Here is a 72089-nt window from a genome sequence, read left to right as displayed (position 1 = left end):
GATTATGAGATATGGCAGATGGACGTCAAAACGGCATTCCTTAACGGCTTTCTTAAGGAAGAATTGTATATGATGCAGCCGGAAGGTTTTGTCGATCCTAAGAATGCTGACAAAGTATGCAAGCTCCAGCGCTCAATCTATGGGCTGGTGCAAGCATCTCGGAGTTGGAACATTCGCTTTGATGAGATGATCAAAGCGTTTGGGTTTACACAGACTTATGGAGAAGCCTGTGTTTACAAGAAAGTGAGTGGGAGCTCTGTAGCATTTCTCTTATTATATGTGGATGACATACTATTGATGGGAAATGATATAGAATTCTTGGAAAGTATAAAGGCCTATTTGAATAAGTGTTTTTCAATGAAGGACCTTGGAGAAGCTGCTTATATATTAGGCATCAAGATCTATAGAGATAGATCAAGACGCCTCATTGGTCTTTCACAGAGTACGTACCTTGACAAGATATTGAAGAAGTTCAATATGGATCAGTCCAAGAAGGGGTTCTTGCCTGTATTGCAAGGTGTGCAATTGAGCACGGCTCAATGCCCGACCACGGCAGAAGATAGAGAAAAGATGAGTGTCATCCCCTATGCCTCGGCCATAGGGTCTATTATGTATGCCATGCTGTGTACCAGACCTGATGTAAACCTTGCCGTAAGTTTGGTAGGAAGGTACCAAAGTAATCCCGGCATGGAACACTGGACAGCGGTCAAGAATATCCTGAAGTACCTGAAGAGGACTAAGGTATGTTTCTCGTTTATGGAGGTGACGAAGAGCTCGTCGTAAAGGGTTACGTCGACGCTAGCTTCGACACAGATCTGGATGACTCGAAGTCACAAACCGGATACGTGTATATTTTGAATGGAGGAGCAGTAAGCTGGTGCAGTTGCAAGCAAAGCGTCGTGGCGGGATCTACATGTGAAGCGGAGTACATGGCGGCCTCAGAGGCAGCACAGGAAGCAGTCTGGATGAAGGAGTTCATTACCGACCTAGGAGTGATTCCCAATGCGTCGGGCCCGATGACTCTCTTCTGTGACAACACTGGAGCTATTGCCCTTGCGAAGGAGCCCAGGTTTCACAGGAAGACCAGGCATATCAAGCGTCGCTTCCACTCCATTCGTGAAAGTGTTCAAAATGGAGACATAGATATTTGTAAAGTACATACGGACCTGAATGTAGCAGATCCATTGACTAAACCTCTCCCTAGAGCAAAACATGATCAACACCAGGACGCTATGGGTGTTCGATTCATCACAATGTAACTAGATTATTAACTCTAGTGCAAGTGGGAGACTGTTGGAAATATGCCCTAGAGGCAATAATAAATGGTTATTATTATATTTCTTTGTTCATGATAATTGTCTATTGTTCATGCTATAATTGTGTTATCCGGAAATCGTAATACATGTGTGAATACATAGACCACAATGTGTCCCTAGTAAGCCTCTAGTTGACTGGCTCGTTGATCAACAGATAGTCATGGTTTCCTGACTATGGACATTGGATGTCATTGATAACGGGATCACATCATTAGGAGAATGATGTGATGGACAAGACCCAATCCTAAGCGTAGCATAAAGGATCGTGTAGTTCGTTTGCTAGAGCTTTTCCAATGTCAAGTATCTTTTCCTTAGACCATGAGATCGTGCAACTCCCGGATACCGTAGGAGTGGTTTGGGTGTGCCAAACGTCACAACGTAACTGGGTGACTATAAAGGTACACTACGGGTATCTCCAAAAGTGTCTGTTGAGTTGGCACGGATCGAGACTGGGATTTGTCACTCCGTATGACGGAGAGGTATCTCTGGGCCCACTCGGTAATGCATCATCATAATGAGCTCAATGTGACTAAGGAGTTAGCCACGGGATCATGCATTACGGTACGAGTAAAGAGACTTGCCGGTAACGAGATTGAACAAGGTATTGGGATACCGACGATCGAATCACGGGCAAGTAAAATACCGATTGACAAAGGGAATTGTATACGGGATTGATTGAATCCTCGACATCGTGGTTCATCCGATGAGATCATCGTGGAACATGTGGGAGCCAACATGGGTATCCAGATCCTGCTGTTGGTTATTGACCGGAGAGGCGTCTCGGTCATGTCTGCATGTCTCCCGAACCCGTAGGGTCTACACACTTAAGGTTCGGTGACGCTAGGGTTGTAGAGATATTAGTATGCGGAAACCCGAAAGTTGTTCGGAGTCCCGGATGAGATCTCGGACGTCACGAGGAGTTCCGGAATGGTCCGGAGGTGAAGAAATATATATAGGAAGTCCAGTTTCGGCCACCGGGAAAGTTTCGGGGGTTATCGGTATTGTACCGGCACCACCGGAAGGGTCCCGAGGGTCCACCGGGTGGGGCCACCTATCCCGAAGGGCCCCATGGGCTGAAGTGGGAAGGGAACCAGCCCTTAGTGGGCTGGGGCACCCCCCTTGGGCCTCCCCCTGCGCCTAGGGTTGGAAACCCTAGGGGTGTGGGGCGCCCCACTTGGCTTGGGGGGGAAGCCACCCCCCCTTCCCCCTTGGCCGCCGCCCCCCCTTGGAGATCTGATCTCCCAGGGCCGGCGCCCCCCCCCAGGGGTCCTATATATAGTGGGGGGAGGGAGGGCAGCAACACCACAGCCCCTGGCGCCTCCCTCTCCCCCTGCAACACCTCTCCCTCTCGCAGAAGCTTGGCGAAGACCTGCCGAGATCCCCGCTACTTCCACCACCACGCCGTCGTGCTGCTGGATCTCCATCAACCTCTCCTTCCCCCTTGCTAGATCAAGAAGGAGGAGACGTCGCTGCTCCGTACGTGTGTTGAACATGGAGGTGCCATCCGTTCGGCACTCGGTCATCGGTGATTTGGATCACGGCGAGTACGACTCCATCAACCCCGTTCATTGGAACGCTTCCGCTCGCGATCTACAAGGGTATGTAGATGCACTCCTTTCCCCTCGTTGCTAGTATACTCCATGGATGGATCTTGGTGATGCGTAGGAAATTTTAAAATTCTGCTACGATCCCCAACATATTACATATCCACTGTTCTCACACCATGCAAATCCCGGTACCCCCATTATCAAAAGATAGCATACGAGGTCTTCATGGCGTCCCGGAAGCTGCGACACTATTTCCAAGAGTGTTCGATCACGGTGGCTTCCGATGTACCACTCAATGATATAATAAACAACCGCGATGCTATGGGCCGGATTGCCAAATGGGCCATTGAGCTCCTCCCACTTGACATAACATACAAACCGCGTCGAGCCATTAAATCCCAAGTACTGGCTGATTTCGTCGCCAAATGGACAGAGGCCGAACTCCCTAAAGAGTACGTCACATATTCCAACTTGGTTATGTATTTTGATGGTTCCAAAATGCTGGCAGGACTAGGAGCGGGCGTCGTTTTAACGTCCCCCACTGGAGATGTAGTCCAGTACGTACTCCAAATATTATACACAGACTCCAACAACACAGCCGAATACGAGGCCTTATTGCATGGTCTTCGGATGGCCGTCTCCATGGGCATACAACGCCTGGAAGTGCGGGGGGACTCAAGCCTCGCAATATCTCAAATAAATGGAGATTTCGACGCCAAAGATCCGAAGATGGCGGCTTATCGCAATGCCGTCCTGAAAATGTCGGCTCGGTTCGAGTGGCTCGAGTTTCATCACGTGGCTCGAGAAAGTAATCAAGTGGCGGACGTCCTTGCTCGCATCGGCGCCAAGCGCGACCCCGTCCCACCTAACATCTTTCTGGAACAGCTTTTTAAGCCATCCGTGGTGTGGCAAGGGGAGAGTGGCAACACCAGCCCAGATTCAAACACAACCCCAGATTCCGAACACACCGATATCATCGGGGGCTCAGCCACCAAAATAACACCGTCGGCCCATCTCATTATGGCAGTCATTGCCCCATGGACCGAACCCTTCTTGGCCTACCTTAATAGGAAAGAACTCCTTGAGGATCAGAATGAGGCCCGCCGCATTGTCAGGCGTTCGAAGGCCTACAAGGTTCACGACGGAGAGCTCTACAAGAAAAGCGCTACCGGAGTCCTTCAAAGATGTATCTCCGAGGAGGAGGGGCGGCAGCTCTTGGCTGAAATTCATGCCGGTCTCGGCGGTCACCATGCCCCTTGTTAGCAAGGCCTTTCGTACAGGTTTCTATTGGCCGACGGCCCGAGCAGATGCACAGGACCTTGTCCAACGTTGCGTCGGATGCCAACTTTTCGCCAACCAGAGCCATATGCCACCCACCGCTCTGCAAACAATCCCCATCACCTGGCCTTTTGCGGTCTGGGGGCTTGATATGGTTGGACCCCTTAAAGGAGGAAGCCATAAGAAAAAATATCTGCTGGTCATGGTGGATAAATTCACTAAGTGGATAGAGGCCAAACCTGTTAAAACGGCAGAGGCCGGACCAGTGATAGACTTTATATCCAGCGCTGTACACCATTACGGTGTTCCACACATCATCATCACCGATAACGTCTCCAACTTTACAGCCGACGAGGTGAAAAATTGGTGCGCCAATCTGGGCATTAAGCTCGATTACGCCTCCGTCTATCACCCGCAAACAAACGGTCAAGTTGAACAGGCCAATTGTCTTATTATGAGCGGCATCAAACCTAGGCTGGTGCGGTCTTTGAAGGAATCAGACAAGCACTGGGTTGAGGAGCTCGACTTTGTACCCTGGGGGCTGCGGACCACGCCCAATCGCACTACCGGATACACACCTTTCTTAATGGTGTACGGCACAGAGGCGGTGCTACCCTGCGACATTATTCATGACTCACCTCGAGTGCGCATGTACGAAGAGAGAGAGGCCGAGCTCGATCGGCAGGACAGCCTAGACGCCCTGGAGGAGGAGTGCGACGTTGCACAAGCCCGTTCCGCATTTTATCAACAACAGGCCCACAGATATCAAAGCAGATAAGTGCGGGCCAAGACTTACAATGTTGGCGAACTCGTTCTACGCTTGCCGGAGAAGAAAAAGGACAAACTCAAGCCCAAATGGGAGGGTCCCTTCATCATTGACGAAGTTCTCACCGGAGGGGCGTACCGCCTGCGTGATGCGTCAGACAATCGCCTAGAATCGAACCCTTGGAATGTGGCTAGACTCCGAAGATTCTATGCCTAGCGCCGAACTCTTTGTTCGTCTCCTCAACCTTATTGTTCCCATTGCTTTTTTCCTCTCTTTTCGCTTTTTTCTCTTTTTTAGCCTTAAAGCTTCTCGTGCGGCTCAACCGTGCACCTGTGACATACACATACTCAAATATGTACGTCCATTATACCTGGGGGCTTCTTGGACAGAAGCTTGCTATTATTATTCTGAGCATCAAGCTCATCACATATGCGTTCTTTCCCATATGTACCTTTTCTTCGCCATTATATGCATCGATATGACTTAAGTTTTGGCCAAGCTGGGTTGCCTGGCTCCTGTGCTTATGCCCTGTGTTCCCGTTAGTTCGGCTAGGGCATAATGGGAGCACCTCTGCGATTGTTACTGCCGGGTCATCCGGATGTGTACCTCAGACTGGGTGAAGCCGAAAGCTAGTGTTCTTAAGGGAATATTCGGTCGGTGAACTAAAGATGTCTCTTGCATTCACTCCATTGTGAACCCCCAGAAGTTACATATACTGCGATTTTTCAATCACAGTTCAGACATGCACGTTAACGCATGCACACCCAGGGAAAGGAACCCTTAACAGAACTATTCTCTCTGGAAGATGTTTCTTACAATTTTAATGTAATATAACATAACTAGTCGGATACTTGTCTGTTCAAGCAACTATGCCCCCTACGCCTGATTTCTACGCATACCCCGGTCTACTCGGCCGCTCTGGTATTCGGAAATACTCCGCACCTTCGGGTCCAGAGGTTGAAGCGAAAAGGTCTGCCATGACAATCGTTTTACAATTCAGCTAGAGTTACATAGGCAAAGGAAAGTACATAGTCACTTAGGACTCAAAAACTTCCTGTTCTATACCGTCCAGCAGGCTGTCTAATTTGCAATCCTGTTGGGAATACTTGGCGGCTACTTCTACTTGGTCATATACCAAACTAACGGGAACTTCCTTCCCATCTGACCCTAGAGGTCCGACCCGGGCCATGCGATTCGGATCAAGCTTGGTATACCGTGTTTTCACCATGGCCCAGGCCTCTCGTGCACCTTCCCGGCAGGCCGATATTTTCCATAATCGGAAACGCCGCCGTGCTCCCTTGAATAGCTCTATAAGCTCCTCCATACTTCCTGGAGGGGATGCGGAGGGCCACAAGGCCTTGGCAACACTCCGCATTGCCTGCCGAGCCTGTTCGTGCATTTGAGATAGCCCTTGCAGTAGATCGTCCGACGATCCGGACGTCTCCTCTTCGGGACGGCCCGTCAGCATACCTACAAACATAACTCTATCAGTTCCTTTAATCTCCGAACTATCACAAGGTAAGTTCGGCCACATACTGAATATGCCGCCTCGCAGCCTTTTGTTCTCCTTCATGGAGTCGGCCAACTGGGCCCGCACATCTTTTAGTTATTCGCCCAGCTGGGTGTTTGAATCCTGGAGTTTGTTTTTCTCCTGTCTGACTCGGGCCAGAACCCGCTCGCCTGCGGCATGTAGTCTTTTCGACTCTTTCTCGCCCGCTTGAGCGGCTTTCAGTTTCTCCTCCAGTTGATCTGACGATCCTGTTATGAGATAAGCAATAGTGTTAGCACAACTAGTATATAATTACTGTTTCTCGATGGAGGGAAATATTACCAGAGGACGCCTTCCTGGATCTTTCCAGTTCGGCGGTAACAGCAGTTAGCTGTGTTCGACACTTTTCTAGCTCTTGGGCTAGCAGGTCGTTCTTCTCCGTGAGAACCTAGTCATACAACGATCCTTAAATCAGTTGTACCCACTACTTTAAGTCTCGGGGGCTACTGGCATATGGTTATCATATTCGGACACAGTAAATTTACCTGCGCATCTTTTAAATGCTGCTTTGTGGCTCTGCTAAGCCCATCTCGAGCAGCTCGGATGTATGCATCAGCCGAGCTGAAGGCATTAAACGCCTCTTCTGAGAAGCGGGGGTCTCGTAAAATGGCCCTCCGGCGCCGATGATTCATGGCGCTCTCCACTTCCGAGTTGGTGACAGACATATCTTCCGAGCCCTTAGCCGAAGGACAGTCCGGCGTCACTCCCCTATTGGCCCCCGTCTCCTAGGATGGGGCCGGATCCCGACTGTTGGGAGTATAACTGGCCGGATACCCGGACACAGTCCGGCGAACTCTTTTCCTGATACAGGACGAACATGAAAGTCACAGTTGGATGCGACTGCTAAAAAACATATTTGCAAACCCGTACCTCTTTGATGAGGGCCCGACCGTGTCTTCGTTTGCCTTCCTCTCCGAAGGCTTGCCCGGTGCCGGAGCCGCTCTCTTCGGAGTCGCTCCTGGAGTAGCACGGCACGTCGAACATCTCCCCTTTGGAGCACGAGACAGTGCGGTGGGTGAGGCAGAACGAGGGAACTCTTTCGGGGAAGATGTCTCCTGATTACTTACGTGTGAGGCAGGCAGAAGACCGGGATAGTCGGTGATGATGGCCACTTCCGTGCTGTCATAGCTCGCCTGGTAAAACACCCCGTCTGCGAGCACCACGAATATATCCGAATCCTCTTCGTATCCAGGGTCAAGGTCCCGTCTGTGGTCCTCGGGCTGTGGGGCAGGATCGTGAAGCCCCTCGGAGACCTTTCGCCAGTGCTGTTATAAACAAGCGGATTAAGGATTCATTAAAGATGACTTGGGGAGTGGAATGAGTAAAGCGGAGGGGTTGGGACTTACCCAGCTAGGAGGATCATACATAGAATACCCATCTATGTGCTTGATACGAAGAAATTCCTCTTCCTCCCCTTTAAACAGCTCGGCCAATATCTTGGCCAGAGCGGCGGGACTGTCCGGACCTTTCCGGCCGTAGCGGGAGGCTTCATCCTCCCCATTATAGTGCCACAATGGAAGCCCTCTGTATTGGAGTGGCTGAACCCCTCGTACTATGGAGGTCGCCATTACCTCGACTATTGTTAATCCGGACTGGGCGAGCACCTTTATCTTGCTCATGAGTTGACAAACTTCCGCACTATCATCCTCCTCAAGACTCCGAGGGCGCCTGTTGTGGCGTTTCTTCAACAGAATGCTTGTGAACTCGGGGAGACCCTTCCGAACTGGGTCGGGAAGTGCGACGTCCTCGATATAAAACCATTCGGAAGGCCATTCTTCGGATGCCTTCCTTGGTGTGCCGGACAGGTATCGGGTATCGGCGATACGCCATATTTCGGCTCCGCCCACTTCGAATATTGATCCCTCGTGGTTACGCGGGACAAGGCAGAATAGCTTTCTCCACAATTCAAAATGGGCCTCACAACCCAGAAATAGCTCACATAAAGCGACATAACCTGCGATTTGCAGGATGGAGGCCGGAGTGAAATTGTGCAGTTGGAGGCCATAATACTCCAGAAGCCCTCTGACGAACGGATGAATTGGAAATCCGACCCCTCTTAGCAGATAGGGGAAGAAACACACTCGTTCCCCCCAGATGGATTGAGGAAGTCCTCCGCCTGGGTTTCGCCGTTGAAGGAGGCCAGCCCTGCTCGCACAGGGACCAGATCCGCGGGAGGAAGAAATCCCTGTGTTTGCAACTTCACTAGTTGACTATGGGATACAGAGCACCTCTCCCACTCGCCTTTTTCTGGGCCGCAGGGATGGGAGGAGGAGCTGGGAATGCTAGACATGTTGGAGTGGTCTTTCCTGGCAATCTCTGAGGAATTTTCCGCGAGGTGCCAAATGGATCTGAGATCCAATCTCTTTAAATAGACGCTTTCTCTCGCATGGCCGGGGTGTTATGTGCAAAAATACCCTAACCTCTCGCATTCGCTTGACATGTGGAAGCTGAAGTTGTTGATACACAGAAGCCAAGGAGTACGACATTAAATGGAAGGCCGAATACATTACTTGGAAGTCATCAGTGGAGGAACCCGCCTTGCAATGCCGAAGACAATCTGTGCGCCGAACCCCTCGTCATTGAGGACTAGTTCGGGGGCTACTGAGGGAGTCCTGGACTAAGGGGTCCTCGGGAGTCCGGCCTGTTAGCCATGGGCCGGACTGATGGGCTGTGAAGATACGAAGACCGAAGACTCCACCCATGTCCGAATGGGACTCTCCTTGGCGTGGAAGGCAGGCTTGGCATCCACGATATGAAGATTCCTTTCTCTGTAACCGACCTTATGTAATCCTAGATCCCTCCGGTGTCTATATAAACCGGAGGGCTAGGTCCGTAGACGGAGATACTCATTACCCTAGTCATACAGGCTAGACTTTTAGGGTTTAGCCATTACGATCTTGTGGTAGATCAACTCTTGTAATAATTCATCAAGATCAATCAAGCAGGAAGTAGGGTATTACCTCCATAGAGAGGGCCCGAACCTGGGTAAACATCATGTCCCCTGTCTCCTGTTACCATCGACCTTAGACGCACAGTTCGGGACCCCTACCCGAGATCCGCCAGTTTTGACAGCGACAAGGGGGTCGAGGGCGGGCTCCGGCGACGAGGAGGAGGCAGGTGGGGCGAGGAAGCAGGGGGTCAAGGATGGGGAAGAATGGGGAGTTGGGGGAGAAAGGAGAGAGGCCCACCCAGGGGTTAAATCAAAAGTAGCAGTAGCGGGGGTCTCCGACTTGCGCTATAGCTAAGTTAGCTATAGCTAGCTATAGCGCGGGTTCAGAAAAAGCGCAACTGCTATGTTGTTTAGCTATAGCGCGGGTACAAAACCTGCGCTACCGCTATTCTTTTATTTTTATTATTTTACTTTTTCCATTCCTTTTCTTTTTTCTTTTCTTTTTATAATTTCCCTTTTTTCCTTTCATTTTCTTTTCTATTCCATTCCTTTTTCTTTTCATTTTATTTCACCTTTTTGTTACAAACCCACGCTACTTCTATTCCTCACATTTTTCTTTTTATTTTATTTTCCTTTTTCTTTTCATTTTTTTCCTTTCCCCTTTCCCCTTTTCCTTTTCTTTTTCTTTTTTTCTATTCCTTTCCTTTTGTTTTCATTTCCTTTTTGTTTTCATTTTCTTCTTTCCTTTCTCCTTATCTTTTCCGAAAGACGACCTCGCTGGAACCATGCATGGTGGGAAGAAGGGGATACAATGTATATAACTAAGGCGATATATATTACATCATTCGACCGATAACTGTTAAGTGCGTATACAAAATAGGAACATATATATAAATGATGGTTTCTCAGCATCGACGTTGTCATTTCTGAGTGAGCTTCTTTCCTTTCTTGTTAGCTGCCGAATAATTGAGCCACTCATTGTGACTTTTCATTTTCCATGGAGTATGACTTTTCTTAGGTAATGTAGTCTTGCTTCTTCTTTTGACATATGCTTCATCGTCATCGTCATCTTCCCTCATCGGGCCGCCGTACTAGTCGTAGTATTTCTTATTAGCGACTCCATCCATTCTGACGATGCTCCTTTTGCCTCTCCTCATGACAACACGGCTCGGATTGCTTGGGTCGGTTATGAAGAAGCATTGTGTCACGTGCTTAGCATGTACCCATGGCTCAGTTTTGGCGATGACGTTCACGGTAGCTACGCTCTTCGTGCTGGGTATAGACATGGTAGTGAAATACCGGTTTTCTCTTTCAACTGCCTTAGCCCATCTAACACGGAACATCGCTGCATTGCAGTCCAGCGTAGTCAAGCTCCCAGATCTCTTCGACCCTTCCGTATAATCTTTCAGTTGCACCGCCGATCATGCATTCCATCGTCACCTCTGAGTTCTAATAATCACTGTGTATGTCTTTGGCCTCCATGTAGAACGTGTATCCGTTGATATCATATGCCTGATAGGTCGTGAGGTTGGCCGCAGGGCCATGCGCTAAGGCGTGTATGCACAATCCGTCCACACTGACCTCTTCCAGGGGATTAGCAAGAACATGCTCTTTGAACCAACGCAAGAAAGTGGATTTGTGCTCTCTAGTAACTTTAGCGTCCGTCTTTTTAGCCCCTTGTCACGGTACTTCTTTGCCATGGTTTCTTTGTGCAGTTCCACGAAAGGATCTACCATGTCTAAGTGTTGTAGCACTACTAAGTTTGCTGTGTCCAAGTCGTTGCGTCGACCTGAGTAGTCCACATGCAATTCCCTCTGGCCGTTCATGTGACCTTCTCCTCCGAGCCTCCCAAGGTGCTTCTTGACGGGCAAACCAACAATAGGGTTTTCGCCGCCTAGATAATTCTCGCAGAAGGAGATGCGCTCTTGGGTCAGATAGCCCTACACGATGCTTCCATCCGGACGGGACATCTTACAAACGAATCCTTTGATGACCCCATTCATCCTCTCGGACGGCATCATGCTGTGAAGGAATGATGGCCCGAGGTCGATGATATCGTCCACAATGTGGACACACAGATGCACCATGACATAAAAGAACACGGGCGGGAAGTAAATCTCAAGCTCATTTAGTATGACAACGATCTCTTCCTGTAGCCTTCGGAGCTGCTTCACACTGGTCGACTTTCGAGAGATAACGTTGAAAAAGTTGCAGAGACCAGTAAGCATCTCATGAACATGCTTGTCCATTATACCTCTAAGGGAAACCGGAAGGATCTGCGTCATCCTCACGTGACAGTCATGAGACTTCATCCCGCTAAACCTTTTCTTCTTGGTGTCTATAAATGTGCTTATCTTCCCACAGTAATCGGAACTAACTTTGATTCCGGTAAGGCACCTGAAGAATTGATCGATCTCCTTCGTACTTAAGGTGAAGCAAGAAGGGGACAATAATTCTCTTCCTTCTGGTTGACTTTTTTCCCTTGTCCCCTGCCTCCGTCTTCGTCTCCTCCGAATTTTTATGAGGCGGGATGTGGAGATCTACCCTGATTTTCAAATCTTCCAAGTCTCTTCTTGCCTTCAGCCCATCCTTGGTCTTATCCAGCATGTTCATCACTGCTGCAAGCAAGGTCACCAGGAAATTCTTCGTGATATGCACTTGATCAAGACAATGAGGTGTGTCGAGTTTGGGCCAGTACTCCAAGTCCCAGAAAACAGACCTCGTCTCCATACCTTTAGCAGCGGCTCCAGCGCCTTTTTCATCTTTCCTGACGTGGGGCACTATTCCCAGTTTTTCAATAGCTCATTGATTTGGTGCCGCTCCTCTTACGTGGAGGTCCTCGATGCTCATCCTCACCATTGAATAGATCTCCACGGTTTCTCCATGGGTCATCCTTCTCGAGCATCTTCGATGCCCCTGATGTCGCTTGAACTACGTCGGTATTTCCCCAAAGAGGAAGGGATGATGCAGCACAACTCCGGTAGGTATTTCCCTCAGTTATGAAACCAAGGTTATCGAACCAGTAGGAGAACCAAGCAACACTATGTAAACGGTACCTGCACACAAAGAACAAATACTTGCAACCTGACGTGTAAAAGGGATTGTCAATCCCTTTTGGTTAACGGTGCCAGAAATTGTCAAGTTGACAGGATAAAAATTTGTGGTAGATTGATAGATGCAAATAACGGCAAATAAAATTCAATGAGGTATTTTTGGGTTTTTGATAATATAGATCTGAAAATAAAATATGCAAACAAAAGAAAAGGCAAATAGCAATATAGATCTGCAACTATATGATGGGAAAATAGACCCGGGGGCCGTAGATTTCACTAGTGGCTTCTCTCAAGAAATATCACACGGTGGGTAAAAAAATTACTGTTGGGCAATTGATAGAACATCGAATAATTATGACGATATCCAGGCAATGATCATTATATAGGCTTCACGTCCAAGATTAGTAGACCGACTCCTACTATTACTCCACACATCGACCGCTATCCAGCATGCATCTAGTGTATTAAGTTCATGGAGAAACAGAGTAATGCAATAAGAATGATGACATGATTTAGACGAGATCTATTCATGTAGGAATAACCCCCATATTGTTATCCTTAATAGCAACGATACATGCGTGTCTTGCTTCCCCTTCTGTCACTGGGAAAGAACGGCGCACGATCGAACCCATCACAAAGCACCTCTTCCCATGGCAAGAAAACTCGATCTAGTCGGCCTAACTAAACCAAAGATTCAAAGAAGAAATACGAGGCTATAAGTAATCATGCATATAAGAGATCAAAAACTCAAATAACTTTCATGGATATATAGATCTGATCATAAACTCAAAGTTCATCGGATCCCAACAAACACACCGCAAAAAGAGTTATATCAAATAGATCTCCAAGAGACCATTGTATTGAGAATCAAAAAGAGAGAAGAAGCCATCTAGCTACTGATTACAGACCCGTAGGTCTTTGATGAACTACTCACGCATCGTCGGACAGGCACCAATGAGGATGATGAACCCCTCCGTGATGGTGTCTAGATTGATCTCGTGGTTCTGGAACTTGCGGTGGCTGGAATTGCTTTTCGTCGACTCCCCTAGGGTTTTTGGAATATTAGGGTATTTATAGAGCGAAAAGGCGGTGCGGGAGGCCACTGAGGTGGGCACAACCCACCAGGGCGCGCCTGGGCTCCTGGGCGCGCCCTGGGGGTTTGTGCTCCCCTTGGACCTCCCCTCTCTGGTACTTCTTTGGCCCATCTTGTGTCTTCTGGTCCAAAAAATTCTCCAAAAAGTTTCTCTGCGTTTGGACTCCGTTTGGTACTGATATTCTGCGAAGTAAAAAACAAGCAAAAAATAGCAACTGGCACTGGGCACTTTGTCAATAGGTTAGTCCCAAAAAAAGATATAAAGTTGCTATAAATTGATTGTAAAACATTCAAGAATGATAATATAACAGCACGGAACAATAAAAAATTATAGATATGTTGGAGACGTATCAGCATCCCCAAGCTTAATTCCTGCTCGTCCTCGAGTAGGTAAATGATTAAAATAGAATCTTTGATGTGGAATGCTGCCTAACATGTTCATCACATATTCTTCTCTTTTGTAGCATGGACATTTGGACTTTTATATGGTTCAAAGCAATAGTCTAGTTTTGACATGAAGATTTAAATGCTCAAGCATATCAACAAGCAGCCATGTCTTTCAAAATATCAACACTAAAGCAAGTTATCCCTAGCCCATCATGCTCAATCATTGATCCATTCATGAAACACACTTGCATATTAGCTACATCCAATGCTCAAGTACGATCATAGTGCCCCTTAGTTGGTGCTTATAAGAGAAGATGAAGACTCAAATAAAAATAAAAATTGCATAAATTAAATAGATAGGTCCTTCGCAGATGGAAGTAGGGATTTGTAGAGGTGATAGAGCTCAAAGCTTAAATTGAGAGATAAATTTTTTGAGAGGCATACTTTTCCCGTCAACGAAAACGACAGAGTAATTCCCAACACTTTCCATGCTAGATATATCATAGGCGGTTCCCAAACAGAAAATAAATTTTATTCCTTTTTCCACCGTTCTTTCACAATCTATGGCTAGCCGTATCCACGGGTGTCTTCCATACCAACACTTTCCAAGAAATTTATTATTTGACAACATAAAGTAAATTTCTTTATCATTTCGGGACTGGGCATCCCTATTACCACTGTACTCTCGTGCAATGACAAGTGAATAAATACTCATCTTGAGAATAACACATCTAGCATGGAAAATATTGGCCACCCCCTGTCGCTTCATGAGCGGTACGAGCACACAAAAAGGAAATTTATTTTGAAAATTAGAGATGGCACATACAAATTTGCTTAGAACGGCACGGAAATACCGCATATAGGTAGGTATGGTGGACTCATATGGCAAAACTGGGTTTAAAGAGTTTGGATGCACAAGTAGTATTTCTACTTAGTACAAGTGGAGGCTAGCAAAAGATTGAGAAGCAACCAACCAAGAAACAAAAAATCACATAAGTGAGCATTAAGCATAACTAACACCGAATAATGCACCACAAGTAGGATGTAATTTCATTGCATAACTATTGACTTTCGTGCTTGCATAGGGAATCACAAACCTTAACACGAATATTCTCACTAAAGCATAATTACTCACCAACATGACTCACTATCACTATCATCATATCTCAAAACTATTACAAGGAATCAAGTTTATTTTGTCCAATGATCTTCATGAAAGTTTTTATTATATCCCTCTTGAATATCTATCACTTTGGGACTAGTTTCATATATTGCAATTGCTTTTGACAAGCTCAAGCAAATCTAAGTGAAGAACATGAGCATAAAAAATTTCGTCTCCAAAATAATATAAGTGAAGCATGAGAGAATTTCTTCAAAAATATACTAAAGCACACCGTGCTAAAAAAATAAGTGAAGCACTAGAGCAATTCCATAGCTCAAAAAATTAAAGTGAAGCATAAAGAGCAATTCTAACAAATCATAGCATAATTTGGGCTCTCTCAAATAGGTGCGTCCAGCAAGGATACTTGTGACAAACTAAAGGGCAAAACAAGCAAAGACTCATATAATACAAGATGCTCCAAACAAAACTCATGATATGTGACAAATAAAAACATAGCTCCAAGTAAAATACCGATGGTCGTTAGAAGAAAGAGGGGATGCCACTCGGGGCATCCCTAAGCTTAGTTTCTTGTTTCTCCTTGAATATTATCTTGGGGTGCCATGGGGCATCCCCAAGCTTAGGCTCTTGCAACTCCTTATTCCTTCATCCATCATGATCTCACCCAAAACTTGAAAAGTTCAATCACACAACACTTAACAAAACCTTTGTGAGATCTGTTAGTATAAGAAAGCAAATCACTACTCTAAGTACTGTTGCAAACCCATTAATATTTTATTATTGCATTATACCTACTGTATTCTAACTTTACCATGGCTTATACCCCCTGATACAATCCATAGATTCATCAAAATAAGCACACAATGCAACGAAAACAGAACAGTCTGTAGTAATTAGGAAACTTCGTATACTTCTGTAGCTCCAAAAATTCTGAAACATTAGGGCAACGTGGGCAATTTGTATATCAATCTTGTGTAAAACATTCAGAGCAAAAGCATGTTTCTGTGATTTATGAAAATTATTTTACTGGACGCAAAAGATTCTGTTTTTCAACAAGATCAAATCAACTATCACCCAACATGATCCCAAAGTCTTAGCTTGGCGCAAAAACTAATTGAAACATAAAAACACAATTAAAACAGAGGCATAATTGTGCAAACACTCGAAAACAGAAAGAAGAAGGAAAAAATAAACTTTATTCATTGGGTTGCCTCTAGCTAAGCATAATGCATAGATTCAAGTATTGTCATCTTTAGTTTTTGATCCATATGTTGCCCTCATGATTGATTCGTATGGTGGCCTAATTATTGTTCTAGGGAAGTGTTCCATACCCTTTCTTAGTGGAAACTGAAATTCAATATAGCCTTCTTTCATATCAATCACAGCACCTATAGTGCGTAAAAATGGTCTACCAAGAATAATTGGACAAGACGGATTGCAATCAATATCAAGAACAATAAAATCTATGGGAACATAGTTCCTATTTGCAAGAATAAGAACATCATTAATTCTTCCCAAAGGCTTTTTAATAGTAGAATCCGTGAAGTGCAAATTTAAAGAACACTCTTCAATATCGGTAAGACCAAGCACATCACATAAAGATTTCAGAATTGTGGAAACACTAGCACCCAAATCACATAAAGCAAAGCACTCATAATTTTTAATCTTGACTTTAATGGTAGGCTCCCATTCATCATGTAATTTCCTAGGAAATGAAACTTCTAATTCCAACTTTTCTTCAAAACCTTTCATCATGGCACCAACAATATGTTTAGTAAAAGCTTTATTTTGTTCATAGGCATGAGGTGAATTTATCATGGATTCCAACAAAGAAATACAATCAATCAAAGAGCAACTATCATAATTAAAGTCTTTGTAATCCAAAAGAGTGGGCACATCACTAGTTAAAGTTTTGACCTCTCCATACCCACTTTTATCAATTTTTTCATCAAGATTTTCACCCTCCGAATCATCGGGACGCCTTCTAGCTAAAGTTGACTCTTCTCCAGTCCCTTTATCATCAATTTTAATTTTACTAAACAAGGAATCAATAGAAGAAACACCAATTACTTTAAGATATTCATCATTTTTATGAAAGCAGTCACTAGAAAATGCTCTTTCTAAAAATTCTCTTTTAGCTCTAAGCACAGTGGTTCTTTTCTTACTTTCATCCGTAGAAACATATAAAGCTTTAATTGATTCATCAACCTTGGGCAAAAAAAATTCAACTTGAGATTTTCTACATCATGAGAAATTCTATCAATACTTCTAGACATATCATCAATCTTATTCAACTTTTCTTCTATCATAGCTTTTTGAGTATTGATAAATTCTTTAATATTATTCTCAAGATCAGAGGGGTTCCTATTATTATTGTAGGAATAATTACCATAGGAATTACCATAATTATTAGAGGAATTTCCAAAAATTACCTCTATAAGCATTGTTATTGAAATTGTTTCGCGAGATAAAATTCACATCTACGGCATCGCTATTTTGCTCAATCAAAGTAGACAAAGGCACATCATTAAGATCAATTGGAGCACTTTTGCTACCAACCATTTTCATAAGAGCATCAACTTTTTCACTCAAAGAATTAATTTCTTCAACCGAATTAACTTTTTTACTAGTAGGCGCTCTTTCGGTATGCCATTGTGAATAGTTTTCCATGATATTATCTAGCAATTTAGTAGCTTCACCCAAAGTAATTTCCATAAAAGTGCCACCCATGGCAGAATCTAAAAGATTGCTAGAGACAAAATTCAATCCCGCATAAAAAATTTGTATGATCATCCAAAGATTTAAAACATGAGTAGGACAATTTCTTAGCATCAATTTCATTATTTCCCAAGATTGTGCAACATGTTCATGCTCAAGTTGCTTAAAATTCATGATTTTAGCTCTAAGCGAAATAATTTTCGCGGGCAGGAATACTTAGTAATAAAAGCATCTTTGTCCTTATCCCAAGAATCGATACTATTGCGAGGCAAAGAAGAACACCAAATTTTTGCACGATCCCTCAAAGAGAAAGGAAATAATTTCAACTTCACAATATCATTATCCACATCTTTTTTCTTTTGCATATCACACAATTCTACGAATGTGTTTAGATGGGACACGGCATCCTCACTAGGAGTACCAGAAAATTGATCTCTCATAACAAGATTCAACAAAGCGGCATTAATATCACAAGATTCTGCACTAGTGGCGGGAGGAGCAATCAGAGTGCTAACAAAATCATTGTTATTGGTATTGGAAAAAACACACAAATTGGTGTTTTCTTGAGTCATCGTGACTACGCAAACAAGATTGCAAACAGATCTGACGAGAAAAAGGTGAACGAAAAAGAGGGCAAAAAAAGGGTAATTTTTTGGGAAGGGGGGAGATGAAAATGAGAGGCAAATGGCAAATAATGTAAATTGCAAGGAGCTGAGATTTGTGATTAGGAACCTGATAGATGTTGATGATGCCTCCTAGGCAACGGCGCCAGAAATTCCTTTTGATGTCGCTTGAACTATGTCGGTATTTCCCCAAAGAGGAAGGGATGATGCAGCACAACTACGGTAGGTATTTCCCTCAGTTATGAAACCAAGGTTATCAAACCAGTAGGAGAACCAAGCAACACTATGTAAATGGTACCTGCACACAAAGAACAAATACTTGCAACCCGACGTGCAAAAGGGGTTGTCAATCCCTTTCGGGTAACGGTGCCAGAAATTGTCAAGTTGACGGGATAAAAATTGTGGTAGATTGATAGATGCAAATAACGGCAAATAAAATTAAGCAAGGTATTTTTGGGTTTTTGATAATATATATCTGAAAATAAAAGATGCAAATAAAGGAAAAGTTAAATAGCAATATAGATCTGCAAATATATGATGGGAAAATAGACCCGGGGGCCGTAGATTTCACTAGTGGCTTCTCTCAAGAAATATCACACGGTGGGTAAACAAATTACTGTTGGGCAATTGATAGAACATCGAATAATTATGACGATATCCAGGCAATGATCATTATATAGGCATCACGTCCAAGATTAGTAGACCGACTCCTACTATTACTCCACACATCGACCGCTATTCAGCATGCATCTAGTGTATTAAGTTCATGGAGAAACAGAGTAATGCAATAAGAACGATGACATGATGTAGACGAGATCTATTCATGTAGGCCCATCTTGTTATCCTTAATAGCAATGCTACATGTGTGTCTTGTTGCCCCTTCTGTCACTGGGAAAGAACACCGCACGATTGAACCCATCACAAAGCACCTCTTCCCATGGCAAGAAAAATCGATCTAGTCGGCCTAACTAAACCAAAGATTCGAAGAATAAATACGAGGCTATAAGTAATCATGCATATAAGAGATCAAAAACTCAAATAACTTTCATGGATATATAGATCTGATCATAAACTCAAAGTTCATCGGATCCCAAAAAACACACCGTAAAAAGAGTTACATCAAATAGATCTCCAAGAGACCATTGTATTGAGAATCAAAAAGAGAGAAGAAGCCATCTAGCTACTGACTACGGACCCGTAGGTCTTTGATGAACTACTCACGCATCAACGGAGAGGCACCAATGAGGATGATGAACCCCTCCGTGATGGTGTCTAGATTGGATCTCGTGGTTCCGGAACTTGCGGCGGCTGGAATTGTGTTTCATCGACGCCCCTAGGGTTTTTGGAATATTGGGGTATTTATAGAGCGAAGAGGTGGTGCGGGAGGCCACCGAGGTGTGCACAACCCACCAGGGCGCGCCTGGGCTCCTGGGCGCGCCCTAGGGGGTTGTGCTCCCCTCGGGCCTCCCCTCTGGTACTTCTTTGGCCCATCTTGTGTCTTCTGGTCCAAAAAAATTCTCCAAAAAGTTTTGCTACGTTTGGACTCCGTTTGGTACTGATATTCTGCGAAGTAAAAAACAAGCAAAAAACAGCAACTGGCACTGGGCACTATGTCAATAGTTAGTCCCAAAAAATGATATAAAGTTGCTATAAATGATTGTAAAACATCGAAGAATGATAATATAACAGCATGGAACAATAAAAAATTATAGATACATTGGAAACGTATGAGCCCCATGTACACGATTTTCTCGGACCCCCCATCTTTCGTTAGCTGCTGAGAAATTGTATCATCCATGCACCGGGTGCACCCGCAATATCCGTGGCACACCTAGCTTGCGACATATCCGTAACCGAGATAGTCGTGCACCGTCGTTATCAGCGCGGCTCTCGTATAGAAATAGTCACCTTTGCTAGCGTCCCATGTCTTGGACGGCGTTTCCATAACATGTCTAACTCCTCTTTCAGTGGCCCTAGATACAGATTAATATTATTTCCCGGTTGTCTCGTCCCTTGAATCAGCATGCTCATGTGTATGTACTTTGACTTCATGCCCAACCAGGGGGGAGGTTGTACATCCATACAAACACGGGCCATGTGTTATGGTTGGTGTTCTGGTTTCCAAACGGATTCATGCCATCGTTACTCGCGCCAAGCACGATGTTCCTTGCATCATCTATGAAATATCCATATTCCGTGTTGAATGCTCGCCACTGGCTAGCATCCACGAGGTGTCTCGGCTTCGGATCGTCTCCGTAGTCGGGCTTCACCCTCTCGCGTGCCAGCGCATGAGCTTTGCTTCATTAGGATCTACGAAATAACGTTGCAGACAGGGAGTGATCGGTAAGTACCATACAACTTTCTGAGGAGATTTCTTCCCGGCCATCTTGTATTGAGAAGCATTGCACACCGGACAGCTGGTTTTTTCCGCGTGCTCCTTCCGATAAATGATGCAATCGTTGATGCATGCATGGTATCTAATGTGGGGCAGATCAAGAGGGCACACGATCTTCTTGGCCTCTTCGACACTAGTAGGACACAGGTTCCCCACAGGAAGAACTTTATTATGTAGATACTTCAAATGCTCATCGAGGCTTGCGTCTGTCCATTTGTTTTTGTCCTTCGTCTTTAGAAGTTCGAGCATGAAAATCAAGCGGGTCACCTCGGGATCGCAACCGTCATACAATGGAGTCTTCGAGTCTACCTCCAGTTGCGCTAGCTTGGCCTCCTATCTAGAAGCAGCTCTGTCGCTAGTCGTATTCTTGCGGAGCAGGTCTCGAACATGAGGGTCTTGCACAACTGAACTTAGTCGCGTCGAAGACTGCGGCGTATCCGCCTCTTCTCTGCCATGTACGGCCTCTTCCCTGCCGTGTACGGCCTCTTCTCCACCGCCATGTCCTGTACCCTCGTCTTCGGGTCCATCATCGTCGGTCATCTCTTCGTCTAGCCCCATGTCATTATTTCCTGCCATGTGGACATCCTCAACATCTTCTTCAATTATCCACCGAGTATAGCCATCCATGAAATCGTGAGTGAGCAGGTGCCCCTTCCAACTGCCATGGTCAAAGGGGTCCAAGATGATGATTAGTTTGCATTTTCTACAAGGACATAAAATCCCAGTCTGATTGTTTGAATACATGTCGTGCACCAGGGATCGCAACCATCTTTCCACCATCCTTCCGCTGACCTTCATGATTGCCTGCGCGGTATAATAAGCAAAATAATTATTACCATGCATGCATATATATATATATGCATACATCAAAGTCATACAAAAATACGGCATGACCTTCCCTAAAAATAGGACATATAGAGTTTGCCCGAAATTCATCGAAACGGAAATAAATCGACGTTTTGGCAAAACATAAGCAACTCATGTCACGCACGATCCGACAAATACACATAGGCGGCAACTCATGCCACATGCACATTCCCACCACCATAGCGCAAACACACATATTTCCATTCTTGCAAAGCACAACTTTTTACTCACCTATCGTCCCGAGAGAGGGATCAAACACACGGTAGATGGCGGCTGGTGCCGCTATCTAGGCATCAAAAGTAGTGGACAAAGATGCATGGCTTACTTCTAAAAGGGGTAGATCTAGTTGGAAGGAGATGCTCTACCGAACTAGCGGAGAGGGAGGAAGAGGTAGCTAGTGAGACAAAGGTAGGAGTGGGGAAAGGGAAGGAGGGAGAGACAAATAAAGTGAGGAAGAAGCTAAGAGAAAGAGAGGTCATTAATGGGGGAGATGGTGGATGGGGGCATTAATGGGGAGGGAAAAGAGGTGGGAGAAGGAAGAACTAAGTGAGGGAGATAGAGAAGGGGGGGAAAGGAGGAGGGGGAGGGTGGGAGAAAAGGTGGCTGCTACGCGTAGCAGTAGCGCTGGATGGCTAACGGCGCTACTGCTAAGCTCCATAGCAGTAGCGCGTGTCGGTGGCCCAGCACTACTGCTAAGCGGGGCCCACCTGCTCACACCACGCACACATAGCGGTAGTGGTGGGCAACCAACACACGCTACTACTATGGGTGTAGTAGTAGCGCTGGTTTTTGCCAAACGCTACTACTATGGGCAACCCCGGTCGGTGGCGGTGGGACCAGTTAGCAGTAGCGCTGCTTGGCTGTCCCGCGCTACTGCTACGTTACTACCTATAGCGCTAGATCATACCACGCGCTACTACTAAGTAGCAGTAGCGTTGCTCCCCCATCCCTCGCTACTGCTAAGATTCTATCTATAAGCTTTCTCCTAGTAGTGCGACCCTAATGCAAGAGAATACTATTACGGAAAAAGTTACTAGTACTACTTGATAGATGAAATCACTAGTTAAGGGATATCCCTTATAAAGATTACTCCCACCTCCTTAGGGGTTGACAAGTGGTAACATATGAGTTTTACTTTTTTTTCAAAAGTTTTATCTCTAGAGTTGTGCGTTCAAATCCTGAACCGTTTTACGCCGATAGATTCTTCGCATCGAAATCTTCAAAACTAGACGCCATGTTAATAGGTTTCGATGGACTTTCTGTTCAGAAAAACCCCGAAAAAACCATAGCCGGAAATACATTTTTTTTTTACCTTTTCCCTTTCCGAAAGGCACAACTGTTCTCGTGGAAGCAAATTTGTACCTCTCGTGGAATCAAAAAAAGTGATTTTTAGAGGCACAACGGTTTCGCTCGCGGAAGCAAACATGTGTCTCTCGTGGAAGCAAAAAACTATATTTTTTCCCTTTACGAGAGGCACAATTCGTGAAAGCAAATCTGTGAATCCTCCACAAGAAGCAAATATGTGCCTCTCGTGGAAGCAAAAAAAACACGTTTTCTTCTTTTCCAAGAGGCACAACTCGTGAAAGCAAATATATGCCTCTCGTGGAATAAAAAAAGATATGGTTTTGTTCGCACAATTTTTTTCCTCCATAATATAGGGAAAATAGGTCGAAAACCCCGCTTGTGGGTCGGCCCAATACAACATTTCGATCGCTCGCTTTGTTCTTGGATCGCTCGCTAAGAGAATCTGATTCACTTTGGTTTTTATCTGCTTGGTTTACTCGGTTCGGTCGGTTCCCAGTTTGACCGGCCGTTGTTGACTGTTGACTAGGCTCATGTTGATAGTTGACTTTTCAGGAAAAAATCAAGAATTAAAAAAAGCAAAAGAAAATTCATTTTGAGAAAAAAGTTCACGGATCTGAAAAAAGTTCATAAATTTGAAAACAAGTTCATGAATTTCAAAAATGTTCATGAAAGAAAAAGTTTGTGAATCTAAAAAATTTCACTAACTCAAAAAAAAATCACAAAAACAAATAAAAAAGCTCATGAAATTTGACAAGAGTACTTTTTAAAAGAAATCACAAATTTGGAAAAATTTCATCATTTTTTTTAAATTCATCGATCACAAATTTGAAAAAGTTCATAGATTTAAAAAAAGTTTATCGAATTTGGAAAAGTTCAATAATTGACTTTTTCAAAATTGAAAAAAAATCAAGAAATGTGAAAAAGTTCACGAATAGGAAAAACATTTATGCATTTCTAAAGGAAAGAAAAACAAAAAAACAACAAAATGAAGTTAAACAAAAACCGGACAAAACCCATGTTCAAAAACCAGAAAGAGTAGAAAAAATGAGACTGGAATCTTCCCAAAAGCGGCTGGAAGCTTAACAGAAATGCTAATGTAGATGGGCCGGCCACTAAATCTATTGAAGGAGAGAGGGTGTGCGCGTCGTGCGGATTTTCCTTTAACGGACGCTGCAGGCGCCGAATAGGATCTCGCAGTGGCGCGCCCTCAGCCCACCAAAGTGACTCTTGACAGGCTACCGCAAGAGGTACGCCTTAGTTAGGGCAATTCCTTCTTCTAAAAAAAGCTAGGGAATTTCCTAAACGGCGCCTTAAGAACCCGTTTATCCGGTACCTGCAAACGGGCACACACCCCCTCTTCGCTCGTGCCGGCCCATCTTACACATTTGTTTCCTTTTCCGTAAAATCTTTCGGGTTGTGGTAGTTACCTTCTTTTTATACTTCTTGAAATAACTAATGTGAAAATGTTTTGTTTTTTTGGTCGGTTTTCATTTTATCAAATTTGATGAATTTTTTTAAAAAATCCACTTCGGCGATTTTTTTAAAATTGATGAGCTTTTTTAATTTTTGTGAACGTTTTTTCAAATTCGGTGAACTTTTTTTAAAATTAATGCACATCTTTTTACAATTTCGTGAACTTTCTTTAAAGTTTGTGAACTTTTTTCAAATTATGTGAATTATTTGAATTCACTTTTCTTCTCTCCTTTTTTTAGAAAAGTTCAACAGTTGACCAGTCAACTGGTCAGCATGCGATCGAGTGACCAGGGGGAGATGGGTCAAGCGATCGAGTGCTCGCATCTACATGGACCGGCCCACCAGTGATGGCGTGTGGGCGCCAGGAAGCTTCGCTAGCGCTGAACTCGTCGTATAGGTGCTTCCCTTTGTCGAATCACTAATTGAGGGAGGCCATTGCAAAGGTTAGTCCCACCTTCCCATGTTTGAGGGTCACTTGTCACAACCTTGAAATTTACCTTTTACGTAGATTCATTATTAAAATGTTTTATCTCTTAAATCATGCGTACAAATTGTGAATTGTTTTCATTGTTGGATTCTGGCGTTGAAATCTTTGAAACTAGATCTCATGTTATTAAGTTTCGACCAACTTTCTTTTTCACAAAAAAACAGAAGAAAAAACCCAGCCAAAAGCACGATTTTCCCCTGCTTTTTTATTTCCGTGAGGCACAATTGTGCCTCTCGCGGAAGCAAATATGTATGCCTGCACACGAAGTAAATCTGTGCCTCCCATGAAAGAAAAAAAGACGCATTTTCTTTCCCTTTTCGTCAGCCACATGCGGAATGAAAACTGTGCCTCCACGAGAAGCAAATTTCTGCCTCTCGCGAAAGAAACAACACATTTTTTCCTTTTCTGAGAGGCACACCTCTCGCGGAAGCAAACCTGTGCTTCCACGAGAAGTAAATCTGTGCCTCTCATAGAAGAAAAAACGTGTTTCTAGGGCAAAAATAATTTCTTCAACTTTATTCTCTCTAAGATCTAGGGAAAACCGGACAAGAAACAAAAAGGCAAAAAAAATTAAAACCCAAAAATACGTACAAAAAATAAAAAAAATCCCAAGGACCGTCCAGACGCGACACATGATGACGGTTGAGAGCGCGTCAAGTGACATGCTCCCATCCCAGACCCTTGAGCGGCTCCCGCAAAGGGTACCCCTCAATTAGTTATACAGGATTTGCAGTCCCTGCCTTACCGCTTGGCCATGCCGCCAAAAAATATAATAAAAATTCTAGAAAACAACAAGTATTCATCCGTGTTTTCTTACGAAAAACTCCTTTCTTTTATTTTGAATATAATTCTACTTACTTTTTCCAATCTTTTTGAAAAAATAGTTAGTTCTGTTAGACTAGCATATGTGTGCATTAGGGCCAAGCCCATCTTCCCAGCGTTAAGCCGCACGCCCCGTCTGCAACTCCCAGGGAACAACTAACGAACGAGTGCTCGTTCGGGAGCCACGCAAGGTTCGTCTGGGGATGGGCTGAGAGCGGGCCAGTTGACGTGTTCTCAGCCGCCGCCACATGTTGCACTCTGGGCACTCTCTTTGAAAAAAAATCATGCGTTTTCAGCTTTTCAAATGCGTTTTTCTGCGTTTATTTTGGCCTTTCAGTTTTCCATCGGTCTTTCTTACTTTTGGACGAAAAAATAAAAAAATACGTGAAAAATGCTTTTTTTTCCTTCTGCGAGAGGCACAAATTTGCTTCCGTGAGGCACGGGTTTGCTTTCGTGAGAGGCGCGGTCGTGCCTCTCAAAAAGGATAAAACAAGTTTTTTTCCTTTCATGAGAGGAACGGATTTGCTTCTGCGAGAGGCACGGGTTTGTTTCCACGAAAGGCACGGCCATGCCTCTCAGAAACGGAGAAAAAACGCATTATATTTTTTTCTCTTCCGTGAGAGGCGCAGATTTTCTTCCGCGAGATGCATGGGTTTGCTTCCGCGAAAGGCACGGATGTGCCTCTCAGAAACGGAGAAAAAATATTTTATTTTTTCCTTCTGTGAGAGGCACGGATTTTCTTCCGCGAGATGCACGGGTTTGTTTCCGCGAGAAGAAACGGAAAAACGTGTTTTCTTTTCTTTTTCTTGCGCGAGAGGCACGGGTTTCCTTAAGTGAAAGGCACGGCCATCCCTCTCGAAAACGAAAAAAATATGTTTCTTTTCTTCCGTGAGAGGCACGGATTTGCTTCCGCGACAGGCACGGCTATACCTCTCGGAAACAAAAAAATGCGTTTTAATTTTGTCCTTCTGTGAGAGGCAAAGATGTACTTCTCGAGACACGGGCGTGCCTCTCAGAAACGGAATAGAATAACGTCTACTTTTTCTTCCGCGAAAGGTGTGAGTTTACTTCTCATGGAGGCACGGATTTGATTATGCGAGGCACAGTCGTGCCTTCTTTCGGAAAGGGAAAAAACGTGCTCCCAGTTCGGTTTTTTCGTCTGGTTTTTTCATAAAAAAAAGGTTCTTCAAAACATGGGATCTAATTTTAAAGATCTCGGCGCGAGCAATCCAACAGCAAAAATGGTTCATGATTTGGACGCACGGTTTAAGAGATAAACATTTTGAATAAACGGATCTATGAAAAAAAGGAAAACTCTCTGCTACAAGTGGCGCGCATGAAGTTCACCACCTATCGCTACCTGGGGAGATGGGGAGTGACCTTTGCAAACAGTGCTTCTTTATTAGTGATTTCACAACTCCCGCGTCCCATGTGTGCACCTGGACTTCCCTATTTGTCGCTCTCTGCATCATACGGTTGTCGATTCGCACACGCAAGTCAACCTGACGAGCAATTGGGCTGGCCCATGTATAGCAGTATGTGTAGCTCCCAACGGTTTTTACTGGTTTTGGGAACCTTCTACAAGGTTCCTGAACTGGGTTTTTGTTTTCCTATTTATTTTTATTTTATTTTTCCCTTTTCCTTATTTATGTATTTTTTTTCAAAAGTTGTTTAGAATTTTCAAGAAATCTATGTTTTGCAAAAAAAAACTATTCATGAATTTCAAAAAAATCTTCATGGTTTCAATATTTTATTCGTGTTTTTGAATTTTGTTCAGGATTCTCAGAAAATGTTCCCGTTTTTAAGAATTGTTCGTGCTTTCAGAGAATGTTCCCTTTTACAAAATTTGTTCCCATTTTAAAATTTTGTTCAGGACTTTAAAAACATGTTCACGTATTCAAAAAAATGTTCGTGTTTAAAAAATTGTTCACTTTTCTGAATTTTGTTTGGGAGTTTAGAAAAAGTTCTTGTTTTCTAAAAATCTTGCCTTTTCAAAATTTTCTTGCAATTTCCAAAATGTTCCCGATTTTAAATTTGTTCTTAGATCCTAAAAATGTTCCTGCTTTTCAATTTGTTCAGAGTTTAGAAAATATTCTTGTTTTCAAACTTCGCTCAAAAATTTCAAAAAAAATCCCGTTTCTCAAAATTTGTTATTTTAAAAAAATGTTTGTGTTTTAAAAAAGAATCAAGATTTTCAAAAAATGTTTGTGTTTTAGAAAACTCTTCTGGATTTTGAAAAGGTTAGCTTTAAAAAAATCATTGTTTAAACGCATTTCAAAAAGTGTTCACACTTCAAAAACATATGCACGTTTGCAGAGAAAAGTTCAAACGCAAACTTAAAAAAAATCAGATCTGTCGCTGACATTCCTTCTTAAAGTACCTGTTTGCTTTTAATTATGTCCATTTCACATGACAAAAGAGAAAAGATTACAGAGATTCATACAGATCCTCTGCCGTCTGCCGTCGCTCCAACGGAACACTCGGATTAGACATTTTCTGAGTGTAGGATTACATCCTCTGTATATATATATATACAAAAATATACAAGTAGGATTACAGCTTCAGCCTTGGTACTCTAAAGTCTAAAGTCTGACTTATGAGATGGCAAGTTCCCTCCATCCTAGGCAATATCCGCAAGTGATAGTCAGACAGCAATATCTTGGACAAACAGTCCATATCACAAGTACTCCCTCCGTTTCTAAATATAAGTCTTTTTAGACATTTCAAATAGACTACAATATATGAATGTATGTACACATATTTTAAAGTGTAGATTCACTCATTTTGTTCCGTATGTAGTCACTTGTCGGAATCTCTAGAAAGACTTATATTTGGGAACGGAGGGAGTACTGGTCAAAGCTTTACACTTATCATGAAGCTTCATTTTCAGTTATTTTCCATCTTTAAATGCAATTGTTGAATTTCATTCCGGCCCATTTGACTTGATAAAAGACTACAAAAGGTTGATTGAGATCCTCTGCCTTTGCTGCAACGGAACAGGGATGCTCAAATTAGACTAGCATCATATCTCCATCCAAATCCAACAAACCATTGACTTAGTTAGAGATTTTTCTTAGGCTTACGGTGTTTACAAATCTTGGATGGATGAAACCAGAAGTGCTACACGATGCTTGCGTGAAATTTCCAGCCTTTGGGGGCAAACGTAGTGCTTCTCTTTAGAAATTTACTTTGGATTCGTAACTTATGTGCAAGTATGAAATATGATTCCGTAGGAGATATTTTAAGGGTACAAAACAAAAACATACACCACTACACGTACACACCCGCTGCGGAACTCCCTATGCCAAGAAATTAATCTGAACTACTCGGCATTGTCTTTACGACAGGCTACAGTAACTTAATATAGAGACTGACAATATATGTGAGGGTGTTCCTTAAAATCGATTCGAAGGTGTTGTTGACAATAAGCCAAAGAAATATCGCTGTCTCCATCAACTATTAATAAAACTAGACAATGGTAGATGTTGAAAAACAAAGACAGACTTCATACGGATGGTGCAAGGTAATTATTATACAGTATAAACTACTGCACCACGGAATGCTGCCTGAAACTATAAACTGTCTCGGTTGCCCACAAGTCCTGCCACTTGTTGAGTTGCAGCTTGCAAGTCCTGCCATGAAGCATACATCCTTCTTTCAGCACTTCATCTTCCTCTTTGGTCTTGTAGTCACAACCTTGGCCTCCGGTGATGATCAATTTCTCGTCTCCGGTTTCAACCAACAACCCAGCCTAACCCTTGACGGCTGTGCCGTGGTGACATATGGTGGCCTTCTTGATCTGTCCAATGGCACGACTGGTGTCAACGGTCATGCCTTCTACCCTACTCCTCTTCACTTCCGCAAGTCACCCGGTGGTAAAGTCCAATCCTTCTCAGTCAATGTAGTTTTCAGCATGTTCATCTCTTACGCAGGCATGGCCTTCTTCATCGCCCCCGCGACGAATTTCTCTGATGCACAAGGAGCCAAGTACTTTGGCCTACTCAACGAGAAGAACAATGGCAACACAAGAAATCGAGTAAATTGTTAAAAACCACCATAATTAGGGACCCTAATTCAGAAAACAACCAAGTTTCAGTTTTTTTTCAAAAAACCACCACCATTGTACTGATAGTTTTCAAAAAACACTAATCACTGGATTATAGACGTTTGACACAAAAACAGACAGCTGGGTCCCACCTGCAAGTGATGATGTGGCAAGAAAATTTGACGCCGTCCGCATGGACCGTTAATTTGACGTAGGCCCACTCGTCAGTGTCTCATATCTCTCTTCATCTCTTTCTCTGGCATTACGTCGAGCAGTTCGTGAGCTCCTGCATCTTCGAGGCGATCTCCACCATGCACGAGGCCGAGGCGCGAGGTGGCGTGACCCCGGCGGTGCAGCCGCACATTGGCGAGGCGGCGGAGCTTGATGCAATGCAGCTGCGCTCTCGAGCCGACGTCACCTGCTGCTCCCTCCAACTTTTAATTCCAAATCCCCATCGGCTACCGGCGACGGCATGGCTGTGCCGGCCTTGGGGCGGCACTGGAGAGGCGCGCGGGGTTGTGCGCTTGTGGGAGGACAAGTCGCATCGACCTGCGGCTGCGGGCAAGAGCGGGGTGGCCGTGAAACTCGGCAGCGGCGAGGCCGTACGGCGGCTACGGGCGACGCTAGGTACGCCGGTGATGGAGAGTACGGGAGGGAAAGATGGGAGGTCGAAGAGGACGGGAAGACCACGCAGCATACGTAGGGGGTGCAGGCGATGTACGAGGGCGACGCCATGGTCGCCGGCGGCGGCCGGAGCGCGACGTCGGGGCAAGGTGGCTCGGGGCCGAACGGGTCGACGGGTACTTGTCTTGAAGCCGCGCGAGGGCATGGCAGAGCTTATGGTGGTAAGAAGAGGCGCTGGGCTAGTCGGAGTGGAGCGCATCGACGATGAGGACGCCGGTCGGAGCCGAGGAAGAACAGGATGTGTGCGTCGCGTCTGAGTCTTCCCGCATCGATTCCTTCCGCGGGGAGCCTGGGCGTGCGTGCAGCCGTGCTCGAGCTACACCGCCGCGCCACCAACCGCTTGGCCGGCCGCGCCCTCCGCCGCCCCGGCGCACCAGCACGAGTCCCCCATGGGGAAAAGGAAGACGGCGGCTGCGTAGACACATAATTTTTATTTCTTTTCTTCCAATGACGCGCAGACCCCACATGTCAGGTCCTTTAAGCAATATAATTTCCGTCTGTTTGGACACGCTACATGGTGCCACGTCAGCAAGATAGTGGGACCCACCTGTCAGGTTTTCACTCACGCTGCTTTAATCTGGTTATCAGTGTTTTCTGAAAACTGTCAGCACAATGGTGATGGTTTTTTGAAAAAAAAAATCAAAACATGGTGGTTTTCTGAATTCGAGTCCTCAATTGTGGTGGTTTTTTGCAATTTACTCCAAGAAATCACATCTTCATGGTCGAACTCGACACCTTCAAACATGTTGAGCTCCAAGACATCAACGACAACCACATCGGCATCAACATCAACAGTGCAGTCTCCTTGCAACCCAGAACAGCTGGCTTTTATGAAGACGAGGGTGGTGCCTTCAACAACATGATGCTGAATGGAACCAAGGCTATGCAACTGTGGGTGGACTACGACGAGGGTGATACGCAGATCAATGTGACATTGGCTCCAATCAACATGGGCAAACCATCAAGGCCACTTCTCTCTGCAACCTATGATCTCTCAACTGTTCTCTCCGGCTCAGCTTCATACATTGGATTCTCAGCCTCATATTCTCGCAACACCCATCGGTACGTGATGGGCTGGAGCTTTGGCATGAATAGACCAGCTCCATCCATTGACATCTCCAAGCTTCCCAAGTTGCCTCTTATTGGCCCCAAGGCCCAGCCAAAGCTCTTGGGAATCGTGCTACCAATAGCCACTGCAATATTGATCCTCGCTATGGGCACTCTTGTCACTCTAGTTGTGATTAGGTGACGTATGCTGTGGTGCGTGAGGATTGGGAGGGAGAGTTTGGTCCATATCAGTTCTCATACAAGGATTTATTCCATGCTACAGGAGAGTTCAAGAACAAACACCTACTTGGAGAAGGGGGTTTTGGGAAAGTATATAAGGGAGTGCTTCCATCTTCTAATGTGGAGATTGTTGTGAAGAGGATGCCTCATGAGTCAAGACAGGGGATGAAAGAATTTGTCACCGAGGTTGTTAGCATCGGTCAACTCCGCCATCGCAACCTTGTGCAGCTACTTGGCTATTGCCGGAAAAAGGTGAACTGTTTCTGGTTTATAACTGTTAGGAAAGCAACTTAACTTTATTGAATGTCCAAGGGGCATATATATATTACACATGACTTGAGGCATAAGAAAACTAAACATAGACTAATAAGGACTCCTAGACCTATACTAATACTCCTTAACAATAACATGCCAAATGGTAGAATATCTACACTATGAAGAGCAAAAGGCCATTTTGAATTGGGTTCAGAGGTTTCGAGTAATCAAGGGCATTTCTACCGGCTTGCTTTATCTCCATGAGAACTGGGAGAAAATAGTAATCCACAGAGACATCAAGGCAAGCAATGTACTCCTAGATGGTGAAATGAATGGGCCGCTTGGTGACTTTGGCCTTGCAAGGTTATATGAGCATCGAACTTTTTTTTTGAAATGGAGGCGTACCCCCGGCTTCTGCATCATAATGATGTATGCATCCATCTTATTAAAAATCCTCAAAGTAGCACAATGTCATAAAAATATTACAGCTCGCAAGCGGAGCGAAACAAAGAAATGAAAAGTACATTCTCAAAATCGCAACCGGTAAGGCAATGTAAAAGATAAGCTCCCTAGACTCCTATCCTGTTATGCGACCGCCATCCGAACCGGTTGAATATAGCCCGTGCTACCATTTCCCACTGGTTGCACCCAGTAACCGAAGGCTCCCTGGAGTCCATAGGAGTGAGTAAGGACCACGTACGGATCCATGCGGTAGCTCTGAAGATGACCTGCAAGAAAGTTAAAGTGTGTTGTCTGTTAAAAATCATATCATTCCTACAGTTCAATATAGCCCAAAGAAGCGCACATATTCCAATCCGGATACGAGCCGCAGTAATATGCTCAACCCCAGCTAGCCACGTTCCAAACAACGAGTCTATATCAACTGGAGGAGAAATGTTAAATGCTATATGAATCGTTCTCAAAAGCAATTTGGCAAGTGGGCATTCAAGGAATAGATGTTGTATTGTTTCATCATGATCACAAAAACAACAACGTGAACTACCTACCCATCGCCTCTTTATTAAGTTATCCTTGGTGAGTATTACTTATTTGTGGACGAACCACATAAAAATTTTAATACGCAAGAGAACCTTAACCTTCCAAATGTGTAACGATCTTGAGATTGGGCCAGAATTAATCAAATCCATGTAGAAAGATTTCACCGTAAATACCCCATTTCTAGCTAACTTCCAGTGCGTCGAATCCGGTTGGTCAGATAATTGAACATCAATCAATCTCCGAACCAAGTGCATCCAGGCAGTCCATCGCTCACCAACTAACGCACGTCTGAACTGAATATTCAAGGGAATCGTTTGAAATACTGTGCCTACGTAATCCTCTTTACGTTGCACAATGTTATAAAGGGTGGGATATTGTACGGCTAGGGGCGTCTCTCCTAACCACGTATCCTCCCAAAATCTTGTTGACATCCCATTGCCAACCAAGAATTTGACCCTACGAAAGAACAAGCCCTTCGTTCTCATGAGTCCCTTCCAGAATGGCGAGTCAGTTGGTCTCATGGTAACCTGGGCGAGCGTTTTCGACTGCAAATACTTATTGTGAAGAATCTGTGTCCACATACCTTCCAGCTCTGTCTCTAACCTGTAGAGTCATTTACTCATAAGGCATTTATTCTTGATTTCTAAGTTCTCAATACTGAGACCCCCTTGGTCCTTGGGTCGGCAAAGAATATCCCACCGCGCAAGGTGGTATTTCCTCTTGGCCTCATCTGACTGCCAGAAGAATCGAGATCTGAAGAAATCAAGTCGCTTCCGCACCCTTTCGGTACCTCAAAGAACGATAATAGGAACATCGGCATACTAGTCAGTACCGAGTTAATCAGTACAAGCCACCTCCATATGACATAAGCTTGCTCTTCCAACAAGTAAGCTTTTTTCAATTCGATCTTCGATGCATTTCCATTGTTTATTGGATAACTTACGGTGATGAATTGGTATGCTCAAATAACTGAATGGCAAAGAACCTAATTCACACCCGAACAGTTGTCTATAGGTGTCTTGCTCTTCTTTGGCCTTCCCAAAGCAGAACAACTCGCTCTTGTGAAAGTTTATCTTTAGCCCAGACAATTGTTCGAAGAGACATAATATGAGTTTCATATTGCATTCTTTTGCAATGTCATGTTCCATGAATAAGATAGTGTCGTCAGCATACTGTAAGATGGAGCCTCCCCCATCGACCAGATGAGGGACTAACCCCTCCACTTGACCGTTTTGCTTGGCCCTACCAATAAGAATGGTCAACATATCGGCCACTATATTAAAAAGGAGAGACATGAAATCCCCTTGTCTCAATCCCTTGTGTGTCTGAAAGTAGTGACCAATATCTTCGTTAACCTTGATTCCGACACTACCCTTTTGGTTCCGCCAGGCCTCACTAAATCCTTTCATGCACATTGCCTGCTGAAGGAAAGGCCACTTAACTTTATCGTATGCCTTCTCAAAATCTACTTTGAAGATAATCCCATCTAGCTTCTTCGAATGAATTTCATGAAGCGTTTAATACAGAACGACCACCCCTTCAAGTATGTGTCGCCCTGGCATGAACGCTGTCTGACTCGGTTGTACCACTGAGTGAGCAATCTGTGTCAATCTATTGGTACCGACTTTCATGAATATTTTGAAACTCACGTTAAGAAGACATATTGGCCTGAATTGTTCGATCCGAACTGCCTCTTCTTTCTTTGGCAACAGCGTAATCATACCAAAGTTAAGATGAAACAGCTCTAAATTGTAAGTGCATCTAGTGCCCCTTAGTGATTTTGGTGTATTGAAGACTTATAGGTTAAGGGACTAATGTGTTTGTGAGTGTACACAGGTCTATAAGTCTATGAGGAGTTTGATATTTACAGAGAAAGTTGACCCCTAAAAATGATTGTCCTCAACTGAAGACTTTGGATTTCTGAAGACTTTCTAAAGACTTTGAAAGTGAAGAAATTGGTGTGACCTTGAAGACTTGGATTTCATGCGAGGAACATGAAGCGTGAAGACTTTTGTTTTCGTAGTTTCATTTTCTCTTTCTTGAGTCATAGGAAACACCGTACTGTTAAAGGGGGTCGAGGAAATACTAAGGAAAAATTTCCAAGTGATGCTCAACTCAAAATCCTACACCTACCAATCCCTTCGAGTGAAGCCATTGGAAATCTCATACAGTTCAGTCAATTTCTTCAGTGAAAGAGACGAAGTTCTTCTGGTCACTGAGGAGTTTGTTCTGACTGAGGAGTTAGGAATTCGCCAGTGCGGATTGCCTACAAGTGAGGAACATGATAGCCCTGAGGAATTTGATAGTCAAATTTCCGACCGTTGCTGTGCTACACGCCAGCTGTCCCAAAATATCTACCCACCTAACGGTCATATCATTGAAGGGCATTTATGTCTTTTCATGTCGGGCTGCTCCCTAGGCTATAAATAGCCGCCCCCTACAACCACTAGCTAGTTGGCTGCTCCGAGAGAAACTGACACTTGTCATTTGAGAGCATCCCATCCTCCGAGGACTTTGAGCGAAAATTATCAAGTGAGGAAAACCCAAACCCAAACACTTACAAACCCAAAGTGATTGAGCATCACTGAAGAGATTGATCCTGCATGGATCCGATACTTGTTACCTTTGAAGATTGTGCATCTTTCAGACGGTTAGGCGTCATGGTCTGAGCATCCAAGAGGAAATTGTGGATCGCCGAGTGAACGAGTTTGTGAAGGTTTGGAAGTCACCTGAAGACTTACCACGAGTGTTTGGGCGAGGTCTGTGTGACCTTAGCTCAAGGAGAATACGGTGAGGACTGTGTGTCCTCAGGTTTAAATACCTAGCCGCTCCAACCAGACGTACAACTGTCACAGCACATAGAACTGGTCTACCAAATCATTGTCTTCACCAAGCCTACTGGTTCTATTTCCTCAACTCTTTCATTTCCTCATTACCGTGTTGTGTATTTGTTCATATCTGTTTGAAGACTTTGACTGAAGACTTTCTCAATTTCCTTAGTTCAATTTCTTCGGTTTGTTTGTATTCATCCCGTTTATCCTATGTTTACGCTTTTTGTACTCTGTGCTTGTTTTTATTTCATCATGATGACCATGTTTATGTTCTGTTATGTTTGCATTTGAGTACTTATTCCCCTACAAGTAGTTCTTCGCTAAAGAATTTCCTCACCCTGAAATTCATCAGTGAAGAATTCATAAAAATCGCCTATTCACCCCCCCTTCTAGTCGACTTAACGCACTTTCATAAATGACCGTTAAAAAATCATGAAACATAGGCATAAGATCATCCTTAATAATATGCCAATATTTCCTATAGAATTCAGCTGGAAACCCATCTGGTCCCGGTGCTTTATTTGGTTTCATTTGTGAGATTGCATCTAGAACCTCTTTCTCAGTAAACGGTGCAGATAGAATATCATTCTCCTCTGCCCGCAGCTGAGGGATATCTCCAATAACATATTCATTTAGGGCCACCGTGCTTGCTTCCGGAGGCCCAAAAAGTTGTTTATAATAATTAGAGATATAAGCTTTCAGATTCTCATGCCCCACAATTGTCCCCTCGTCATGTTCAAGCTGTATTATTTTCTTCTTCCTATGTTTACCATTCACAATCATATGGAAGAATTGTGTATTGTCATCCCCTTGGACAACCTTAAGGACTTTAGCGCACAATGCCCACTTGAGCTCCTCTTCTCTAAGAAGAGCTCGTAATCCTTGCTCAACTTCGGACTTGGAGCTTTTCTCATTAACCGTAAGAAGGTTAACTTCAACTTTTAAATCTAGCGCTTCAATTAATTGAGTGAGTCGTTCTTTTTCTTGTCTGTATATCCCACTCTCGTTTCTGGCCCAACCTCGCCAAAACTGTCTCAGATGTCTGATTTTATTTTGCCATCTCTCAATACTAGCTCTTCCACTAACAGGAGTTGCCCATTCGCATGCAATGATCTCCAAAAAGTTTTCTTTCTCGAACCAACCTAGTTCGAAAGAGAAAGCATTCTTGTTCGCAATATGTGTAGCCTCTCCTGAGTCTACAAGAAGTGGTGTGTGGTCTGAGATCACCCTCTGCATCGCATGAACCGACACCAGTGGGTACTTTTGTTCCCATTCCACACTAGCGAGCAACCTATCCAACTTCTCATAAGTCGGAGTGGGCAACGAATTGGCCCATGTAAATTGTCTACCGGTGAGCTCAATTTCTCTCAAATTAAGACTCTCAGTAATCATGTTAAACATCATAGACCACCGTCCATCAAAATTGTCATTGTTCTTTTCATCTCTCCTCCGAATTATGTTAAAGTCCCCTCCGACTAGGATTGGCAGAGTTCCATCACCGCAGATCCGCACCAAGTCGGCTAAAAAGTCTGGTTTGAGTTCGGGTTGTGCTTCCCCATATACAGCAACTAGAGACCATCAGAAGCCATCCAATTTTGATCTCACCCTAAACTTGACCGCAAAATCTCCCCGAACCACGTTAAGCACCTCAAGTGTTTCACATCGAACCCCTAGTAATATACCACTGGATCTTCCTCTAGGAGGTAAGACGTGTCAATCAAAATCAATTCCTCCGGATAAAGTTCCAAGGAACTGTGAGGTGAAATTATCCCGTCATGTTTCCAGTAGCGCAATAAAATCTAATTTTTGCTGTATCGTTGTCTCTGCCAAGAACCTTCATTTAGCCAAGTCAGCTAGACCTCTGCTATTCCAAAAGATCCCTTTCATAAGTCATCATGGAATTTTTTCTTAAGATTAACCCTAGCACTTCTACGAACCGCCGAAGTAGGATATATTTTCTGTTTTCAGGGTCGCTTGGGCTTCTCCCCATCACCCTTCAGGAACGTAGACTCGGCAAGACACGAGACAGTGCCCTCCATCATTAGAGGCTCTACAGTGTCCGTAGTCTCCGACCCCTCCTCATCTTCGGCCTCCTTACTAGGCAAGAGTGAAAGAACATGCGGTGCCCCCATGTTTGATTTTGGTAATTGATGACAATCTCTATGGACTAATGGTTGCCTTGAGTTATATTTGAAGGTTTTGTCCATAGGCTTTTCTTGGAGTACATTTGTTGGTTTCAAGGAGAGTTTGTGATGACCAAGGTGCTATTCAAGGAATTACCTAAATATTGGTCTTGTGAGAGGTTGATCAAGACTAAGTAAAAGAGTGAATCAAGTTGATCAACACACAAAGCGTAGAAGATGTACCGAGAGGGATCAAGCAATCCCATGGTATGGTAAGCATTGTCAATTACGCTTTGTGTACTAACCCATGATCTTCATGAGAGTTCTTTGTGGGGTTAGGTTGCGGTGTGCAAGTTCAAGGAAGCATCACGAAGAGATCAAATGCTTGAAGCTTGTCGTCCATTGTGGTGACAATGGACTTGTGAAGATGTGCGAAAGAGTGGCTCACCCATAGTGGAGTATGGGGGAGCAATCAACTAGTCTTCATCGAGCCAACACATTCAAGAAAGGTGGTCCAACTTGAGGGAGTCAAGATCGTCTTCATCTAGCTCAAGTGGACCATGTGCAAGGCAAAGGTTTGCCCTTGATAGGTTTTCTATTTTACCGGTCTCATGATGGTAGTTGGGATACCGGGTTATAGGATCGATTGTCGTACTATCAAGGGGGGCTCTCGATGAGTAGCTTGATCGTATCATTCGTAGAGAGCTCAAACCATTGCATCCTTGCATCATCTTTCTTGGTTCTTGTTTGCTTCTCTTTGTGAGTTTTGGAGCTTCTGGTCATCTTGTTGACAAGCTCGAGTTCATCGAAAACGGAGTTCACTTGCATCGTCTATGATGTTTTCGATGTTGGAGGTTATGCCGGTTCTTCTCTGTTGGAGGTTTCACTCCTCTATGTGTTAGGCATACCTCCCCTGCCTCTTCTTACTATACCCAGTCGCTGTTTTGATGCCACTCGTTGTCTTGTATCCAACAAGCTTGAGTTTGCTCAATTCGGAGCTCATTTGCAGAAGTTATGGTAGTTCTGGTTTTATTGGATCCATCTGTTGTCTTTAGCTGCGTTTTGATAGCATCCTTTGTTTTCCTTGTCTATGCAAATATTGCTCTTGTTTGCCGAACTAGGGGGTGCGGTAGTACTGCTCGTTAGAGCGGTAGTACCGCAGGACCTTGCGGTAGTACCGCCCGCTGGTGCGGTAGTACCGCTTCTAGTAAGCGGTAGTACCGTGGTCCCTGCTTAGTTCCGCAGGTACGCGGCAGTAAGGGGCGGATGTAATTTTTTACATCTGCGCCTCGCGCGGTAGTACCGCGGCTGGCTTACGATACTACCGCATCGGGTTTTTGCATCGACTCCAACTCTGCGGAAGTAGACACGGATGTAATTTTTTATATCCGTGCCTTCCCCTCCCTGGACAGCCTCTACCTTGCGGTAGTATCGCAAGGGGGAGCGGTAGTACCGCGCCAGCAGTACTACCGCCCTCTGCCTTAGTGCATGTGTGGCTGTTCTGGTCTCTGCTGCGTGGGCGGTAGTACCGCGGGGCTCTGCGGTAGTATCGCGTGCCCCTGCGGTAGTACCGCGCCTCAGGTGCGGTAGTACCGCGTGCCCCCTGCGGTAGTACCGCGCCTCAGGTGCGGTAGTACCGCGCTGCGCAGGCTGAGTTGGTGGATAACGGTTGGATTTTCCCCCTCCTATAAAAGGGGGGCTTCTTCCCCAATGAACCTCATCCTTTGAGCTCGTGTTCTTCCCCCATTGTTGACCTTCTTCGAGCTTGCTAACTCTCAATCCCTCCATGGATTCTTGCTAGTTTTTGAGGGAAAAGAGAGAGGAGATCTAGATCCACATTTTCACCTATCACTTTCTCCTCTATGTGAGAGGAACCCCTTGGATCTAGATCTTGGAGTTCTTGGTGTTCTCCTTCTTGTTCTTCCTCTCATTTTCCTCCCTAGCATTAGTTGCTTTGGTGGGATTTGAGAGAGAAGGACTTGGGCACTCCGTGTGCCCTTGCCATTGCATTTGGTGCGTCGGTTTGAGTTCTCCACGGTGATGCGTGGAAGTTACAAGTTGAGAAATTTATTACTCTTGGGTGCTTGGTACCCTTGAGCTTGTTCTCTTGGGTGCTTGGGCGCCCTAGACGGTTGGTGGTGTTCGGAGCTCAATCATTGTGGTGTAAAGCTCCGGGCAAGCGTCAGGGTCTCCAATTAGGTTGTGAAGATCGCCCCGAGCAATTTGACGGGTTCCGGTGACCGCCCCCAAGGGTTGCCAAAGTGTACGGGTTCGGTGACCGCCCCCAAGGGTTGCCATTTGTACGGGTTCGGTGACCGCCCTCAAGGGTCCCTTAGTGGAATCACGACATCTTGCATTGTGCGAGGGCGTGAGGAGATTACGGTGGCCCTAGTGGCTTCTTGGGGAGTATTGTGCCTCCACACTGCTCCAAACGGAGATTAGCATCCGCAAGGGTGTGAACTTCGGGATACATCGTCGTCTCCGCGTGCCTCAGTTATCTCTTACCCGAGCCCTTTACTTTGTGATAGCCATATTGTTTCTTGTCATATATCTTGCTATCACCTAAGTAGTTTTTCTTGCTTAGCATAAGTTCTTGGTGCACATAGGTGAGCCTAGTTGTTGTAGGTTTTGTGCTTGACAAATTAACCGCTACGTTTATTCCGCATTTGTTCAAGCCTCAACCGTAATTATTTTAAAGCGCCTATTCACCCCCCCCTCTAGGCGACATCCACGATCTTTCAAAGAGATTATTACATATGTTTTCAAGAGCAGCCATTCCTAAATTCTTCATGTCATCATCATTCATAGGTTTGACTGATGCGAGATTCCGAATTATTTCAGAAGCCCGCTCCGCTTCTAAGTCTAAAAGATCATTTACAGATTTCGCAACCTCCTTCTCATTTGAACCCAAAGATATACCTAAATCGTTTGCCTTATCAACAATCTCATTACCGCTGAAATGCATAATTGAACAACTCTTATCGAAAGACATACCTGTAGTTGCCTTGACATCTCGAAACTTGGCCGCCCTCTTGGCGCGCGCTAGCTACAGGTCATCTGCATCCGGCTGTCCCTGGATCCGGTTGCTGACACGCCTGCCAGCCGTCACCGGATCCGTGATCCCACCAAAAGCGATAAGCTCCTCCGTAGTCCTCTCCCGAGGCGAATGCTCCCGGCTCCCACGCCCTTCCCTTATTGCCGGTGAAGAAGGGTAACGTCAAGCGGGTATCGCCAACGGTAGTACTAGGGGAAGGAGATCGTGGAGCCACCTGCTCGACAGACCACAAACCACACATGTGGTTGATACCAAGGGATACCTTGCCGCCGAGCTACTGCGGACAGGGAAGGCATCCCCTCATACATGTTTTTGCCTTCGGCATGTTCCTTCTTGAGACTTGAGGTTGCTTGCGGTCAAAAACCTGTCCAGATAAATGCAAACGGAAATGAAGTTTTCTTGGTAGATTGGGTACTCGTGCATTGGAACAATGAATCGCTTATCGAAACAGTGGATACTAGGCTGCAATGTGACTACAGCGTTGATGAGGCATGCATTGCATTAAAGCTGGGACTTCTGTGCTCGCACCCGTTTCCTAGCTCAAGGCCTAGGATACGGGAATTTATGCAATACCTCGACGGTGACATGCCACTACCCGAGCTGAGGAAGACGGTACTGAGCTTGAATATGGCGCCATTGGCAACAAACAACGGATCGAATGCATTCATCATGTCATATCCACAAATCACGTCGAGCTTCTGCACGATGTCTGGCCTCTCAGGAGGAAGATGATGCCTACAGTATTTCATCGCTGAATACTTACGCTGTTCAGTATGAGCACCCATATCAAATGCAGTACTATGTCCTAGAAATAAACGTGCAGCGGATGATCACTTATACATACCCCGCAAAAAAAATGATCACTTATACATGTATAAAGTGAGCTAAAGTATCTACAACATTTTCATTCAGATGCGCATAAGGTTGTACTCCCTCCGTTTCAAAATAGATGACTCAACTTTATACTAAAATTGGTACAAAGTTGAGTCATCTATTTTGGAACGGAGGAAGTATGTATTAATTCGATGGTTTTATGTATGTTTGCTTTTCGAACCCTTCTGTGCGACTTGCTTTGGGAAATCGGGAACATTTTGCTTTGTTTCATGTGTGTGAGAATTGTACGGATTTGTGTTAGCTTGCTGTTCAAATTGAAAATGAGACAATCCAAGGGCTAATCCTCGTTGGTTTTTTTTATAGGAAAATTCTGCGAGCACCGCGCGTCAAAGCCAAGGCTTGAACTTGAATGGACTGGCAGCTAACCTTAGCTGCCCAGCCAACTGGTCGACGCGTAGGGATTTCAGATATGGTTGTGCACTCACAGTTTCAGACACGTTTGTGTGCAAACTGAATCTATTCCTGGTGCTACTCTTAGCGCGCGCTAATTAGATTCGAGCTTCAGAAATTGCGATTACCTCGTAGCCAGAGTCCTCCCCGTCGCAGTCAGGCCGCCGGGTCTCGTCGGCATCGGGCTGCCGCCCGCTGGAACCGGGGGAGCCTCCTGCTGCAGCTGGGCCACCGCTCGTCGAAATCAGCCCGCAGTGGACGCCGTCCAGGATCTGCCGGCGCAATCGACCGCGGCTTCACCTCACCAGCCGCCGAGCTCCGCCGCAGGGGAGCTCCACCCATGTGAAACCAGAGAACGAAGCAGAGGGCGACCAGCGAAAGCGTACCCACTCGCTTTACGCTTTGTAGTAGTAAAAACGTTTCCTTCACTTGCACATTTACTCCCTCCATTTCATCAATGAATAAATCAAACTTTAACCATAAATAATATATATTTTTGTGACTTCAAAATTATACCACGGAAAACTTCTTTTCGATAAGAACTCAATGGTTTAAATTTTTAGCAAATATAATCCATATTTGTTTGGTCTATTCTCTACTACTTCCTTCATTTTTATATACAAGGCCACAAATTCAAATTACAGGTATCAATGTAAAATTTAATGTCTGCTTTAAAAGTCAGCATTTCTTTTCGTGTTTGAAGGGCGATGTGCCGTCATTCTCGTTCGTGTTTGACGGATTTTTGTACCCAAAAAATCTCAATTTATTTGTTCGAGCTGTGATGGACCGGCATGCAAATAAATACAGCCAGATATGAGAGAAAATATTAGTTTGATTTATCAAAGTGCTACCATATGACGTTGTGGGTCCCACGCATGTCTAAAAAATTATGAAAGAAACAATATATTTAATATTGTACTCTATTTGTAGAGCTCATCATGTAGAATACAGTGACACAAATAGATTGATCGTTTGCACTTTGGTTTTATAGAAATAATTATCAGAAGGGAGATATACGTCAGTACAAAAGCTAGTTGCTAAAGTTGTAATTAGCGTGCATGCATAATGCATAGGCAGCCATGCATATCTGCTAATACTAATGCATACAGGTTTTACCCAGCTATTTTTTTTAGACAACCTCGCGAAACTTTATTAACCCGTCATAATGTTTACAGGAACGAAGGGAAGACCTCTGGATGGCCTAACCAAACATGGCGGCCCAATCCAAAGGTAAGAGAATATTTCGCTAGGTTGTGAACTTCAAAATTTAAGCTCCTAAATTCATGAACTAAATCACAAGAAATATAAGAGGACGATCTATCTAGCACCTCCTTCAAAACTACTGAACTACGCATGGTTGCAACGTGACAAACCAAGGCCCACAATGCATTGAGCACTTTCCATCTTGGGTGTGCCGACGTGTGTATGTCTATCTATAAAGTAAAAAAAAAAGGGCGTAAGCATGACTTAGAGATAATCATGGGTTGCCGTACAAGAATCAAACACGCACGCCAATACTGTATTCCTAACTAAAGGGATTCCTAACTAAAGGGATCATCGTGGAGAGCAAGATTTGCTTGTCAGCGGCCGCCTATATAAAGCGAGGCCAGCCCCTCGTTCAGAAGGGGGAAACGCACGCCAAGGCGCATGATGCCCGGCCAAACATCTCTGCCTCTCTAATGCAAGGAAACTGGCTACAAAATTCACAAAAGCGCGGCATGTCTACTCCTACAAGGATAGTCGACCGTTGCTTCATGCAAAACATGACGAGCGTATGCGGCTAAGGCCAAGTACGACACGAGGAGGCAAAACGAAATACTATCTTGATTCCGCCCCTCACGAGGAGGCGAGGCTACAAATTATACATTGATTTTGTCTCGCACAAGAAGACAAGATCACGAGGAGGGGACGTCCATACAATCCACATTGATCTCGCTCTTCCGAGGAAGCAAGATCAATTTCGTTTTATTGGCAAGCATCATCCAATGCATCTGTGATATATTCCACATCGACATCTTGGCCGAGTGTCGACGAGACAAAAGGCTATGCACACCATTATCTCCATCATACGTCTAGTGCTGATGAGGCCGGACGAAACTCTGGCAAGTGCCGACGAGGCCGGGTCACCACTCTAACAACATGTCACAAACCTACTGGGTTGGACACACCGTTGCTGGGCACCGACGAGGCGATACCAACATACATATGTCTGTGTTCGATGAAGTCAGGGCATCACATGACTGGGCACCGACGAGGCGAAAGTCACCCCCTTCATCGACGCATCCTTTTGGTCACACCAACATGCCGATAGTACCCGGGATCGAGTTTCGGCGAAACGAGGCCACCCACATCATACTTACATGAATATCACAATGCATATGGATGAGTAATCCATTACATGACGACGACTATCAGCGCAGCTTAATCGGAGGTATTCCATGGGATCAACCCCATGGATTTAATTAACCGGATGCTTGCAAACGCACCGGGAATCGGCGAACTACACAATCTCTTCAGTCAAATACTCCTTAAGCATGACGCAGAAGGCAGAAGGATAAATTCCTATGAAACTTGTACAATGTATTTGTATTCAATACAATGATCAATAAAGTGCAACGTTCTGTATATGTATGTGTCCATAATTTTGCCTATCTATTTATTTCCTGTTTTCATAAAACAAGAGGCACGCCCGCGATCTTTTACTTGTACGCATTAGGAAATCAGTTTTGCTACGTCTCAGTCGACTTAAACTTCGTTATGTCTCAGTCGATATTATATTCCATTGATCTTGCATTAAGATTCGTACAAAAATTTCTTTTTAGTTTTTTCTTTTTCTTCTCATATACTATATCACTTGAGTGAGACTTGGTTAAGTCTCAGTCGACTGAGACCTAGACACACCCTTAAAAAATACCCTCCCTAAAAAGGGGAGCCTCGTGTTTTTTTTTTGGCGAAACAGTTCGACCCACCCGTTATTGTTCGACCTCCTCAGCCCCTGACCTTTTTCAGCCCCACTTCCACCTGCGGTTTTATACATACAGAAAAAGAAAAGAAAAGAAAAAAGCGGAACAGCCCTGCCCACGGCACACACACCTCACGATCCCCAACTGTCGCCCGGCGAGCGCACATGTCATTCCTTCTCAGGTTTCTCCCCTCGTGCGACCCTCCAGTCCTCCCACGCGACACACCCATGATCTGCTAGGGCCAATAAAATTGCTCCTCCATCACTGCCTGCGGGCGCGCTCCCGCTGCCAATCCGCCATCGGAACTAGCCCTCCCTATCCGTACTGCTGCTGCCAGATGATATTGCCTCGTTCCTCTCATGCTCGTTCATCATGTTGGCCACCGTGTGCATCGGGTCGCCATGGTGTTCCACCATGAGGAGCACGTTACTGGCGCTGAAACGGGCGGGGAAGAGGCGGATGCGTGGCGGTTTGCGGCTATAGTCGCGCTGGCCATCGCGATCTACCTCCTGCGCTGGCTTCCGAACTCACCGGCATCATGGCGGCGGCGAGGTCGTTTGGAACCTCTTTAGTCATCATGCTCCTGGTGCTCACCGTGGCCCCGTCGCGGTGACCTGCTAGTCCTGGATGACGCCCCGCAAGGTAGCGAAACCTGATGCGAAGGAGGCATCGGCAGGGACAACCGCCCTGCTTCTCCTCACATCGCATCCAAGATATCGAGAACCTTAGCGTGTTTCAGGTAGTTGTTCTTAAGGTGACATCTCTGCTACTCTAACGGTGTTCTTCATGGTAAAATCTGCAGGTTCATTAGGCCATATAGTTACTTTATACGAATGGTGCCAGAACTGGCGCGTGATGATGTTTGGGCAAGGGTTGTGAGAGGGATGAGGTCTAGAGAGGGTTTAAGGATAATAGAACCCACTTGGAAGAAAATCAAAAGTAATTCCAAGTGGTAATTAAATCCAAAAGAATTGACTGAAAACCTCAAATGCAAATTAAATATCCAATAAAAAGAAAAAGGACAAAATCCAGGGTGTCACATTCTCCATCAGTAATGCGAGTAAAATGATCAGTGAAAAATGTAAGCACACCAAGACTATAACAAGCAAATCTGCAGCTGCTGGAAAACTAATGTTCTTGTCATCAGATACTAACTCCTCGAAGGGTCAGATACTAACTCGCCTGCATGCATGTTCCTCGTTACATCAAAATATGAAACAAACTATCTTTGCCATTGTTGAAGTAATATAACTGCTTACCTAGTACATTAGCATGAATGTAACCAGAATGCCATAGACTTGTGGACAAGAAGCAGTGTCATACAGAATTGAACTATATCGTTGTGCAGTTATACAAAATTTATACAGAAACACGTCCCTGCTCTGTTTCAAAATTTCAATTATGTCATTTGGCCTTGTTCTCATGTCTTAATCCTTCACGTGAATGGCTACATTCTGAAAGAAACTAACAACTACATTTGTAAGTAGTACCGCAAAATATAGTTCCTTTCAAACAGACTGGTGCCAAACTACATTTTATGAGGCGCAACCCACAACAATAGAAGAAGGTGAGGCATAAAAGCATATGAAGGGACTATATACTTTAATAATCAAGATATGTTTTAAGTTGAGTTCACCGCTTGCATCAAGTAAAAAAAACGGTGATTATTGAAGAGAAATTTCAAGTTGAGTACCTGGAGCTAAAGATAGGGCTACTATGCTCACACCCATTCGCCAATGTAAGGCGTAGAAGGCGGCAAGTCATGCACTACCTAGATGGGGAAATTGAACCTCCAGAGCGTTGTTGATAAGGAGTCCCGCCTTGGAAACTTAGGCGGCAAGGCGCCCTGGCAGCGCCTTGCAATTATTCCCGCTTTAGGCGTTTAGGTGCTCCCCTTAGGTCACCTTACCGTCTTATAAACGATGCTCCATAGTAATGTTCTGTAGGGCTAGCCATCATGCAAAACGAAGGGTTCCAGCCATACATCATTTCATATCCTCTGTCGACTATAAATGTTGGCATAATGTCCCACATCTCAGGAGGAAGTAGCATGGTGTTTTTCATGTCTGATACCCAAACATAGCTTAAGGGTATTTTGGTTTGTTTGTTAAAACAGCATGTGCTCAACTGCTCGTTTTGTTTTGCCTGCATCCAGACATGTTGTGCATTTTGTCTTCCTCATGATTATTTTCCTGCAACATCTTGGTTTTGTATGAGAACCACGTCGTAACTCGTAAGTACTTGATGTCACTGGTGCCAAAAATTCACTAGATTTAACTTTATAAGTTCTTCTGCCAATATGTGTTCACACATTCATGAGGAGTATGATTGTAATTTTACGACAATGACTGTTTTTTTACAATAATTCATTTGTGCCATTAGGAGAATCATAAGGCCAGATGGATAAAAAAAACGATAAGACAAACCAAGGTAGATGCAGCTTGTTCATTCTCCCAGAAATCTTAATGTATTCCTGTCAAGAATGTTTAGCAATTTCGCTAGGCAATATGTAAAATACCAAGGATTTTATGGTACCAAAGCAGAGTACCTAGGATTCTTTGCAATTTGGTCATAAATAAAGGTATAACAATATTTCAATGTTCCATATAAAGCAGTAATATCAATTTGCTACACATATGGTAAGTAAAATTTATGCTAATTGAATTACAACACTGGTCTATTTTGAACGTAAGAATTTTATAGAAAACAGTTCAGTTCTTACAAGAATTGGGAAAAAAAAAATGTCGCCTAATCAGGTTCTAAGTTGTTCAAGTAATAATGCATGTATAGTAAGCATGCTTGAAATACTAGCTGCGCCAATACCATTCTGCTAGTTGATATTTATTGACACTTGATGATCGATTCAGACTGCAAGACAAGTGACTAAAAGGACAACATCAGCGTCATGTCACAGAAAGCGCTTTCAATGGAAACAAGAATCGAGTCTAAAGCACGAGATGTTGAATGTTCCTTTTCCCTTTTTGTAAACTGGAATTATTTTTTAAGATGGCGTTTCTGCAAGGATGGCTACACTAGAAACCAGAGAAATGTAGGCTTCGAAGGTTCCTCGTACATAAGGCTACACAGGTTTTCCACAGAATGAGATCGACTTGGACCGCAAGATGAGTGGACTCAAAGGACAACATCAGTGTCATGTCATGGAAAGTGATTTCAATGGAAAGAAGAATCAAAGTCTTAAGTCTAAAGCACGAAACGTTGAATGTTTCTTTTCCCTCTTTTGTGGACTGGGATGTTATTTCTAAGATGACCTTTCTGCAAGGATGGTTACACCAGAAACCAGAGAAATTTTGGTAGGCTTCAAAGGTTCCTCATACGACTACACAGGTTTTCCACAGAATGCGATTTAATGATCGTTTCAGACCGCGAGATAAGTGGACTGAAAGGACAACATCAGTCTCATGTCATGGAAAGTGGTTTCGATGGAAAGAAGAATCAAAGTCTAAAGTCTGAGACACTGAATGTTTCTTTTTCCTTTTTTTGTAAACTGGGAATATTATTTTTAAGATAACATTTCTGCAAGGATGGCCACATTAGAAACCAGATAAATTTTGGTAGGCTTCAAAGGTTCCTCATACATGGTTTCAAACCCTGTGCAATGAAAGAGTACTACAACTCAATCATAGGAAACTACTAGTATCTCTTAGGCGCGTGGGAAATACTAGTAGACTGCATGTCTATCCATCTTTTTTCAGACAATATCCATTTGTGTATCGCTTATTGTTAAGAGTATATACATGTAAGCGGGTTTAAAGAAATTAATTCTCCGTCAATCCACACTGATGAAGTGGAACCTAAACAGACACCCGGCACCTATTACAGGCAGATCTAAACTAGAGCAAAGTGTGTGTTCTTTAGGTACTCTCTTCAAGAAATAGAGCATATTGTTGTTCCTCGATCTGAACTCCGAATACTCATATGCCAAGTTCCCTTGATCCTAAATAATAATCTCCAAAACTATGCTGTCCTATAAAGTCTAGACAAACTTTAAATGCAGTTGCTTACTTTCAGTCCCGTCCACTTCAACGATTTTACCTGGCAAAAAGACTACAAGTCGTTGATGGGAATCCTCTGCCCTTGCTGCAACGGAACAGTGATGTTTAAAGTAAGCAGAATCTTCAAACTGGGTAGACCGACCAGTACTAAGGTAGTGTGGCCTTCTTCCCTCTCGGAGCAGAGTGAAAAGTTGAGTGTTGCTGCACTGCACAGACATATCCATGGCCAGGCCAAACATGAAACCCATTGTCCTGTTCTTCCTAAAGCTCCTCCTCATCGGCCTTAGTGCACCACAGCTCATCGCTGGCGATGAAACCCAGAAGTTTGTCTATTCTGGCTTCGCTAGCGCTAACCTCACCCTCGACGGCACAGCCTCAGTCACGCCAAGCGGGCTGCTCGAGCTGACCAATGGCACGGTCATGAGCATGGGTCACGCCTTCCACCCGGCTCCGCTGCGCCTCCGCGACTCGCCCAACGGCACGATACAGTCCTTCTCCGCCTCCTTCGTGTTCGGCATCATCTCCATCTACGACTTGAGCAGCCATGGCCTAACCATGTTGGTCGCACCGAGCAAGGATTTATCCAAGGCGATGCCAGTACAGTACTTGGGCCTCTTCAATGGCTTGAACAACGGCAACACAACCAACCATATCTTTGCTGTTGAGCTCGACACATGGCAAAACGCTGAGTTTGGCGACATCGACTACAACCATGTCGGTGTCGACATCAACGGCCTCAGCTCCGAGAAGTCCCACACGGCTGGTTTCTTCCATGACCAGAATGGCACGTTCGAGAACTTGACTCTTGGTAGCCAAGAGGCGATGCAGGTCTGGGTGGACTACGACAGAGAGAAGACGCAGATTGATGTTACCATGGCTCCTCTCAACATGACCACCAAGCCCAAGAGACCAATAGTGTCCGCCAGGTACAACCTCTCTGCTGTGCTCAAAGATGTGGCATACATCGGCTTCTCATCTTCAACAGGCACGATCAAAACACAGCATTATGTGCTCGGTTGGAGCTTCGCCATGAATGGTCCTGCCCCAGTCATCAATCTCTCCATGCTTCCAAAGCTTCCACGCGATCATCCCAAGGGTCGTCGATCCTGGGTCTTAGACATAGTTCTGCCGGTAGGAACGGCAGTGGTCCTCCTGTCTTTGGGGGCCATTGCGTTCCTCCTTGTGCGGAGGCATTTCAGGTATGCGGAGGTACGAGACAACTGGGAGGTGGAGTTCGGCCCACACCGTTTCTCATACAAAGATTTGTATCATGCAACGGGAGGATTTGAGGACAAAAACCTTTTAGGAGTTGGAGGATTCGGGAGAGTGTACAAAGGGGTGCTTCAGAAATCAAGATTGAAGATAGCCGTGAAGAGGGTGTCACATGATTCCAAGCAAGGCATGAAGGAGTTCATTGCAGAAATCGTCAGCATAGGCCGCCTTCAAAACCGAAATCTTGTGCCGTTGCTTGGCTATTGTCGGCGTAAAGGTGAACTCCTCTTGGTATATGAGTACATGCCCAATGGAAGCCTTGATAAGTACCTGCATGGCAAAGAGGATAACACAATATTGAGTTGGGCTCAACGGTTTCAGGTCATCAAAGGAATTGCATCTGGCTTGCTTTATCTCCACGAGGAGTGGGAGAAAGTGGTTGTTCATCGAGACATCAAGGCAAGCAATGTGCTCCTTGACAACGAGATGAATGGGCGATTGGGTGATTTCGGCCTTGCAAGGCTGTATGACCATGGCATCGACCCACAGACTACACATGTGGTTGGCACCATAGGCTACCTAGCTCCAGAGCTGGCACGCAGCGGAAATGCCACTCCTCCTACTGATGTCTTTGCCTTCGGCATGTTCGTCCTTGAGGTCGTCTGTGGACAAAGGCCCGTCAATCATCAAAACACACAAGACAGCCAGGTCATGTTGGTCGATTGGGTGATCGACAATGTGCAGAAAGGATCATTCGGTGATGCGGTGGATGCTAGGCTGAAAGGGAGGTATGATGCAGGTGAGGCATACTTTGCGCTAAAGATAGGGCTACTATGCTCACACCCATTCGCTAACGCAAGGCCTAGCATGCGGCAAGTCATGCAATACCTAGATGGGGAAACCGAACCTCCAGAGTTAAGCTTCGAGGTGCTGACTTTGATGCAAAACGAAGGGTTCGAGCCGTACGTCATTTCATATTCTGTGTCAACTACAAGCATTGGCACAGTATCCCAACTCTCAGGAGGAAGATGAGCATGGTGTTTGTCATGTATGATATCTGAATATATTTATGAAATACATTAAGGAACATATATAGTATTGTAAGTGTGATGAGGCATCTATAGGAAGCCTATATATATACATATATCTTAACCCCTTAAGGATATTCAGGGTTATCTGTAAAAACATCATGTGCTTGTTTGTTCTGTCTGCATCCAGATATATTGTGTATTCTGGCTGCATATCTTCCTGCAACATACTCCCTCCGTCCGAAAAACTTGTCCCAAGCTTGTCCATTAAATGGATGTACCTAGCACTAACTTGGTGCGATACATCCATTTAAGGGACAAGCTTTTCCGGACGAGGGAGTACTACTGGTGCCAAAATTCAATAGATTTACATTTGTAAGGTCTTCTGTCACCTAGTGTTCACGACATTCATATGAAGGATGCTTGTCATTTATAACAATTCATATGTGTCATTCGTGAGAATCAAAAGGCTGGATGGAGAAGACAAACAAATGAAGCTAAAAGAAGCTTGTTCACTCCTCCAGAATTCTATTTTCAAGAAAAGGCTAAAGGCCCAGCTTTATAGAAAGCTTAGTAGGAATTTTTTGTAGGGAGCGGATGAAACACCAAATTTTTCGTGTTACCTAAGTATGAGTACCTATGATTCTTTGCAATTTGGTCATAAATCAAAGGTACAACAACATCTCAATACTCCATAAAAAACAATATCTCAATTTGTAACATAAATGGAAGATGTAAATAAGAAGAAAAAAAGTTATGCCAATGAAAGTACAACAGTGGCCTAACTAGAACGTATGGTTTTATGTAAAACAGTCCAATTCTTGCAAGAAATGAGAAAGAATCAGCAGCGAATCAGGGTATAAGTTGTTCAAGTTCATTCATGTCTGTTAAACATGTTGATATACTAGACATACAACACCAATCAGCTACACTTGATATTTGCAGACTTGAGGGGTTGAAACCAAAAAACATCACTGTTGCAGACTCTTATTGGGGAAAACACTACCAGAGAAAAAAGCAAAATTCTAACTGACCACAGCTTCTAGTCAAATGTCCTGTTCCAGCTGATGGTAGCTGGAGCCTAGTAAGTTCAAGTAGGCCAGTATGTTCCAGCATGTAGCCTATATAAAGGCAGGTCCTTGTAATATTTGGGCAAGCAATGAACTATCTACTGTACCTGTGCTTCTCCTCTGCCCCCTCTGATTCTCTAATCCTTTCCAATTCCCTCCCACTGAACCACGGCACCCACGCGGGGACAACTTACGTAGTGTAGCATTATTGACCCACCCTACAACCTTCGTAGCCCACGTCGACTACAACATCACTTAATGCCCGATTCAGACGGCAATACAAATGGACACAAAGGACAACATCAGAGGGTCAAGTCATCGAAATAAACTTGAGTGGCAACAAGAATCAAAGTTCAAAGCACAAAGACGTTGAATCTTCTTTTCCCCCTTTCTTCTGTAAACTGAGATATTATTTTCGAGATGATTTTTCTGCAACATCAAAGTCCAAAGCACAAAGATGCGGAATCTTCCTTTTCCCCTTTCTTTTGTTGCCGACGTTGACTACAACATCATTCGATGTCCAATTCAGACGGCAATAGAAATGGACACAAAGGACAACATCAGAGAGTCAAGTCATGGAAAGAAACTTGAGTGGCAACAAGAATCAAAGTCCAAAACACAAAGACGCTGAATCTTCCTTTCCCCCTTTCCTCTGTAAACTGAGATACTATTTTTGAGATGATTTTTCTGCAAGGTTGGCTAAACTAAAAAACAGAGAAAATTGGTAGGCTTCAAGACTTTATCATACATAAGGCTACACAGGTTTTCCACACAATGAAATTAAGATTACTATAAATCAATCATACGAAATAATAGCATCTCTTGGGTGGGTAAGGATTAAGGAATATTATTAGACTACAAGTATCCATCATTTTCTTTAAATAAAGGACTATCCGTCATATGTGCCTTATTAACAAGAGTATATAAATGTATTCGGGTTCAACGGGATACATAGTCCTGCAAGCTGGATGCTTGAAATGGGTGTTTCTTTTTAAAATGATGGGACTTTCACCACAGCCTTAATTGAAGGCTAGACAGACACCTGGCAACCGATTAATCGCAATAATTCTAAACTATGGCTAAGTGTGTTTTCTTTAGGTACTCTCTTCAAGAAACAGAGCATATTCTTAACTCTTAACTCCATTATACTGAATGTACATGAGATATTTGCAGTAAGTACTATTCTGAACTTGGCACTTCTAATTACGAATACTCAAATGCCAAGTTCCCTTGACCCTAGGTAATCTCCAGCTCACCACATCTGAGTCAGCCAAAGAATAATGTCTGGACAAAATGTACTCTGACCATACTTGTGTACGCAAAGCATGCCACGTTGCATCAAGGTTCATTTGAAGTTATTGTCCATCTTTAGATGCATTTGTTTACTTTCACTTATGACCTACATGAAAAAAGAGAATAGACTTTCTCTCTCTCACACACACAAAAGAGAGAGAGAATAGACTACAGACGGTCACAAGAACTTTCTGCCTTTGCTGCAACGAACCACTCAGATTAGATATTTTCTGCACATAGGATTACAGCTTATGGCCTTGGTACTCCAATGTCTGAATTATGAGAAGCCAAGTTCCCTCCATCCTAGGCAACCCCGCAACTGACAGTCAGACAGTAATACGATTTGAACAAACAGTCCATATTATAGGTGAACATCAAAGAAATGTATGAAACTTCATTTTCAGTTGTTTTCCGTCTTTAAATGCAATCGTATTATTTCATTCCGATACATTTGACCTGACAAAAGACTACAAAAGGTTTATTTGGATCCTCTGCCTTTGCTGCGAGGGAACAGCTGCATATATCTCCGTCTACATCCCACTAGTCATTGTCTTAGCTACAGTTTTTTGTTAAGCTTGACCGTGTTTACAGATCTTGGATGAAACCAGAAATGCTAGACAACGCTTGCTTGGAGATTTCTAGCCTTTTGGGGTTACACTCGATGGTTCTTTCTAGAAATTTTAGTTCGGATTCATAACTTCTGTTAAAATATGAGATATGCTTTTTGTAGGATGATTTTTTTAAGGGTACAAAGCAGAGACATACAACACCCGCTGCGCATCTCCAATCTGGCAATGTCATACTATGTGCTATGATAACTTAATCTAGGGATCGACAATATTTGTCAGGGTGTTCCTTAAAATCAATCCAAGGATGCGATTGAAAATAACTTGAACAAATATCACTGTCTCGTCAACTGTTGAAACTTCTAGACAATGATAGCTATTGAAAGACCAGAGAGTAGACTTGGTATGGATGCTGCAAGGTAATCACAATATAAAGTACTGCACCATGGAGTGCAACCTGGAACTATATACCATTAGTTGCCCATGAAGCGCTTGCATCCTGCATGCCGCTTGTTGAGTTGTAGCTTGCAAGTCACACGCATGCCTGCAATGAAGCATGCATCCTTCCTTCAGCGCTTCCTCCTCCTCCTGTTCGGTCTTATCATCACAACCTTGGCCTCCAGCGATGATCAATTTCTCTTCTCCGGCTTCAACCAATCCAGCCTAACCCTCGATGGTTGTGCCGTGGTCACAGACGCCGGCCTCCTTGATCTGTCCAATGGCACAACTGCTCTCAATGGTCATGCCTTCTACCCTACTCCTCTGCAATTCCGCAAGTCGCCCGGTGGTAAAGTTCAATCCTTCTCAGTCAATGTAGTTTTCAGCATCTTCATCGCATACCAAGACTTGAGAGCTGGAGGCATGGCCTTCTTCATTGCCCCCACCAAGAATTTCTCTGATGCACGGGCTGCCAAGTACTTTGGCCTCCTCAACGAGAAGAACAATGGCAATACAAGCAAACACATCTTCATGATTGAGCTCGACACGTACAAAAATGCTGAGCTCCAAGACATCGACGACAACCACATCGGTATCGACATCAACAGTGTAATCTCCTTGGAATCCAACACGTCCGGCTTCTATGAAGACGAGGGTGGTGCCTTCAAGAGCATGATGCTGAATGGCAACGAGGCTATGCAACTGTGGGTGGATTACAACGAGAGTGATACGCAGATCAAAGTGACCTTGGCTCCAATCAACCTGCCCAAACCATCAAGGCCACTGCTCTCTGCAACATATGATCTCTCAACTGTACTCTCCGGCTCAGCTTCATACATTGGATTCTCATCCGTATCTACTCTCATCAACACCCGTCAGTATGTGATGGGCTGGAGCTTTGGCATGAATCAACCAGCTCCATCCATTGACATCTCCAAGCTTCCCAAGTTGCCTTTTGTTGGTCCCAAGGCCCAGTCCAAGCTCTTGATGATCGTCCTACCAATAGCCACTGCAACACTGATCCTCTCTATGGGCACTCTTGTCACTCTAGTTGTGCGAAGGCGACTGAAGTATGCTGAGGTGCGTGAGGATTGGGAGGGAGAGTTTGGTCCGCATCGGTTCTCGTACAAGGATTTGTTCCATGCTACGGGAGGGTTCAAGAACAAACACCTACTTGGAGAAGGGGGTTTTGGGAAAGTATATAAAGGAGTTCTTCCATTGTCTAGTGTGGAGATTGCTGTGAAGAGGATGTCTCATGAGTCAAGACAGGGGATGAAGGAATTTGTCACCGAGGTTGTTAGCATCGGTCGACTCCGTCATCGAAATGTTGTGCAGCTACTTGGCTATTGCCGGAGAAAAAGTGAACTGTTTTTGGTTTATAATTACATGCCAAATGGTAGCCTTGATAAATACCTACATTGTGAAGACCACAGGGGCATTTTGAATTGGGGTCAGAGGTTTCGAGTCATCAAAGGCATTGCTACCGGCTTGCTCTATCTCCATGAGAAGTGGGAGAAGATAATAATCCATAGAGACATCAAGGCAAGCAATGTACTCCTGGATGGTGAAATGAATGGGCGGCTTGGTGACTTTGGCCTTGCAAGGTTATATGATCATGGCACTGACGCACAAACCACACATATGGTTGGTACAAAGGGGTACCTAGCCCCGGAGCTACTGCGGACAGGTAAGGCATCCCCTCTTACAGATGTTTTTGCCTTTGGCATGTTCCTTCTTGAGGTCGCATGCGGTCAAAAACCTGTCAAGATAAATGCAGAGGGAAATGAAGTTTTCTTGGTAGATTGGGTACTCGAGCATTGGAACAACAAAGCGCTTATCAAGACAGTGGATACTAGGCTGCAATGTGACTTCAGCATTGATGAGGCATGCCTCGTGTTAAAGCTGGGACTTTTGTGCTTGCACCCATTTCCTAGTTCAAGGCCCAGGATGCGGGAAGTTATGCAATACCTCGACGGTGACATGCCACTGCCCGAGCTGAGGAAGACGGAGCTGAGCGTGAACATGGCGGCCCTGGTGAAAAGCAATGGACCGAACTTGGTCATCATGTCATACCCGCAAATCACATCGAGCTTCTGCACGATATCTGGCCTCTCAGGAGGAAGATGATATCCACGGCGCTTCGTCGCTGACTAGCTATGCTGCTTACTATAATAGTATAAGCACATGTATCAATGTCGTAGTATGTCCTAGTAGAAATAAACATAAGCACAGTATCAGTTACATGTCTGAAGTCTGTACTACGTACAACATTTTCATTCAGATGCTCATAAGGTTGTATCTTGCATGTAACTATGTATTCGATGGTTTTATGTATTTAAGTGTTCTGAACCCTTCTGTGCAACATGTTTTGGGAAATCAGGATCGTCTGCCTTTGTTTCATGTTTGCGTGTTTTGTACAGATTTGTGGCAGCTTGCTGTTCAAATTGTACTGCAGGGATTTCAGATATGTATGTGCACTCACAGTTTCAGAGATGTTTGTGTGCAAACTGAATCGATTCCTGGTGCTACTCCTAGCGCGCGCTAATCAGAGTCGAGCTTCAGAGATTGCGATTACCTCGTAGCCAGAGTCCTCCCCGTCGCAATCAGGCCGCCGGGTCCCGTCGGCATCGGGCTGCCGCCCGTCGGATTCAGGTCGCCGCCCGCTGGAACCGGGGGAGCCTCCTGCTGCAGCTGGGCCTCCGCTCGTCGAAATCGGCCCGCAGCGGACGATGTCGAGGAGCTGCCGGCGCAATCGACTGCGGCCTCACCTCACCCGCGCCGAGCTCCGCCGCAGGGGAGCTCCACCCCATGTGAAACCAGAGGACGAAGCAGAGGGCGGCCAGCGAAAGCGTACCCACTCGCTTTACGCTTTGTAGTAGCAAAACCGTTTGCCTCACTTACGCATTGCTCCCTTCATTCCAATGAATAAATCTTTGACCATAAATTAGATTAACAGTATATATTTTGCGATGTCAAAAAAATAGTATATATTTTGTGACTTCAAAATTACACCACTGCAAACTTCTTTTCAATATGAATTCAATGGTATAACTTTTATCACATATAATCCACATTTGGTTGGTCTAATCTATGGTCAAAATTGAATTTTAGAGTGCGTGTGCGCCTTATTCATTGGAATGGAAGGAGTATCAACTTGAAATGTCGTATTATTTATTTCCAGGGAAACTTAGGTAGTATTATAATATCATATATTACCTGAATTTATTACAATTTTATAATTATATTTCTGTTACCGTTAATAATAATATATGATTAAATCATCTCTTCGCCGCAAGAAATCTAAAATAAAGTGGAAGTGGGAAATAAATTAAATCATCTCGTCAGCACAAGAAATTTAAAATAAAGTGGTAGTGAAAAATAAATTAAATTGTCTCGTCGCTGCAAAAAATCCAAAAAAATTATTTCTTTCTAATAAATAACATAAATGATTTAGTTGTGTAGAGATAATATATACTACTCCCTTTGATCCAAAATAAGTGTCAAGGTTTTGAACTGGGGTTAGTTCAAAACTGTACACTTCTAACGGATCAGAGGTAGTATGATTTTTTACTAGTATGTTTTCTAAAGTCCTGTCAACACATTTACTGTAAAAATTGGCCTTTACTAGTAGTTTTGAAATGCAAAAACATTGTCCCCATGTTAGAAACAATGAAAGTACAGTAGTTAAACAAATATGCCACGAGAAGATTTGTCAAATACATAATTTTTTTAAACATAAAAAACATATTCATGAATATTTTTTTAAATCCAAGAAGGTTTGATAAATACATATTTTTTAAAAATTTAGAACTATTTTTAGATCCCAAACATTTTTTGAAGAAACAAATAAAACAGAAAAGAAAACACAACAAAACAAAACCAAAGAAAATAAACTGATAAAAAACAAGTGAGCCCTGCCTCGCTTACGGGCTGGCCCAAAGATAGCGCGGGAGAGGGGGGGTTGCGTGTTTCCTCTATATTCCCCGCGTAGGTCAGGAAATAGGAGGTCTCACTTGTGTTTCCCGACACTCCCGTGGGATCAATTTTGCTCCGTATGAATAAAGGCCTAATAGAGTTTCAATTTTTTGCCTTGAGGTGAACTTGTCCGTAAGGATTTGTTCGGTTCATTGGTACCGCATAACATCAATGGAACCGACATTTCAATTAAAAACTATCAAATAAATAAAAACATTAAGGATTTAATAATAATAATAATTTCCAAAAAATGCTGACAAATTTTAGAAACATTTCCTAATTTTAAAAAACCTTCAAAAATATGAAACATATATTCGTAATTTCTAATAAATTTCCAAGAGTTTTATAGTTGTTCATTATTTTAAAAAAACTGTTGAATTTTTTTAAAAATGTCCGTGAATATTTAAGAAATATTTTTAAATTTTCAAAATGTTGATCTTTTAGAAAAATAATTCTATAAAATGTTCACAGATATGTTTTTTAAACGTTTATAGTTTGAAAGAAAAAATATTTAAGAAAAACAAACTGTGTAAAAATAAAAATACATAAAATATAAAAACAAACTGGAAAATAAAACATTAAAGCCCGATAGTTAAAAAGGGAAACAAAATTGAACTGAACGTTCCCAAAATCGGAAGGGCCGGCGTACATGGCCAACCCAATAGTGCCCACGTTGCTGGACCACCTTTGCGGTACGCAAGAACAGAAGAGTCCTCCTCGTTGGCGCGTTATGCGCCGCTTTTGCAAGCTGGCGCTCACGTCCCAGCTCACATGAGCCGGCCCATTTAGCTGGATCGATCCCTTCTTCGATAGCTCGACAAACAGAAAATTCGCTCGTTAGATTCAACAGACGAGTTGATCATTCAATTCAGTTGACCGTTCAACTTTTGACCAATTCGCAGTTGACTGTGTTGACTTTTCGAAAAAAATTAAGAAAATCATTAATTTTGAAAAAGAATTCCTCAATTTGAAAAAAGTTCATCAAATATTGGAAAAAGTTCATGAAATTTGGAAAAAGTTCAACGTTTTGAATAAAAAGTTCATCACTTTTCAAAAAAGTTCATCGATTTGAAAAATAGTTCATCAATTTTGAAAAAAGTTCATCAATCTTGAAAAAAGTTCATCGGATTTAAAGAAAATTTTATCGAATTTGAAAAAAAGTTCATCGAATTTGGAAAAAAGTTCACTGCATTTGAAAACAGTTCATCGAATTTGAATAAAAGTTCATCGATTTTGAAGAAGAATTTCGCGAATTTGGAAAAGTTCATCGAACCTAGGAAGAAGAACAGGAAAAAAAGAAAATAAAAAATAAAAAAATGAAAACAGAAGAATAAAAGAAAGAACAAAAGAGATAAATATATGGAAGTTAGCATATCCTGTTGGTGATGGCGGGGTGGTTAGTACAGCTTAGTATTTAGTAGGACGTCACCGGTTCGATTCCTGCTAGTAGCAGACTTTTTTGCGGTGTGATAAAATACAGAGAGAAAAGCTAGATGGGCCGGCCCAGCGGTGAAGGGGGGGTATGCGCCCGTTTGTAATTAGTACTGTAGCGGGCGCTGAGGGCGCCGAATAGGATTTAGCAGAACAGAGACATGAATTGCCGTCGTAACCTTTGAGAGAAAATAAAAATCAGAAAACAACCTTTAATCTTCTTCTAGATGCAAACGGACCCGTTGGGCCTGGCCGTTTGGTCGACGTGCTATCGAATCGCCAACTCGCCAGGTCCAGACAACCGCAAAAGACGGCAGCAGCATGCTGGCATGCTAATACGCGTGTACAACTGTGCGTTCATTCGTCTCTTTCTGGAATGGGAAACACAAACACGCGACGGACCGGACGGCAAGTTCGTTCGCCACCACGACAGAAGAAAAATGGGAACCTTCCTTCCTTGCTGCTATTAAATGTGTGTTGACTATTCAGGTATATATAGACTCAAAAAAAGAAGACTATTCAGGTATAGAACGAACCCAGATCAAACCCCACATGCAAACACAAGTGAAGTAAAACCACGAGGTCTTCCTTATGGACGCGGAGTAGTCCTGAGCCCATATGCTCTCTAACGAACAGTAAAATAAAATAAAATAAAATAAAATAAAAGAAAAGTAAATAAATATAGTTTTTTTATGCAGACTTTGACAAATGTTCTCAGTGCTTGAAAATTTTCATCCTGAAATAACATTCATGGAAGTCATGGTAAAAAAAACTGACACTAAAAAACTGCTATTTTCGGAAGCATTTTGGAGTGTTTTTTTTTTGTTTTGCCATGACCTACAAGAATGTTATTTCGGGATTAAACAAATTTACGGTTGGAGATGCCCTAACCTTGTAACTATTCCTATGAACATCGTTGATCAATAAAGTGTGGCGCAACTAAAGAAAAAGGACAATTGATTTGCTGGTATGATTCTGATTCGATGGTTAATCTAGCATCAATGGGTGCAAGAACCTCAATGAAAAAAAATGGATGCAAGAACCTGGCTCAAGATTTACTAATTGCAAACTTTTAGCTTTCGTCCCATCATAGGGAGCCCAATTTCTTAGCTGGCGAGTGGGCTATAGGAGGGCACGTGTAGGCGACCTCCTGACGAGCCCGCCCGGGCGGCGACCTCATGGCACGTACCGCCGGAGCCACGAGGCTACCTAGCTAGCGTGTCACCCGTCACCTGCAGTGCCAAATCGACCCCAGCTACCTACGCACGTGTTCCCAAAGATACACCCGAGACTCCCGTGGTCGTGGGATTCTTGCATCTGCTTCTTCTAGACCTTACGTGGTAGGAGTAGATGCAAACGAACCAACTTTTTACCAACGACACCGGCTAGGTTCATCCATGCATGATGCATCCAACGGAACGTACGTGCGTTTCCCAAAGGCGCCCGAGACGTACGCCAGTGGCATTTTCCAACTTCTAGGCGCAAACCAGCCAACAACGGCACGTACGCGCGTTGGACACCCGCCTGGAACGGCCGTTTGGTCGACGTGCCATCGGCTCGCGAACTCGCCACGTCCAGACGTGACTAGACACCCGAAAAGACAGCAGCGGCAGCGCGTAGTGCGTACGTGCGCCGTCGCTGCTGCGTGTTCGTTCGTTTCTTTTCTTCTTTCCGGAAGCGGAAACGCAAGCGCGTCGCACTCACACGCGACCGACCCGGCCGGCGAAGTTCGTTCGCCGCAGCGACAAAGATGGGAACCTTCCTTCCTCCATTGCAGCAAAAAATGCATCCTTTTCAGCTATAAACATAGACACGTCATGGCATTGAACAGGAGTACTCAGATCAGACACTACACGCAAACACAAGTGAACTAAACTACGAAATGGTCTTTTTCTTTTCTTTTCCCCTCTCTGGCTGGAGAGTAAAAGTCCACCTTCAAGTCTCAACTTACCGTGGCTGCCTACCCATCAACCTGACGTAGTAGCACATAAGAGCATCTGCAGCTGGACCTCTCAAAGCCGCCTCATATGCCTGGACGGGCTGCCCGGTCACTGCCCAAATATAGGACGGAAATGAGGTGGCCTGGGCACGCTCGGGCGCGTCCGCCTGACAAGCCCGGCCCACCACCGACCCATGGATGTCCCACAAAAACCCTCCATCGGGCTCGTCGGTCCGAAACCCTAGCTCACTCACTCTCCTCTCTCGCTCCGTCCTCTCCTCTTTCCTCACCGATTCCGATCGAATCCGGCGCAATGTCGAGCTCCGGCAGCCGCTCCGGCGATGAGGTGGATCCGGAGTATGAGCTTGCCCTCCGCGTCACCTTGGAGCGGTCCAAGGTGGACACCGGGGGCAGCTCCGGATCTGCAGCCTCGCCGCAGCCGCCGCTTCCCCATCGGCGCATCTCGGACGCTGGCGCTGGCTCCTCCCGGCCCATGGGCAGCTCCGACACGCGGCCAGCACAATCGGCGCCTCTCGCACGCCGTCCCATCGCCCGCCGGCTGCTGCTTCGCCACGCCGTCCCCTCACCCCGTCGGCTGCTGCTCCCCCTCGTGGGTAGCGGTGGGTGCTTGTGCCCGCCCCACCGGCCTGGATGCACATGCTGGAGTCGGAGGCGCGTGCCGCCTACCGCGAGAGGCAGCGGGCAAGGGAGAGGGAGGCTGTGGAGAGTTCTGTCCACCGCCGGCATGAGATACCGGCGGAGCCCGACGAGGACCAGCGGCTCCTCGCGTGGGTCTACCGCCGGTCGCTTACGACGGCGGAGACGGATGCTCGGCGGCTTCGCCGGAAGAACGTAAGGCTCTTCGGCTTGCCATCGAGCAGTCCGAGCGGGAGGCGTTGGAGAAGTCGAAGGAGGCGGCTCTGCTGGCAAAGCTCAGGCGCCAGCAGGAACGGGCCGTCTAGCGCCTCAAGGGCCTCATCATCGTCGACTCCTCCTCCTTCGACGACGACGGCTCCTAACGAATCGGACGATCCTCCACCAGCCGACAACGGGTGCAGCTACGCTGGCGACCAGAAGGGGAAAGGGCCGGCCCGGAAGTGGCGAAGTTGATTTTAATTTCGAGTTTTAGATGTAGTATATAGTTGTCTGTCGTTTGTGTGAACTTTGGTGGATCTTTTGGAGAACTATTGTGCAATTTCTATGTCCGGAGCTGATCTAACTAGTTTGATCGACATTGCATGCTATAGTATGAATATAGGGGTTCGGATATGAGAGACACGGATGTGGACAACGCAATTTGAGGAGTGCCCGGTCACTGTCCGCCGACGCGTCTGAGCGCGTCCACGGGTGTTGGAGGGCCCAGATTTGCCAGGTCTGGCTGTAGATGGTCTAAGAGCATCTACCGCCGGGCCTCTCATGACCGTCTCAAACGCCTGGGTAGGCTATCTGGTCAGTGACCGGTGACAAAAAATCGACCCAACCGGACCTCTCAAACTGCGAACAAACGACCGGGCTGACTGGCACCTCTTATATCCAGCTCAAATATAGGGGGGTGGAGTCCGCCTGACAAGCCCGGCCCACCATGGACCCCAACAAAAAACCCAATCCGGGTGGCGAGCTCAAACCCTAGTTCACTCTCTCCCTCTCTCGCTCGGTCCATCCACTCCTCTCCCTCTTCGGTTCCGATCCCATCCACCACGATGAGCATCTCCGACAGTGAGTCCGGCTCGGAGCTCGACTACGAGGAGGAGATGGCTCTTCGCATTACGCTGGAGCGCTCGAAGGTGGAGACCGGCGGCAGCTCCGGATCTGGAGCGTCTCCGCACCTCCCATGCCGGTGTAGCGCGGACGCCGGAGCTGGACCCTCCCGGCCTGCGCGTAGCGACACCTGGTCAGCACAGTCCGTGTCGGCCCCACGTCATCTCCTTCCCTCGTCGGCCGCTCCTGCACGCGGCCAGCGCTGGGTGCTTGTGCCCGCGCCTCCGGCCCGCACGCGCACACCAGAGTCGGAGGCGCGCGCCACGAGAGACAGCGTGCATGGGAGAGGGAGGTGGCGGAGCAGTCCGTGCACCGCTACCACGGGACGGAGCCGGACGCCGGAGGACGCGCGTCTCCTCGTCTGGGTGTACCGCAGATCCCTCACGACGGCGTAGATGAACACTCGACACCTCCGACGGAAGAACGCCAAGGCACTCCGGCTAGTTTTTGAGCAGTCGGAGCGCGAGGCGAAGGAGGCAGCGGCGGAGAAGGCTCGGCTGGCAAGGCTGAAGCAGGAGCAGGACAGGGTGGTCCGTCGGATGAAGGAGCTCATCGTCCTCTTCGACTTTGACAGCGGCGACAGCTGCATGATACTTCTTGATCTTGTGTTGGTTTTCCCTTAAAGAGAAAAGGGTGATGCGGCAAAGTAGAGATAAGTATTTCCCTCAGTTTGAGAACCAAGGTATCAATCCAGTAGGAGTAGAACGCGCAAATCACCAATACCTGCACAAACAATCAAACACTTGCACCCAACGCGATAAAGGGGTTTCAATCCCTTCACGGTCACTCGCAAAAGTGAGATCTGATAGAGATAGATAAACAAAAGATAAAATATTTTTGAGTTTTTTGGTTTATAAATCTGAAAATAAAAGATTGCAAAATAGTAGATCAGAAACTAATATGATGGAAAATAGACCCAGGGGCCATAGATTTCACTAGAGGCTTCTCTCATGAAGGCAAATAATACGGTGGGTGAACAAATTATTGTCGAGCAATTGATAGAAAAGCGCAAAGTTATGACGATATCCAAGGCAATGATTATGCAATATAAGCATCACGTCCGTGTCAAGTAGACCGAAACGATTCTGCATCTACTACTATTACTCCACACATCGACCGACTCCTGCCTGCATCTAGAGTATTAAGTTCATAAAGAACAGAATAACGCATTAAGTAAGATGACATGATGTAGAGGAATAAACTCAAGCAATACACTGTAAACCCCATCTTTTTATCCTTGATGGCAACAATACAATACGTGCCTCGCTACCCCTACTTTGTCACTGGGTGAGGACACCGCGAGATTGAACCCAAAGCTAAGCACTTCTCCCATTGCAAGAAAAACCAATCTAGTTGGCCAAACCAAACCGATAATTCAAAGAGAAATACAAAGATACCAAATCATGCTATAAGAATTCAGAGGAGATTCAAATAATATTCATAGATAAGCTGATCATAAATCCACAATTCATTGGATCTCGACAAACACACCGCAAAAGAAGATTACATCGGATAGATCTCCAAGAACATCGAGGAGAACATGGTATTGAGAATCAAAGAGAGAGAAGAAGCAATCTAGCTACTAGCTATGGACCCGTAGGTCTGAGGTGGACTACTCACGCTTCACTGGAAGGGCAATAGAGTTGATGTAGATGCCCTCCGTGATTGAATCCCCCTCCGGAAGGATGCCGGAAAAGGCCCCAAGATGGGATCTCATGGGAACAGAAGGTTGCGGCGGTGGAGAAGTGCTTTCGTGGATGCTTCTGGTGGTTTGGTAATATTTGCAAATATATAGGAGGAAGATCTAGGTCAGGGGGTCACCGAGGGTCCCAGGAGGTATGGGGCGCGCCCTACCCCCCTAGGCGTGCCCTCCACCCTTGTCACCACCTCGTGGCTCTTTGGACTTGCACTCCAAGTCTTCTAGGTGTCTTCTAGTCCAAGAAAAATCATCGTGAAGTTTTATTCTGTTTGGACTCTGTTTAGTATTCCTTTTCTGCGAAACTCAAAAACAAGGAAAAAACAGAAACTGGCACTGGGCTCTAGGTTAATAGGTTAGTCTCAAAAATAATATAAAACAGGATGATAATGCATATAAAACATCCAAAACAGATAATATAATAGCATGGAACAATCAAAAATTATAGATACGTCGGAGACGTATCAAGCATCCCCAAGCTTAATTCCTACTCGTCCTCGAGGAGGTAAATGATAAAAACAATTTTTTTGATGTGGAATGCTACCTAACATATTTATCCATGTAATTTTCTTCATTGTGGCATGAATGTTCAGATCCATAAGATTCAAAACAAAAGTTTAATATTGACATAATAACGATAATACTTCAAGCATACTAATAAAGCAATCATGTCTTCTCAAAATAACATGGCCAAAGAAAGTTATCCCTACAAAATCATATAGTCTGGTTATGCTCCATCTTCATCACACAAAATATTCAAATCATGCACAACCCCGATGACAAGCCAAGCAATTGATTCATACTTTTGGTGTTCTCAAACTTTTTCAACTTTCACGCAATACATGAGCGTGAGCCATGGACATAGCACTATAGGTGGAATAGAATATAGTGGTTGTGGAGAAGACAAAAAGAAGGATATAGTCTCACATCAACTAGGCATATTAATGGGCTATGGAGATGCCCATCAATAGATATCAATGTGAGTGAGTAGGGATTGCCATGCAACAGATGCACTAGAGCTATAAGTTTATGAAAGCTCAAAAAGAAACTAAGTGGATGTGCATCCGACTTGCTTGCTCATGAAGACCTAGGGCATTTGAGGAAGCCCATCGTTGGAATATACAATCCAAGTTCTATAATGAAAAATTCCCACTAGTATATGAAAGTGACAAAATAGGAGACTCTCTATCATGAAGATCATGGTGCTACTTTGAAGCACAAGTGTGAAAAAAGGATAGTAACATTGCCCCTTCTCTCTTTTCTCTCATTTTTTTGAATGGCTTCTTTGGCCTCTTTTTTTATTTAGGCTTCATTGGCCTCTTTTTTTTATTTCCTCACACGGGACAATGTTCTAATAATGAAGATCATCACACTTTTATTTACTTACAACTCAAAAATTATAACTCGATACTTAGAACAAAATATGACTCTATATGAATGCCTCTGGCGGTGTACCGGGATGTGCAATGACTCAAGAGTGACATGTATGAAAATTATGAACGGTGGCATTGCCACAAATACTATGTCAACTACATGATCATGCAAATCAATATGACAACGATGAAGTGTGTCATAATAAACGGAACGGTGGAAAGTTGCATGGCAATATATCTCGGAATGGCTATGGAAATGCCATAATAGGTAGGTATGGTGGCTGTTTTGAGGAAGGTATATGGTGGGCGTATGGTACCGGCGAAAGTTGCGCGGTACTAGAGAGGCTAGCAAAGGTGGAAGGGTGAGAGTGCGTATAATCCATTGTCTCAACATTAGTCATAAAGAACTCACATACTTATTGCAAAAGTCTATTAGTCATCGAAACGACGTACTACGCGCATGCTCCTAGGGGGATAGATTGGTAGGAAAAGACCATCACTCGTCCCCAACCGCCACTCATAAGGAAGACAATCAATAAATAAATCATGCTCCAACTTCGTTACATAACGGTTCACCATACGTGCATGCTACGGGAATCACAAACCTCAACACAAGTATTTCTACAATACACAATTACTCACTAGTATGACTCTAATATCACAATCCTCATATCTCAAAACAATCATAAGGAATCAAACTTCTCATAGTATTCAATGCACTTTATATGAAAGTTTTTATTATATCCCTCTTGGATGCTCATCATATTAGGACTAAATTCATAACCTAAGCAAATTACCATGCTGTTTAGAGAGACTCTCAAAATAATATAAGTGAATCATGAGAGTTCAAGAATTTCTATAAAATAAATCCACCGCTGTGCTCTAAAAAGGTATAAGTGAAGCACTAGAGATAAATTGCCTAGCTCAAAAGATATAAGTGAAGCAAATAGAGTATTCTAATAAATCACGATTCATGCGTGTCCCTCTCAAAAGGTGTGTACAGCAAGGATGATTGTGGAAAACTAAAAAGCAAAGACTCACATCATACAAGACGCTCCAAGCAAAACACATATCATGTGATGAATAAAAATATAGCCTCAAGTAAAGTTACCGATAGACGAAGACGAAAGAGGGGATGCCTTCCGGGGCATCCCCAAGCTTAGGCTCTTGGTTGTCCTTGAATATTACCTTGGGTGCCTTGGGCATCCCCAAGCTTAGACTCTTGCCACTCCTTATTCCATAGTCCATCAAAGCCTTACCAAAAACTTGAAAACTTCACAACACAAAACTCAACAGAAAATCTTATGAGATCCGTTAGTATAAGAAAACAAATCACCACTCTTGGTACTATTGTGAACTCATTCTTTATTTATATTGGTGTATTATCTACTGTATTCCAACTTCTCCATTGTTCATACCCCCTGATACTACCCACAGATTCATCAAAATAAGCAAACAACACAAAGAAAACAGAATCTGTAAAAAACAGAACAGTCTGCAGCAATCAGAGAACTTTGAATACTTCTGTAACTCCAATTTTTTTGAAAAAATAGCACAACGTGGGAAATTTGTATATAAATCTTGTGTAAAAAATTTAGATCAAAAGCACGCTTGTGTGAATTATGAAAATTATTTTTCTGGGCGCAAAAGTTTCCGTTTTTCAGCAAGATCAAATAAACTATCACCGAAGCCATCCCAAAGGTCTTACTTGGCGCAAACACTAATTAAAACACAAAACACATCTAACCAGAGGATAGATGAATTATTTATTGAAAAACAGAGCCAAAAAAGCAAGAACAAAAATAAAATTGGGTTGCCTCCCAACAAGCGCTATTGTTTAACGCCCTTAGCTAGGCATAAAACATAGATCTAGGTATTGTCATAGTAATAATAAGGCAAATCTCGAAAGCTCATCTCGTACCCCCTTCGTTCAGCAGCAAGTTTTATTTATGGTAAGCAAAAGTAATCAAAAGGGCTAAATTTGATGGGATAAGGATCCCTAAGATCAAGCTCAGGAGGAATAGGTTCCTCCTTCGGCCCCTCATATTGTTTAACCAACTCATCATTGTAAGCGTTCTTTTGGCAAAAAGTCATGAGCTTATTTCCAAGAGAGAAACCCAGTCCGTTGTTTTGTATAGCATAATTGTCATTAATTTCAGAAATTTTATCAACTAGAACATCGGTAGGGACCCTTTTTCTCAAATTTTCATTATAAGCAACATCATCGAGAGATCGCAAACACATTATTTCTTCTTGGTTAAAGAGAATCCCCTCTATGGGAGGAAGACCACCATCTACTTTGTAATGCGCAAAAATTTCACTAGCTTCTTTCATAATAAATCTAAACTCATGGGCTAGAAATATAGTGGCGGCGCGCTTAACAGAAGAATGCTCAATATTAGAAAACTCTAGAAAAATCCTTTGTATGCATGGATGCATATGAACAAATTGTCTTTCAAGTTCAATTACAAGCAAAGATATAGCATCTGCGAGACTATTAGTTTTATGGAGAATATATCCACCTAACGTGGGTAGCGCGCCGGCACAAGTAAAGAAATCTTGAATAACCCCTTTTCCAATAATATTGCCGCTACCTATGTGAAGTTTTTTAGTGTGCAAGATAGTAGATTCTTCATGAGGATTAATATTAGCAAAATCATCAAAGTTTCCCTCATCGTTACAACCATCCTTTTCAGCGATAATCTCTCAGGATTCAGACATGATGGCAACAAACCAATCTAGCAAACAGGCAAACAAAAGGCAAACGAGAAGACGAACGGAGGAAGGGCGAAGAAAAGGGCGAATCTTTTTGAAAATCATTTTAGAAGTGGGGGAGAGGAAAACGAGAGGCGAATGGCGAATAATGTAATGCAAGAGATGAGAGTTTTATGATGGGTACTTGGTATGTCTTGACTTGGCATAGATCTCCCCGGCAATGGCGCCAGAAATTCTTCCTGCTACTTCTTTAGCTTGCGTTGGTTTTTCCCTTGAAGAGGAAACGGTGATGCAGCAAAATAGAGATAAGTATTTCCCTCAGTTTGAGAAACAAGGTATCAATCCAATAGGAGAGGAACACGCAAATCATTAATACCTGCACAAACAATCAAACACTTGCACCCAACGCGATAAAGGGGTTGTCAATACCTTCACGGTCACTTGCAAAAGTGAGATCTGATAGAGATAGATAAACAAAAGATAAAATATTTTTCGGTTTTTTGGTTCATAGATCTAAAAATAAAAGATTGCAAAATAGTAGACCAGCAATTAATATGATGGAAAATAGTAGATCGGAAACTAATATGATGGAAAATAGGCCCGGGGGCCATAGGTTTCACTAGAGGCTTCTCTCATGAAGGCAAATAATACGGTGGGTGAAAAAATTACTGTCGAGCAATTGATAGAAAAGCGCAAAGTTATGACGATATCCAAGGCAATGATTATGCAATATAGGCATCACGTCCGTGTCAAGTAGACCGAAACGATTCTGCATCTACTACTATTACTCCACACATTGACCGACTCCTGCCTGCATCTAGAGTATTAAGTTCATAAAGAACAGAGTAACACATTAAGTAAGATGACATGATGTACAGGAATAAACTCAAGCAATACGATGTAAACCCCATCTTTTTATCCTTGATGGCAACAATACAATACGTGCCTCGCTACCCCTACTTTGTCACTGGGTGAGGACACTGCAAGATTGAACCCAAAGCTAAGCACTTCTCCCATTGCAAGAAAAACCAATCTAGTTGGCGAGACCAAACCGATAATTCGAAGAGAAATACAAAGATACCAAATCATGCATATAAGAATTCAGAGGAGATTCAAATAATATTCATAGATAAGCTGATCATAAATCCACAATTCATCAGATCTCGACAAACACACCGCAAAAATAAGCTTACATCGGATAGATCTCCAAGAACATCGAGGAGAACATGGTATTGAGAATCAAAGATAGAGAAGAAGCAATCTAGCTACTAGCTATGGACCCGTAGGTCTGAGGTGGACTACTCATGCTTCATCGGAAGGGCAATAGAGTTGATGTAGATGCCCTCCGTGATTGAATCCCCCTCCGGCATGGTGCCAGAAAAGGCCCCAAGATGGGATCTCACGGGAACAGAAGGTTGCGGCGGTGGAAAAGTGTTTTCGTGGATGCTTCTAGTGGTTTGGAAATATTTGCAAATATATAGGAGGAAGATCTAGGTCAGGGGACACCGAGGGGCCCACAAGGTAGGGGGCCCGCCCTACCCCCTGGGCGCGCCCTCCACCCTTATCGCCGCCTCGTGGCTCTTCTGACTTGCACTCCAGGTCTCCTGGGTGTCTTCTGGTCTAAGAAAAAATCATCGTGAAGTTTTATTCCGTTTGGAGTCCATTTAGTATTCCTTTTCTGCGAAGCTCAAAAACAAGGAAAAAACAGAAACTAGCACTGGGCTCTAGGTTAATAGGTTAGTCCCAAAAATAATATAAAATGGCATATTAATGCATATAAAACATCCAAAATAGATAATATAATAGCATGGAACAATCAAAAATTATAGATACGTTGGAAACGTAACACTGCACCTCGTCTTCCGACGAGCAAGACCCTCCACCAGGTGCGGACGCCTACAGTTGCACCAGCGACCGGAAGGGCAAAGGCCCGGCGAGGAAGTGGTGATTCCGGCCCCCCTCCTCCTCAATGTTTATATTGTTTTTAGTTATAGAAGTTTATGAACTTGTTTGTGGACGAACTATGATCTTTTGGATGTGGTGAAGTATGCTATGTCCATTTGCAACTGATATTGTGTTCCTTTGCAGCTCAATTTTATTATCCGTCGTCTGATCACGTAGGATAGATCAACGTGTGCATGAGTAGTATAGATAAAAGGCGTCGGATATGAGATACACGGATGCAGACTGGCAAATATGAGGGGTGCCCGGTCAGTGCCGCGGACGCGCCCGGGTGCGTCCGCGGGCGTTTGTGGGGCCGGATTTGCCAAGTTCGGTTGTAGATGCTCTAATACTATACATTTTCCAGTGGTTGTTGATACTCGAACTTTCTCGAGTCAAGTCTGAACACTTCTCGCGACAAAAAAA

At 44.2% G+C, this 72089-nt stretch overlaps 1 protein-coding gene, 2 long non-coding RNA genes and 1 pseudogene across 3 annotated transcripts; 2 read left to right on the top strand and 2 right to left on the bottom strand.

Annotated features, from left to right (window-relative positions):
• Window positions 1–29120: 29120 nt before the first annotated feature.
• LOC109731764 (L-type lectin-domain containing receptor kinase SIT2-like) lies at window positions 29121–41846 on the top strand (annotated as a pseudogene).
• On the bottom strand, window positions 32379–42893 carry LOC120965400 (uncharacterized). The gene is made up of 3 exons (XR_005758268.3): window positions 42381–42893; window positions 40908–41332; window positions 32379–32688 (listed from the first exon to the last, which is right to left on the bottom strand). It is a non-coding gene; the product is annotated as an uncharacterized lncRNA (long non-coding RNA).
• A 6317-nt stretch (window positions 42894–49210) lies between these two features.
• LOC120965399 (uncharacterized) lies at window positions 49211–57679 on the bottom strand. The gene is made up of 2 exons (XR_012183361.1): window positions 57411–57679; window positions 49211–50770 (listed from the first exon to the last, which is right to left on the bottom strand). It is a non-coding gene; the product is annotated as an uncharacterized lncRNA (long non-coding RNA).
• LOC109731760 (L-type lectin-domain containing receptor kinase SIT2) lies at window positions 49451–57194 on the top strand. The gene is made up of 2 exons (XM_073498357.1): window positions 49451–51445; window positions 55313–57194. The coding sequence occupies exons 1-2, from the start codon at window positions 49451–49453 to the stop codon at window positions 56960–56962; spliced, it is 3645 nt and encodes a 1214-aa protein (XP_073354458.1). The 3' UTR covers window positions 56963–57194.
• Window positions 57680–72089: the final 14410 nt, after the last annotated feature.

Source organism: Aegilops tauschii, chromosome 5 (assembly GCF_002575655.3).
Source record: "Aegilops tauschii subsp. strangulata cultivar AL8/78 chromosome 5, Aet v6.0, whole genome shotgun sequence".
Lineage (NCBI taxonomy): Eukaryota > Viridiplantae > Streptophyta > Magnoliopsida > Poales > Poaceae > Aegilops > Aegilops tauschii.
This window is presented reverse-complemented; position numbering and strand designations above follow the sequence as displayed.

What these genes read in the sequence shown, in the direction of transcription:
- LOC109731760 (XM_073498357.1), top strand. Translation starts at nt 49,451, where the DNA reads ATGGCCAGGCCAAACATGAAACCCATTGTCCTGTTCTTCCTAAAGCTC. An exon ending in CAACTACAAGCATTGGCACA is followed by an intron (nt 51,446 to 55,312) that starts GTATCCCAACTC and finishes CGGGCTGCCAAG; the next exon opens with TACTTTGGCCTCCTCAACGA.